Here is a 72,089-nt window from a genome sequence, read left to right on the forward strand (position 1 = left end):
CTGTTTGATTTTCATAAATTTCTAATATGACATTGAGAAGTAACTTTATTCTTAGTACATGTGACAAGCTTATCAAGCACTCATGGCCCAGCTGGTTATTGAAAGTAGAATGCCTATGGATGACTTTTAATTTCTTGCATCCATTTTATTTGAATTTTAAGGAATAGTTGTTATGTATGTAAACAAATCCCACATTGATGTATAACATGTTCAGTAATCAGACATCAACCCAAGCCAACTGGATGTAATTGAAAGACATCTAGAGGTCAATACACAGTTTTAAACAAAAGACAAAATAATGAAAAATATCTCAAAATTTTCAGAAGAATTATTATGAAATGTATTAGCAATATTTAGAATATATCGTTTAAAATTTAGGTTCCAACTATCATTTTAAAACTGGTATTTCGTTGCGGCTAGTCTATCAGAGGGATATTTCATCGATATGGAATCTTATTTAAATTTATCATGAAGTCAGATTTGAACATGGACTTGGAAAATGAAGGTGGAGTAAAGCCCGAATGTCAGTTTTAGTCTTATATATGTTTGTCAATTTTACTCTTATATACATGTATGTTTACATATATTATTGATTCAGTGGTGATGGTAAATAGAACCTCGCAAGTCTAAGATAAAAATTTCATAGTTTTGAATGTTTCTTCATCAGTAAACTTAAATTAAGTGGAGATATGTGATCATATGTTCTTATTTCCAACAGAGGGGCACTCAACCTATATCAATTTGTGCATGAAGTGATTGATAGTTGATAGATACTGAATGCTTTTACCACAAATTTGTGAAAGTTTTAACCGGTATTTATACTTTAAACATGTTAAATACAATAATAAAATTTATGTCTTTCACTTCAGGACTTCTGATCCAACCATGTATACGTAGTATGGCATGTTATTGAGATCTGGTTTTGGTCGATGGATGGATATGAAGGACCTGTATATACGTAGTACAAAGTATATCACTGGATTGAGCTCTTTGTCCAAGTGTATTATGAAAGTGCTTTGCTTTGAGCTCAGTTCATTGTTATGCAAATCATGCATTGGGAAATAAAGATTTGACAGACAACTCTCATGTACAAGGAATTATCAAAGTTGTATCCATTTTATGTACAATGTAAGTAATAGGGAGATGATAGCATTTTATTTAGATTTGAATCAAACATTTTTGTCCATTAGCCAAATTTATTTAAAAAACACAAATTTACCAAACAACGCTATTCTAGCTACTAGCAATATGATGCCTGATTGTTATGTTACACTTTATTGTATACATCTATACTGCCTACATGACACCTTAGTCCTGAGTGTAAATGGTCATCCAGTATGTTAAAAAAATAAAAAATTTATAAGGCCTATTTGGCCTAGAATTGAATTCTAAAACTATATTTCATTGTACATGTTCATGATGTTCAACATTTATCATTCATTTGTTTATTTCTCAATTTTTGTGAATTTACAGCAATTATCAATTACTAAAATACACTTTCATACCACAACAAAACTGCCTTAATGTATTGGTATTACCTATATTTGTATCCATATCACAAAATGAATTGAAAAGAGAATATTTTTGCAATACTTTTTTCATATTGAATACTATAACTTTTTAGATCTTTAGACATATAAAAGTAGATGTTCATATCCACTTGAAATTTTATGAGATGACTTCTGTAGCAGTTATATATTTTATGAGTCTTTGAATATAAAAAAGTAGATGTGGTATGATTGCCAATGAGACAACTATCCACAACAGACCAAAATGACACAGACATTAACAACTGCATGCTCACAAAGGTTCTTTTGATGATATCATTGTCATACTGGCCAATTTTTTTAATTTTTTTTTTTTTACCTGCTTTGGAGGAAATACTTTCATATAATTAATATAAAATTAAACAGAAGTTTACTCTCTAGCTCATCTAGCCCCAAGCATCATGTCAGGCATTATCATTACTAATGTCTTCTAAACTGAGTATATTAATTCCTAAAACAAGAAAATGTCTTCTAATCTGAGAAACAATTTCGACATTAAAACGAAATGATCTTTTACTTATGATCATGATGATCCTCCTCAAAGTAATATAAATAGAACCATACAAATAGTAAGCAAATACATGTTCTCGGATACCATCTCCCAAATAAAAAAAATCACATCATGAAAAAATGAACCTGTTATGGTTCCTCTCCTAGCTTCAAAATGTATCCAAAATCAAAGATGTGGAACATATTCTATCATAATCATTTGGCAAATAATGCAATTAGGGTCTCTTCCATGCCGGTTTTGAACATAAAAAAACTAAATATTAAATAAACAACTCTACTAATGCTCAGGTTGGTTGTCATATTGTGCAACACAGTTAATAATATGGGAAAAACATAGAACTTCTTATGTCATACAAAACACTGTCAAACATCCAAACATACTATCCACACTGATCTGTGTCCACACTTGTATAATAAAAAAAAAGGCAGGACCGAATAGGGTGAAAAATAAAATTGCTGGATAGAAAATAACTACTCATGCGAATTCAGGACAAATTTTGTCACCTCTAACACCGCTATAACCATCAAATTAAAAGCAACAAAAATAACGATCGACTTTTTGAAAAGAGGGGGTGGGGGCGTAGGCAAAGAAAAGTGTTCTGACATTGGCATTACTTGAGAAAATATTTTCGGTGGAGTTATTTTAAAAAAAAAAATTTCAGCGCGAAAAAAATCTTTGTCTGGATGATCGAGAATAAACCTAGAGCAGCTAACTAAAATTTACTTTCATTTTCAATCGGAACTAGTCGGTATAGTCCGGCAATTTCCGGAGTTTTGACCACAATGCATTGGTAACGGAATACCCTTCAAAATGAGTGGCCGGTCATTCATAAGAAACACATCATATAAAGAAGAGACGGACAGCGATAGACCAACGCAACTTCACACTGGAACTCCTGTTTCGTACAGACAAGAAGCACACGACAGATGGTCGAATAATAGACCATCAGACGATCAGCCAGGTGAATGATGACCAAGGGAGATAAATCCCTACTTTCATTTTCACTTTCATCATAAATAATTTTGAGAAAAACGTACACAATAGACTAGTCCAAATAATTATGACGTCTGGCAAGGCTATTTTATTTTTTTCTGGGACGCCTTCCTACTTTTTTAGGAAGGCGTCCCAGAAAAAAATTAAAATAGCCTTGCCAGACGTCATAATTATTTTGGACTAACCATAGACCAAAAAGTCTACCCGTCAGTCATTGTATATACATAATAACCTATGATCATATCGTCATTTCTATTTTACTGATTGTTCCCCACTATCCAACACTATTAACAAGTCGAGCAGACATTTTGTCATTGAAAGTCAGAAAGATACAATGTTTGACGGGGTCCCCTTGACAGTCTTGACAGTTCTACAGTCCGACAGTTCAATAGTCTGACAGTCCTATAGTCAGACGATCCGATAGTCCCACATATTACCCTTCTGAAGCACCTGAGATCACCCCTAGTTTTTGGTAGGGTTCGTGTTGCTTATTCTTTGGTTTTCTATGTTGTGTCATGGGTGCTGTTGTTTGTCTGTTTGTCTTTTTCATTTTTAGCCATGGCGTTGTCAGTTTATTTTCGATTTATGAGTTTGACTATCCCTCTGGTATCTTTCGTCCCTCTTTTCTTAACAAATTTTTTTATATGCATTTTAAACTGTTGTTAATTTTTTGGTGGCAAGTATCAAATTGATAATTTTGGTCGTTTTCAACTGATTTTTATCGTTCTGTTTCACCATTGTTTATGGAAAATTTGGTATAGAAAAAACGTTTAACCCTGCGGTGGTTTTTGTTTGTTGCTACAAACACTTGTTTTCCGTTTATTGGTTTTCTTGTCTGAATTGTTCTACACAGGGCTCTTTTTTTATAGCTCACCTAACCTTAAAGATCATGTGACCTTTGCCATCACTGGTCGTCCGTTGTCCGTCTGTTGACATTTTACTTAAATATCTTCTCTTCTGAAACCACTGGGCCAATTTGAACCAAACTTGCATGTGTATGTCCCAAGTCAGGAGCCTGTAATTCAGTGGTTGTCGTTTGTTTATGTGTTACATTTTGATTTTTTTTTGGTTAATTTCTTGTACACAAATAAGGCCGTTAGTTTTCTCGTTTTAATTGTTTTACACTGTCATTTCAGGGCCTTTTATAGCTGACTATGTGTTATGGTCTTTGTTCATTGTCGAAAGGCGGTACGGTGACCTATAGTTGTTAATTTCTATGTCATTTTGGTCTCGTGTGGATAGTTGTCTCATTGGCTATCATGCCACATCTTCTTTTTTATATTGCCAGCAATGGTCCTTATGTGGTCCTCTTTCAGAATTGTGTCTGATGCCCTGATCCATAGTACAAGATGGCAGCCATAGCTGAACATAGTTAAACATTGGACCCTAAAGATCATTTTGTCTGAAACCACTGAGTTAATTTGGACCAAACTCAAGTAGAATGGTCCTTGGTGGTCCGCTTCTGAAAAATATGTCCGACATGACCAATCTCCGACCAAGATATCTGCCACAGCTAAACTTAGCTAAATATAGGATCCTATGGAAAATTCACATACAGATCCTCTTGTCTGGAACCAATGGGCCAATTTGGACAAAACTTTGGTTGAATGGTCCTTAGGTGGACCTTTCCAAAAATATTTCCACTGACATCCTCAACCTCAATAGCCACCACAATCAAACTTAGTTCACTTACATATATTATTGTCTAAAACAACTTAGCAAAATGGAACCATACTTGGCAGTAATTGCACTTGGGTGGTCCAGTTTCAGATACGAGTCCAATGATCCTGACTGCCTACCAAGATGGCTGCCACAGTAAACTAATTAGTAATATTGGACCCTTCAGTAAATAACATAAAGATTTTGTCGTCTGAAACTAAAGAGCCAATTTTAACTCTGGCTGCTTACAAATGATGTCTTAAACATCTAAGAAACAACCATCTTAAAAATGAAATAGTACAGCATTTGAAAAGGGGGTGGTCTCAACCCAGGACAAAAGGGGGGGGGGGGGTCTGACTATACATATATGTCCCCATTCAAATGCATTAATCGTCCAACCCCCTGAACCCTCCCTCTGGATCCGCTAAGACCATAACTGACTTATGGGGGCCCCCCAAAAAAACCCATACAAGTGACCGGAAGTCTTGAAGTCATGTTCAGCTTTTGCTCCAGTTGGAAGGTAGGACCTTTTCACTTTTAAATCAGTTCATGATACATTCATCATATATATACACAGTACTCAAATCCAGTACATGACTTCCGACTCACATACATATAAAGTAGAAATACCACTAAACTGTCGGACACCACTAAACTGTCGGACCATCGAACTGTCGGACTAGCGAAGCGTCGGACTATCACTGCGGCCCCATGTTTTACCTGTAGTCTGAGGTTTGACAGGATAGGAATCAACTGGTTTAACGAAGGATTTTCATGGTAGTATAATCGAGAATAAATTTCATTACAAAATAGCTTTTTCTCCCCTAGATTGGAACCCAGGAACATCCTCAATCTTAAGGCCTGTTGGTACGAATTTTCCCAATGTGCAGTTTTTCTCAGCATATTTTCTTCTCTTTGTTTCAAATTAGTATGCGCTGTTAATCTGCGTTGCAAGGTGTTGTAAATGTGTGTTTTGGTTATTTCCAAGTAAAGGAATATTGTTATTATTATATTAAGTTTATATAAGTTGTCAGAAGTTATTTCTAGTATTTAGTATATTGAATGAGTAATTAACGTACGTTTTACTTTATGTTATTAGCTGTATCGATAATGTCATATATAAATGGCGCAACTTTGTCATGCATTGTTCAGAACGTTACCGTTGGGTCAATATTTTAAGCGTGAACCCAAAAGTGTTCATTTATGAGTTCTTAACTGGAAGAATTGATATGTCTAGATTTGTTTATTTATGAGGTTGTATTATTATAAGCATTTTGAGTCGAGGACTCCTATATTTTATGTAAGCGTTTTACGTTGTTTTTCTTCCTGCTTAGAATATTTACTTCCGGTAATTTGAAATAAATACCAGTGCAACGTCACATTCGTCAGTCTTTGCTGTGTTTACTTTTGGCTTACAGCAAGGCTCATCCCGGGGGTTCCTAGAGGTAAGAAGCAGCGCATTAGCTGTATGCCTCGCATTTTATATTACAAGTAAGGGTTATAATTTAGAGGTAAGAAGCAGCGCAGATAGCTGTATGCCTTGCATATTTATTTATATTGTCAAGTTAATCCCGGTTGGTCCGTACGAAAATACAAGTAAAAGACTATTATTTAAGTAGCTCCGCCCGTATGTAAATTATATATATTATTGTTGGAATATTGTACTTGTATGGAAATATATCGGCTGTTTAATAAAAGTATCATTTTTACTATTGACTAGTTATTCACGCTTCCAATGATGAGAGAGAACAGACAACAGATTTGACGTCCGTATTTATTTATTACCCGTGCATTTACTAGTTTTATGAGATATTCGTATTTGCTGGCTTTATAACTAAATCAAAACATAACAAGAAGCAGAAATTACGACACAAGGCATAGTGTCTACCCACTGAGCTAAAGTAAAGAAGTACTTCATTAGCTCAACCGCTTACAATTGACTTAGTACATGTGTCTATCACATTTGCTAAGGGAATCAATCCCATCACCCTTCCCCCACCTCAATAACAATAATACTCAATAATGATGATATCTTATTTATGCCTAGGATAATCAATGATAGTAGAGCGCCATTATGTTTTTTGGTCTGTGCTTCCTTTCATTCGCCATTCCATCTGTCCCACTTCAGGTGTATTTAAATGAAGTGAGATCTAACTACTGACATCATTTGAATTGAGCTCCTCACCAAGTGTTCTAGCCAGGATTTGGAAAGGGCAGGGTGCTAGTCAGAAAAAGGGCAATTTTAAGCGTAAATGTCACTGAAAAAAGGCAATTATTTAAGCCTCATAATTAATTCGCACATAACTTTTATTATGCATTCTTGTAAATTCAAGTTTCAGTTAAAATGGAGTAATATATTTCAATACTTTTGGCACAATTTTATATGGTTGACTTCATAAATCAATGGTCATATGATGCTGAGACCCTTTTAAGAAGCTGTTTCCTACAAATTATATAGTCGCTGTTACAATACCAGTCTCACCAAGAGTGAAAACTGATATTGTGAATTATTTTATACTTAGTCGCACTTGATACATGTAGATCAGTTTTGGAAGTAAAGATGCAAAATATAATTTTCAAAATATTTATTTTTGAAGTGTATTCACGTGTAAATAATTGAAATTAATATTCTAATATGCATTTGCATTAAATTAATTTTATATTTAATCCTTTTACAAAAGAAACATAAATTTAAGGAATATATTGTAAACAGGTGATAAATAAGGGGAAATAACTCATTTTGTTGATATACACAAATTATGTATGACCTAAAGCTAAGGTAATAGGTGTTAATTAACAATGTGTTTGACACCAAAGCTGTCAGGAGAAGCCATGCACTTAATGGGTTACTTAATTTGACAGTTTGCACAGGTAGCTGAACTTCCTGTTCATGGAAGAATTGCGCATTTACCGGTATTTCAAAGGCAGAAATTTTTTCATCGATTAAAACGGAAGGGCGCCCGAGGGACAGCAGATAATAGGCATCCATGGGTGTCAATAAAAAAGGGCGGGCCCTGCACCCTGTTCAAACTTTGTAGCTAGAACACTGTCACCATAATGTTTTAGTAAATAAATCAATGAATGGGGAGACCCTATCTGTATACATTATAGAGACCCTATCTGTATACATTATAGAGACCCTATCTGTATACATTATTTAATTCAGAATCTGTCACATTTGGTGAACAGCACTCACTTTTGCATTGTTCATTGATATTTTCTTTCTAACATCAAAATTTTATAAGAATAACAGCTGGTAATTTATATGCGAAATATCAAATAATGTGTGGAATAATGAGCATGTGATACAACTATATAAAAACATAATGTAAGAGGTACAATACATTGGGAACATAAAAGTTACTGATACAAAACAATGACAGTACATGTGTAACCTACCAATATAAACACTTGAAAATAGAGAAACTATAATTTACAGTGACTATCCAATATCTTGTGTATTACCATAGATTAAACTTTTCCTTTGTTCTTATTCACTTATATTAAAAAGGAGTCTGAGGTTCTGCATTTTTTAACAATGTTTCACAGTAACAAAACAATTACATCAGAATCAAGCCAGCTGATAGTTTGGGAGTAGCCTTTCTTGTCAATTAAAACATGTTTTTTTGTATTGCAGATCAAGTTCAGACCTTTGCAGGATGGACCATAGGTATTTCAAGGTCAGTTAGTATATCTTTTTTAATAAACAAATTATTTGCTGTGCCATTCCAAATGTGCATATTCATGATATTGGAACACACAAATTAGACAAAACATAGATATTCAAGTGTTTTCTGAACTCAAATCAAACCATACATGTAAACTGAATCCTAAGAAAACTGTACACAAAGGTATTCAGGTGCAGTGTCGCATCCATCAGTAATCAAATGTCTGCTTACTGAATTCTGACCAGTATATACCACTCGTCTAAAAATCAACCCAACAATGTTTGGTTGATGTTTAGACGAGTTGTATATACATAATCTACACAGCCATGTATCACCATCATTGCTGGTGATCCGATGGATAAATCTGTTGTAGAGTTGTCACTGACTCAGACCAGTATATATATACATTGAACTTACACATACATGTATTAGCCATGTATGGAATTTTATGTCACATTTTTCCCTAGAATTAGAAATTCCAGCTGTCAAAGATTAGTTTTTATACGCCTGTCAACATTTTGTTATATGCCCCGTGGTATCTCAGAAATGATTTATGATTATTGCATAAAACCTCGCAGGCAAGACGACGGGCATATCATGCGCTCTTAGCGCAGCTGTTTATTTTTATATCTATCTCTCATTTCATTTTTACCTAAATTGTATCTGGGGTACAATGTGCATGTTTAATCAATAATGGGCAAATCCTCACAGTCTTTTTGGGTAAAGATTGCATGAATAAAAGCCCTATGGTACTGACTTGATATCTACATCTTCCATTGTTTATCACTATCTTTGGTATACACAAAATATAACTTGCATTGATCATAATATTCATATATTTTACATTCTATCATTAAACATTTGCAGAAATTAATCAATGAAATATATGTTCATATTCATTTCACACTTGTCAAGAAACGTACAAGGTGCAGGAATCTAGTATCTCTTCTAAAAATATCAATGATGTTATTGTCAAAGTTGTCTTTAAAAATTGGAGTTATCTTTCTTTGGCCAGAATTCTAGTTAGATTAAACAATTTCTTTATTTGAATCAACTACAACAATTGTTACCAATGTTTATGCAATAATTAACTCAACTCCCCTCTGATAAATTAAAGCAATCTTTACCCTTCAGTGCATACAAGCACTTGGATTGTTTAAATGTAAATTAATGTAAATATAGAAATTGAAAAGGTTGTAATAAGTGAAAATAATACATGTAATACCACTTGGTTAAAAGTTGGTGAGTTTTGCCATGATAAAATCTTGCAATCTGATATCAGATACATTCAGATCTATTTGCAGATTTTACTGTATTCACAATAACTAACTTCACATTTTTGTCTTTTCTTCCAAAATAGAAGTACATGTAATAAATACAATGCAATAAATTCTGATTTTACTGTAATTTTAATACAAAAAAAATATTCTGTATTTACTTAGTGCAAGGAATGATATTATTATTATAAAGATGATACATGAAGAATGTGGAAGCTCATTAATACTACATGTACTCCTAAAATATTATTTATTTGTAATTTGTGTAAATTTTGAATAAGCCATACACCCCATTTGTACACTGTTTATCAGGCCAGGTATTCCAGACTCTCATGTTTGCAATTTATTTTTTTCAGTGGAATATTAGCAGAACATATTTTGGCACATCCATGTATAGTTCTAAGGAGGCAATGTCAGGTAGGTGACTTATTTTTCAGAAAAAATACACTTTTTTAAGAAATCTCTAAGGATATTAGTTGCTTAGTTATTAGGTTTTTAATGATGTATTTGCAGGATAAAATGTCAAGAATGTACATGATGTATGTCTATGAGACCTTGAAAGCTGTTTTTTTTCTAGTCTTTTGTATAAAATAAAATTGAGAATGGAAATGGAAATGGGGAATGTGTCAAAGAGACAACAACCCAACTAAAGAGCAGAAAACACCCAAAGGCCACCACTGGGTCTTCAACACAGTAAGAAACTCCCTCACCTGGAGGCAGGCTCCAGCTGGTCCTTAAACAAAAACATGTACTATTTCACTAAAATCTAAAACTTATAAATGAATAACAGGTCCATAGATATAAGAGTATGGTATGAGGCCAAGGAGAAAACTCTCCATCTTAGTCACAATTAATAAAAGTAAACCATTATAAGTCAAAGTACGGTCTTCAACTGGGAGCCTTTGCTCACACCAAACAGCAAGCTATACAGGGCCCCAAAAATGACAAGGGTAAAACCTTTCAAATGGGGAAAACCAACAGTCTAATCTATGTAAAAACAAGAAAGGAGAAACATTTATGAACCACATTAACGAAAGACAACTACTGAACATCAGGTTTCTGACTTAGGACAGGTGCAAACAAATGCAGTCAGTTAAATGTTTCAATAGGTACCAACCATCACCCAACCTGAAACTATAGGATATTAACATCACAACATAGAAAGACACACTATAAAATATCAATTGAAATGGATTTAATCAATGTATATATTGCAAAATATACTCTAACATGTATCAAATTACTTCAACAAATAAGATACAATTGTATAAACTTGACAGCTTCTGAATATTTCAGGTACACCACACTGCAACATGGTATCACCTGACTCCATTTACTCTGTTACCTGTTATGTACAAGTTACAACAACAACAGGTAATGTAATGATAACTGCAATGGACGCCTGCAGTTTTTAGTGCCTGAAAGTAATTGATTCAATGTTTTTGAGAGAGAAAAAAAAATCAATTTCTATACAATTTAATTTTGGATGAAATGCGTCTTCTGATTGGCTGACGTTGTTTTGTTTATCAGCTCATAGACATAATTTCGTCATCAACGTTTTTTCATGGTTTACTCCGATTTAAAATGGAATTTAGAATTAAATTATAAGAAATAGCTGTAATATTTTTTCTGTCTATACGAAATAACATAAAAAATGTGGTGCACACTTTAAAATAACCCGCTCAGCGGGTTATTCAGTGTGCACCACATTTTTGATGTTATTTCTTTATAGACAGAAAAAATATTACGGTCATTCTTTAATTAATATTATAATTTGGCAACATCCTTTACATGAACAGGAATATTTATGTATCAACAACATTTAGCTTGTTTTTTTTGGGATACGATTGCTTTTAAGCAATCTGTAGACTTATACCATTGACTCAGAGCCATGCCCTCACGTCAACCATCTTATTCTAAACATCAAGGAACATCTCAGATTCTTGAGATACAGCCTTCAACACGAATTCTAAATCATCACCAGTAAATTACAAGTTCTAAATCATCACCAGATTCTTGAGATTGTCTTGCTTTAAATGGTATAAAAAACAAAAGGATTGCATTTAAACAACTGTCCTGTAATGTTCTTCTCATAATCTTCATGTTTCGATATTTCCCTTGACTTGTATGCATGCTTTTAACAATACGGAAAATCAGAATTAAGCAGTATTTATAATTAGTGTTTTTATAAATTTAGAAACACGTCAAAGGGAATTCCCAAGTTTTGATAACATGCGAGAGTTCTCTGAATTCAGATCGATAAATCTATTTTTGTCATATAAGAACTGAAGTGGAGTTTTCTTATATATGTCACCGTTATGAAACTGATATTTGATATTGTACTTCCATAAAGAAATGGAGGTCGTTTAATTTATATTTATATACGTCCTTGCTACAAATCACAAGTCTAGGGTTTGTTTAGATAAGTATGCGCATGCATATAGTTTTCTTGACTTGAAGGGGTATCAGATTGAATGGTTGCTCTGGATTCCCCACTCCATTGATTAATTTGAAACTTACGAGATCCTTTCTATGTCTGTTTGCTATTGAGGGTTATTGTTGTTGCATAATTTTAAATCATATGCATCATTTAAATTAAAATAAATGTAGTCCACAACGTAAAGGTGTAACTAGAACACCCCTTCAGCCAAAATACTATATTATCGCTTCGAGTTGTCTCCCTTCCGTAAGTAACTTTCGCCAAACGACGATACTTCGAAAAAAACAACTTGTTCTGTCGATAGACGTCGTATTATATTAAAACAGATCGCAATTTAAACAGAGGAATATGTATGGAAAGGAGTCATGCCCACTGACCCAAAGGAAATTAAATATTAAAAAAGTTAGGAATGGGGTTCCACCTAAAATTCACGTAGGAAAATAGGTGATAAGGTACAAAGTGAAATACCTTCTCTCACTCTCAGTGACTGCTGGGGAAAGTAAACTTGGAATTGATAGTACAAAAATAAAAAACAATAAGTACATTGTTCATACAGTTGTATCGAGGATTGGCTATTTTTAAAGTTGAATAACTATTCAGATTAGGTAAATTACATTTTACGAGCATTTTACACGCGCAGTTGAATTATTTTTGGAAATAATACTGAAACATGTATCAATGTAAACAATGGCAATCATATCCCTCAGAGCAATCTACTCTTTGATAAAATCTATATAGTTGAAATTTTATGATTTAAGGTAAATTTATGTGATAGTTTGATAAACCACTTCAGAACTGTTTAATGCATTAAATACTTTATAATTTCTATTTGTAGGGTATGTCAGCATTATGGAAAGGTATATCTAGTGCATTTGTTTGCCAAGGAGTTCAAATGGTCAGTGAAACACTCATTAGTGAGATTACACCCCTTCCTAAGTAAGTACATGTAATATATATATAGTACATGGATATAGGAAGATGTATGAGTGCCAATGAGACAACTCTCCATCCAAGTAACAATTTATAAAAGAAAACCATCATAGGTCAAGATACAGCCTTCAACACGAAGCTTTGGCTCACACCGAACAGCAAGCTATAAACATGATAAAGGGCCCCAAAAGTTATATAAACAGTATATTTGTACGTCAAGGAGTTCACTATTTAATTGTTTAACATTTGTCATGCCCTGGCCTTTTACAGCTTACTATAAGTTATCAGTATTTTGCATATTGTCAAAAAAAAATAACCAAAAGATATCTATAGGGTAAAATATACTGGTAGTCTTCACCATAAGACAGGTGTCTTTACTTAACGTCAAGTTCTAAATCATCACCATTAAATTACATGTTCTAAATCATCACCAGTAAATTACATGTTCTAAATCATCACCAGTAAATTACATGTTCTAAATCATCACCAGTAAATTACATGTTCTAAATCATCACCAGTAAATTACAAGTTCTAAATCATCACCAGTAAATTACATGTTCTAAATCATCACCAGTAAATTACAAGTTCTAAATCATCACCAGTAAATTACATGTTCTAAATCATCACCAGTAAATTACATGTTCTAAATCATCACCAGTAAATTACATGTTCTAAATCATCACCAGTAAATTACATGTTCTAAATCATCACCAGTAAATTACAAGTGTTTTTTACCATTATATTTGACAGCTAGAAAATATGGTTTATTGACAGGTTAATATGTATGATTTATTGACAAGATTTATCTTTTTTCAACTTTTAACTTCAAACATTAAAACTCATTTTCAAACATGTTAATTTCAGTAATTTCATTCACACTTTAATACAAAAAAAGCTGAAAACCTATAATAGATCTATATAAGAAAGCTGACAAACTATCATAGATCTCTATAAGAAAGCTGACAAACTATAATAGATCTCTATAAGAAAGCTGAAAAACTATAATAGATCTCTATAAGAAAGCTGACAAACTATAATAGATCTATATAAAAAAGCGACAAACTATAATAGATCTCTATAAGAAAGCTGACAAACTATAATAGATCTCTATAAGAAAGCTGACAAACTATAATAGATCTCTATAAAAAAGCTGACAAACTATAATAGATCTCTATAAGAAAGCTGACAAACTATAATAGATCTCTATAAGAAAGCTGACAAACTATAATAGATCTATATAAGAAAGCTGACAAACTATAATAGATCTCTATAAAAAAAGCTGACAAACTATAATAGATCTCTATAAGAATGCTGACAAATTATAATAGATCTATATAAGAAAGCTGACAAACTATAATAGATCTCTATAAGAAAGCTGACAAACTATAATAGATCTCTATAAGAAAGCTGACAAACTATAATAGATCTTTATAAGAAAGCTGACAAACTATAATAGATCTCTATAAGAAAGCTGAAAAACTATAATAGATCTCTATAAGAAAGCTGACAAACTATAATAGATCTATATAAAAAAGCGACAAACTATAATAGATCTCTATAAGAAAGCTGACAAACTATAATAGATCTATATAAGAAAGCTGACAAACTATAATAGATCTCTATAAAAAAGCTGACAAACTATAATAGATCTCTATAAAAAAGCTGACAAACTATAATAGATCTCTATAAGAAAGCTGACAAACTATAATAGATCTCTATAAGAAAGCTGACAAACTATAATAGATCTCTATAAGAAAGCTGACAAACTATAATAGATCTATATAAGAATGCTGACAAACTATAATAGATCTATATAAAAAAGCGACAAACTATAATAGATCTATATAAAAAAGCGACAAACTATAATAGATCTATATAAAAATGCTGACAAACTATAATAGATCTATATAAGAATGCATTATGTTTGACAGTAATGACTTGTTATCATATACTGTAAAGTCACTTATAATTGCTTGCATTAATTATTGCGATTTTGTCATTTTGGACCAAAATGCAATTTTAATTTTTGTGATATTGTGTTCAATTCATATAATAAAATTTCAAAATGAGAGTTTAATTTTATTTCGATTATAACCCTGTCAGATTTTTCGCAATAATAAAAACATGTCAATAATTTCTGAATTTACAGTACTGTTGATTCATTAAAATTCATTGGATGCCATTTTTTCTGGATTTTGTGAGTATTGGTAACCATGGTAACCAATGAAATTTGAATGTTCATCGAATTTCTAGTTTTCTTAAGGCTTGTCTATCATGTAAATGCAGACTTGTGCTAAACAATAAAATTAAATATCCTCAAAAATGTAAGTTTACCTATGTCCACAAAAACTAGTAGCTAAGAAAATAAATGAATTGAAAATAATGTAAAAGTCTAGATATTTTATTTTTACAGAGAAATAAGCAGACACCATACAGTAAAGAAACATGTGCAACATTTACTTCTAAAAGGGTAGATATACTAATTAGTTACTGATTTCATACTTTTGTTATATTATATTCAAGCTGATGTCATACTTGTATATTATATTCAAGCTGATGTCATACTTGTATATTATATTCAAGCTGATGTCATACTTGTATATTCTGATATTATATTCAAGCTGATGTCATACTTGTATATTATATTCAAGCTATCAGTGTATTATTTGATGTTATCATATACTTAGCATTGATATGATAGCTTTTGTATATGTGTAATGAGCGGAAGTACACAAGTCATAATTTCCCACCCGGGCTGATAACCCATTACAGGTGCATCTCATGCACAAAACCCATAATAGTGCCTCTCATGCAAGTTACTTCCGGTGTTTCTGGTATTGGTTGTTTACTTTTCCATTGTGACGTCAGATATTTTTTATGACGACGTCAAAATTTACGGGAACTTTTGTGGGAATAGTTTAGTACTTGCTAACAAATCATGCAAATGCCATTGACAATTATGAATCATTTTATAGTACAACAAACATAGAGTAATAATGATCATAAAACTCTTTCAAAATTTTCAATGTTTCAAAATGCCTCTATAGGAAATGTTACCATAAATATATATGAAGGTAGTGATGCTGTTGTTGGACAATTATAGTATATTTGATTCATAATTTAACTTCTTTATAAATTTTTTGACTGTTTTAGTTATTGCATTTGTTTATTTGCCTTACAAAACTATTGTCGGAAGTATATGATAAAGCGATTAATACATGGCCTTTTTCATATCAGCCTGGGTATCATCCATCGACTCATATCAGCACTTCGACTCCGTCTCGGGCTGATATGGGGGTCTCGGGATGATACCCAGGCTGATATGGAAAAGGCCATGTATTAATCTCTATTTATTTGTTAGTGTTGTGTATGTAGCAATAACATTTAGAATAGAAATGGGGAATGTGACAAAGAGACAACAATCCAACCAAAGACCAGAAAACAGCCAAAGGCTACCAATGGTTCTGAAATACAGCGACAAAATTCCACATCTGTAAGGGGCGATTCAGATGGTCCCTAAACAAAATGTATTCTAGTGTGATTTTTATGCCCCACCTACGATAGTAGAGGGGCATTATGTTTTCTGGTCAGTGCCTCCGTTTGTCTGTGCGTCCGTCCGTCCATTCGTCCCACTTCAGGTTAAAGTTTTTGGTCGAGGTAGTTTTTGATGAAGCTGAAGTCCAATCAACTTGAAACTTAGTACACATGTTCCTTATGATATGATCTTTCTTATTTTAAAACAAAATTAAACTTTTGACCCCATTTTCATGGTCCACTGAACATAGAAATTAAAAGTGCGAGTTTCAGGTTAAAGTTTTTGGTCAAGGTAGTTTTTGATGAAGCTGAAGTCAAATCAACTTGAAACTTAGTATACATGTTCCTTATGATATGATCTTTCTTATTTTAAAACAAAATTAAACTTTTGAACCCATTTTCATGGTCCACTGAACATAGAAATTAAAAGTGCGAGTTTCAGGTTAAAGTTTTTGGTCAAGGTAGTTTTTGATGAAGCTGAAGTCCAATCAACTTGAAACTTAGTACACATGTTCCCTTTTGGTTGATCTTTTTACTTTTAAGGCCAAATTAGATTTTTTACCCAATTTCACGGTCCATTGAACATGGAAAATGATAATGCGAGTGGGGCATCCGTGTACTTTGGACACATTCTTGTTCAAAATGAACATATCCTTTACATATCTCTTGCTATGGGAGTTAAGATAGTTTACTGAATCATATTACCTCGTCTGTTTAAGTGATATATTTTCTGACATTTACAATAGTATACTTCTTAGATGTGTAAGGATTCATGTTAACTTTGATAGGTTACATATGATAGGGATAAGGGCTGTTACTATAAAGTGCAATCAGGATGGCCTTGAGAAAGGAAAAATGTGGAAGAGGAATGCCTAAATTTACATATAATCACAAAGACCAAGTAGAAAGTAGCTAGAGTGGGAAAAAATGGAATTCAATATATTTTTTCATTCTCATCCATTATAAAAACATTTCTAGATTTTCAACTTTTTTTTAATATTAGACAATGTTAGATGTCAGAGCTCTGTCTCTCTCACACTTCTGATTTGATTTTTTTTTTTTTTTTTTAACTATTTACAGTAGCAAATGGCGGTAATAGCCAAACTCTCTTTTCTTGGCCTTAAATGGCGGTAATAGCCAAACTCTCTTTTCTTGGCTCTAGAAAGCAGGTCAGGGTTAGACTCTAGGAATGATTTTATAATAATAAAGCCTATAATGCTGTTTGATATTTGTTGCATTCTTTTACATGCTCAGTTTGATGATATGACAAAGACTGCAAGAACATTGAGTTGTTCCCCTTTACTTAGAATAATACACATTACTATTTCAGTTTAGCCTTTGTAGTAACTACACCGTTTTTAGTATCTAGTCTTGTGGAAACAGTTCAGGTAAGTTTACAGTATACCTGTGGTCTGTCAGTATACCTGTGGTCTGTCACAAATTGAAACGTAAGGTCACTATGTCATATTAAACATGTTAAAAGTTTCAAAATGGAAAATTATAAATAAGATTCAGACATAATTCATTTCAAATAATCTCAAACAGACATTACTTGGAATCTAGGAAGATAATTAATGGTAACTGTTTCATTAACTGCATAATGTTTTGTAATTATGTTTTTGCAAAGATAGAAATAAGACCAAGACCGATCAGTCATAGTCCTGTTCTTCTTGCTCTAGACTTATACATGTGGGTGTACATCAAGTGCTTTAATTTTACATAAATAAAAAAAATAACACTAGGAATATTATTTAAATAAATTGGTTGCCACCTTCAGATTTTTCCATTGTTGTGTAAAACTCTATATATTAAATGTAGATTTAATTACACCCTACTACATTTGTACTATACAGAATCTAAGTTACACTTTGTCTTTATGAACTACTTTTGTACTACAGTACTATTTTCGCGAAAGCCATCCCAAACTCCATACACCGAGTTTTTTCTGGTGTGACACCAGGAAACTCCCACATCACTCCCTAAATTCTCGGAGAAATTTGGGAGTATTCCCTCCGACTTCAGTGTAAATCCGTTACCTTTTGTTTATTGTATTAGCGACATTTCTCCCAGTCTGGAGTGACGCGGTGTCACACCAGGTAATTAATTGCCCTAATCCTTCTGATCTATGCCGGCACGCGACAGTCAAGGTATGCGAGATTTCTAATGTAATTAAACAATTGTATTTCCTGTCTATTGATTATCAGTTTATATCTGATTGCTTGAAACAAATGAAAGATTAAAATAAAAATCAAAACGTTGTTGTTAATTCTTTTAATTACTCTGTACATTTAAATCAATTTTTAAAAACAACTATATTTGATTTTGACTTCCGTTTTTTATCAGTAAATAAATATTTAATTTACTAAAAAAGATATAATTGTGTAACAATAAACGGAGACTAACGCTGAATAAATTAGGGTAGTTTAAAGAAAAGTGACACGTCTCAAAGTTTTTTATACAAGTAAAAAAGAAGATATTATTCACTATCTGTTATGCTGATAAGTCTACGCCATTTCCATTTTACGATTACAAAATAAAAGTTTTAAAAAGCAAAAGGTTGTTGTTAATGCTTTCAATTGCATTAAAGTTTTATAAAAAAAAATCTATACTTGATTATGACCTCAGGGTTTTTTTTATCGGTAATTTATATAACTTACGAAAAGAGACATACTTGCGTGAAAATAAACGGAAATTAACGCTGAAGGTATAAAATGTGAGAAAGAAAGAAAATTACGTTTCTTAAAACTTGTACATGCAAGAAAAAAAGAAAATACTTTTCACCATTCCTTATGCTTAATAAGTCTACGGCATTTTCTCTTCACGATTTGTTAGCATTACTTTAGGATAAATAATACAGTTCAGCTACAACAGGAATACTTCTATAGCTGCATCAACTCGTCGTTGCATAATATTCATTTACGCACATTGAATGTAAACTTTTGTGTTGTATTTAGAACAGTGATCTTTAAATATTTTCAAAGCAATTAATTGCAGTGGGAAGACGATACGAATCTCAGTGATCAACAGTGCGGAGTTGAACTTGAAGTTGACTTTGCTCACAATATTGAATGCTAAAAATAGTGACATCAATTTTGTCCACGAGATTTTTATTTGGCGGGAAATAGTATCATGTAACAGTAAACTCAGGTGACCTTTCTGGATAACCGTGGGAAAATTCATTCAAGGTTTAAACTTGCTTTGTAATGATTGACATAAATTTGTGGGCTCTAGAAGGTACTTTTACAATTGATTAAACGGATTCTAAATTGTATTCCTTTTCTGAATTAACCAACATCAGCCTTATATTTTTATGTTTCTCAGTCAACAGAGGACATAAAACCGGACATTATTTATACGTCCATAGTCAACACTATATATTAATGGTAGATGAAAACAGGATGCATGTCGTTCAGTTCCTGATGGGCGTTGGTAGAGATCCTCTGTGAAAATTTGCCGATCGTAAAAATCTGATCCACATTTTTTTTTACATATTTCTTTCTTGTAGAACCCGATATAATTTCATTTATAAAATATTCTATTTTATAATTGTTGAAACACTTCTTTTTATATTTCGCCGAGGACTTTTAACGAGCAGTAAAATACAGATTGCGCCAATCCAATTTTATTTTAAATAATTAAAGATCAATAACAGATCATAACGGATAAAAATACATGATTTTTTTTCTCCATATAATTAAATATTTAAAGGTTGTGATTATTGTGTTGTATCTGGGTGGCGAATGTATCTCAGTATTTATGAATATAGGGCTGCCACATTGCATACAAAACTATTTGTCACTTTACAGTTTCTTTTTTAAATTCAAATATTTCTAGTCGGTAATCTACCTAGGTAGTGAAACATAATATTTTACATTTCAAAATAAATTGAAAGTAACAGAGTTCACTTGTTGATCCGATAAATTAACTCTTGGGTTTAATTTAGATTGGACATATTACCGTAAAAAACATCATTTTGTTTTAAGCCAGTTGATATTAATTATATAATATTGAACTATTAATGAACCGAGTATTGCTCACTGACTAGGTCATAAAAGGTTCTAATTGTGGTAAAATTGTCTTTGTTGAAAAAACTAAAATTATGACCTGATCGGACTATAATGAAAATACAAAATAAGTGTTTTATTCGTATTTTTATAGTTTGTACGTTGTATGTCATATGACAATGACATGGGCATATACAGCTGATTTACATACAAGAATAATTATCTTATTTTAAATTAAAATGTCACACTTTTATCTGACAATGAAAGGACATTTAAATAACGTATTTTAAAGCACACAGGTGCAATCAAGATCGATTAAATGTACAAAGGTAATAAATCTGGCTAATCCGATGATGTTGTCACGCGTCATTTATTTTCAGTACATCCGATGGGCAATAAACCAATAAACAGCCACGCGGTGTTGGGAGAGAATCTTTGAAGGAAATTGGGAGTATAATCCGTGATTCGCGGAGTCACACCGCTACACTCGGAAATCGGTGATTAGAGTTATCGATTACATACTCTCTGGGCGTACTGTATACAGAATCTAAGTTACACTTTGTCTTTATGAACTACATTTGTACTATACAGAATCTAAGTTACTACTACATTTGTACTATACAGAATCTAAGTTACCACTACATTTGTACTATACAGAATCTAAGTTACTACTACATTTGTACTATACAGAATCTAAGTTACTACTACATTTGTACTATACAGAATCTAAGTTACACTTTGTCTTTATGAACTATCCTCTAAATCAAAATTGCTTTTGTTGCAATAGTAAGATTAAAAAAGAGCGTAAAGAGTTTTCTTGCCAAAGGTTGTCCTTTCAGTGTGTTAAACACCCAACAATCAACTAATCAAAACAATGTGACATAAATAGGCCTTTTAGTTTAAAAACTTACAATTATATGCATTATTATATATTTATACTTTCCAATGTTTTACTTGAAAACTTCCATGTAGTTTTCATAAAAAACATCACATTATCTTGAACATCAAACTCTAAAGCTTTATTGAAGTTTATTATGCAGTGTAGATCAAGTTCAAAAACAATGGTACAATCTGTTTCACTGATGATTTATGGTTGATATTTTGTCAAACACTCAAATTGTTTTCTAATGAGAGACTGAACATGTCTTGTTATTGTGACATGGTAACAGGTTGTAAACCTCACCCAGGCATACACGGCACATAGTCATCAATATTATGATGGATGATGGAGTGCGGAAACTGAAAGATGAGGAGAACAGAAATAAAATAAGAAAGAAAAAAATTTGCCATAAAATGTGTTAGACAAAAGGGCTATAAACCTCTTCATAAGACAAGTGAACAAAAACTAAGGATAGGTTTATTTTTTGCATAGATTTAGAAACATGAATATAGACACTTGTATATGATTTGAAAATTCAGTACTATAAGTTCATTATTTTTCATAATTATAAATTAAAATGTTCAACGAAATACATATTTTTTTATACAGACTTGTGCATGAAATCAAATATCCACAATAACATAAGTTTCATTCCATCCACGAAAATAATTGAACACATTATGTTCAAATTACTATCTATATTTCAGTCTGATGTATCAAGTGAAAGACCAGGAGTATTTAATTGTGTGACGGAAGGTGTCACTAGACTGATGGGGATGGGGTCAACACAGTTTACAAAGTTAATACCAATCTGGAGGTTACTCTTACCAACGGGATTAGTGGGATTATCTCGTTACATCATCATGCAAATGGCCAGATATACAGTTATAACAACTATACAGCAAGAGGAACAAGAAAAAAGGGTCAGTATGCTCTTATCATATGTAATAGTACTACATTTTATTGTAATATTTGTAATTGACTGATTGGTTTTTGGTTGATAAACGTCCAGGGGTACACATATTCATACATTCCCCATTTCCATTTTCAATTTTATTGTCAGGACGATTTTGTAATTAAAGATTCAAGCTATTTTCACACTCACTGATGAAAAAGAAATATGGTTGACAGAATTTTTTTTGCTATGTTACAGAAAGGAAGAAGAAATGATAAGCTGATTATTTTGAAAATATGACAAAATTATTAAAGGAATGAATGTAATATTTTTTCTGTCTATGAAGAAATAACATAAAACATTTGGTGCACATTGAATAACGCGCGTAGCGGGTTATTTAACAGTGTGCACCATATTTTTTATGTTATTTCGAATAGACAGAAAAAAGATTAGTCATTTCTTATAATTTAATTCTAAGTTCCATTTTAAACCGTAGAAAAGCATGAAAAAATGTTGACTTAATTATGTGTATGGGCTGATAACAAAATAACGTCAGCCAATCAGAAGACGTGTTACATCAAAAATTAAATTATTTGATCATGGACAACAATTTTCTGTTAGATGTCTTATGTCATAGAGGATTTTTAAACAAAACCGCATTATGTCCTGAAAACAAAACTGTAACTTCAAATCAAAAGCATTGGAAGCATTTTTGGGATGAAAATAACAGATTTACTGCTGAAATCTTTATTAGAATAGTGGAGTGTATATCACCCGTGTTGGCAGTGGCAAAGTGTTTATTGAGAAAATCAGGAAAATGCCTATAAAACTGACTGATATTATATGCATAATTATATAACAATAATTAACAATTTGAAATTAAAATGCAAATTGATTAAATTGAAACAGTGCCAATTCAATTTGGCCTTATTTTTACACAAACATGGAAAAAATGAGCTGAGAAAGCAATACATAAAAATGTAATAATTAAAGTAAATAATTAAAAAACATGAATTATCTTTTGATGGATGATTATTTTATGAAAAAAATATGATTTCAAATTATTGATACCAAGACAATCATGTATAAAGTTTCTCTGAGAAAAACTGGTAAACTCAAAAGTTTTTTTCAAAATTATTTAATTTCAGTCCAATTTTTTAATGCTTAGAACAGTAAATAAAGTTCTGCATGTTAAAACCTGGGATTGTCTGTTTATAAACTTTAATCTTACCCTGATGAAGTCGAAAGCAGCTAGACTTTGATGTGCTGTTTCAAACATGGTCAGCAGTGGTGTCAAAACTGTATTTGTGATTAGGCCTGGTAAAGAGAAACTTCTGCTTGTACTTCAATGACATTTGGTATGCAGTTGTATTAGCTTTGGCACATCTCATTTCCATTGAGATCACTTGCATCCCCCATCAGTCATGGTCTATTGACTTTGAAAGTTTTGCTTAGTTTGCATTTTAAAGTTCGTGATTATGTTAGTTTAGGGAAAACATTAGTGGTAGGTCAATATTGAGTTGATTGTACTGGTTAACAGTTGTTAGATCTGCTAGGCTGTCAGTTCCTGCTTTACAAAACTTGAGATTTGTATTATCCCCACCTGAGCATGACGTTTTTATTACATATATCTTATCTTCTGTAGTAAGGAACAATTTGATATTTGTTCTAGAACCTTATAATGTTGATTTACAGATCAGCCTGACAGTAACTTCATTTTCTATTATACTTAACATTTTATCATATCTACTGAGCATATATATTTCTTATTATGAGTAAAGGGTATATTTTAAATGACATCACATGACACATGCAGTCTATTGTTTATTTATTTTTTGAATGTCAAGGTCTTTTTAAGTGATTGTCACTTCAATCTCAACTTTGAGATTCATTAGAAGTGTTAGTTTTTTACACCTTTGTTCAAGTCTATCACATAAACTGTTTCCTAATTACTTTAGTGAATGTCAAGATTCTGTTGCACTCATCTTTGACTGTTATATTGATCAGTTTGTATATATCCTCTAGCCTTGGTAGGGTTTACTACAGCTTGGTTTGACTGTTATATTGATCAGTTTGTATATATCCTCTAGCCTTGGTAGGGTTTACTTCAGCTTGGTTTTACTGTTATATTGATCAGTTTGTATATATCCTCTAGCCTTGGTAGGGTTTACTTCAGCTTGGTTTGACTGTTATATTGATCAGTTTGTATATATCCTCTAGCCTTGGTAGGGTTTACTACAGCTTGGTTTGACTGTTATATTGATCAGATTGTATATATCCTCTAGCCTTGGTAGGGTTTACTTCAGCTTGGTTTGACTGTTATATTGATCAGTTTGTATATATCCTCTAGCCTTGGTAGGGTTAACTTCAGCTTGGTTTGACTGTTATATTGATCAGTTTGTATATATCCTCTAGCCTTGGTAGGGTTTACTACAGCTTGGTTTGACTGTTATATTGATCAGATTGTATATATCCTCTAGCCTTGGTAGGGTTTACTTCAGCTTGGTTTGACTGTTATATTGATCAGTTTGTATATATCCTCTAGCCTTGGTAGGGTTTACTACAGCTTGGTTTGACTGTTATATTGATCAGATTGTATATATCCTCTAGTCTTGGTAGGGTTTACTACAGCTTGGTTTGACTGTTATATTGATCAGTTTGTATATATCCTCTAGCCTTGGTAGGGTTTACTACAGCTTGGTTTCAATGTTATATTGATCAGTTTGTATATATCCCCTAGCCTTGGTAGGGTTTACTTCAGCTTGGTTTGACTGTTATATTGATCAGTTTGTATATATCCTCTAGCCTTGGTAGGGTTTACTTCAGCTTGGTTTGACTGTTATATTGATCAGTTTGTATATATCCTCTAGCCTTGGTAGGGTTTACTTCAGCTTGGTTTGACTGTTATATTGATCAGTTTGTATATATCCTCTAACCTTGGTAGGGTTTACTACAGCTTGGTTTGACTGTTATATTGATCAGTTTGTATATATCCTCTAGCCTTGGTAGGGTCTACTACAGCTTGGTTTGACTGTTATATTGATCAGTTTGTATATATCCTCTAGCCTTGGTAGGGTTTACTACAGCTTGGTTTGACTGTTACATTGATCAGTTTGTATATATCCTCTAGCCTTGGTAGGGTTTACTTCAGCTTGGTTTGACTGTTATATTGATCAGTTTGTATATATCCTCTAGCCTTGGTAGGGGTTACTACAGCTTGGTTTGACTGTTATATTCATCTGTTTGTATATATCCTCTAGCCTTGGTAGGGTCTACTACAGCTTGGTTTGACTGTTACATTGATCAGTTTGTATATCTCCTCTAGCCTTGGTAGGGTTTACTTCAGCTTGGTTTGACTGTTATATTGATCAGTTTGTATATATCCTCTAGCCTTGGTAGGGTTTACTACTGCTTGGTTTGACTGTTATATTCATCAGTTTGTATATATCCTCTAGCCTTGGTAGGATTTACTTCAGCTTAGTTTGACTGTTATATTGATCAGTGTGTTTATATCCTCTAGCCTTGGTAGGGTTTACTACAGCTTGGTTTGACTGTTACATTGATCAGTTTGTATATATCCTCTAGCCTTGGTAGGGTTTACTTCAGCTTGGTTTTACTGTTACATTGATCAGTTTGTATATATCCTCTAGCCTTGGTAGGGTTTACTACAGCTTGGTTTGACTGTTATATTGATCAGTTTGTATATATCCTCTAGCCTTGGTAGGGTTTACTACAGCTTGGTTTGACTGTTATATTGATCAGTTTGTATATATCCTCTAGCCTTGGTAGGGTTTACTTCAGCTTGGTTTGACTGTTATATTGATCAGTTTGTATATATCCTCTAGCCTTGGTAGGGTTTACTACAGCTTGGTGTGACTGTTATATTGATCAGTTTGTATATATCCTCTAGCCTTGGTAGGGTTTACTTCAGCTTGGTTTGACTGTTATATTGATCAGTTTGTATATATCCTCTAGCCTTGGTAGGGTTTACTTCAGCTTGGTTTGACTGTTATATTGATCAGTTTGTATATATCCTCTAGCCTTGGTAGGGTTTATTACAGCTTGGTTTGACTGTTATATTGATCAGTTTGTATATATCCTCTAGCCTTGGTAGGGTTAACTTCAGCTTGGTTTGACTGTTATATTGATCAGTTTGTATATATCCTCTAGCCTTGGTAGGGTTTACTACAGCTTGGTTTGACTGTTATATTGATCAGTTTGTATATATCCTCTAGCCTTGGTAGGGTTTACTTCAGCTTGGTTTGACTGTTATATTGATCAGTTTGTATATATCATCTAGCCTTGGTAGGGTTTACTTCATCTTGGTTTGACTGTTATATTGATCAGTTTGTATATATCCTCTAGCCTTGGTAGGGTTTACTTCAGCTTGGTTTGACTGTTATATTGATCAGTTTGTATATATCCTCTAGCCTTGGTAGGGTTTACTTCAGCTTGATTTGACTGTTATATTGATCAGTGTGTTTATATCCTCTAGCCTTGGTAGGGTTTACTTCAGCTTGGTTTGACTGTTATATTGATCAGTTTGTATATATCCTCTAGCCTTGGTAGGGTTTACTACAGCTTGGTTTGACTGTTATTTTGATCAGTTTGTATATATCCTCTAGCCTTGGTAGGGTTTACTTCAGCTTGGTTTGACTGTTATATTGATCAGTTTGTATATATCCTCTAGCCTTGGTAGGGTTTACTACAGCTTGGTTTGACTGTTATATTGATCAGTTTGTATATATCCTCTAGCCTTGGTAGGGTTTACTACAGCTTGGTTTGACTGTTATATTGATCAGTTTATATATATCCTCTAGCCTTGGTAGGGTTTACTTCAGCTTGGTTTGACTGTTATATTGATCAGTGTGTTTATATCCTCTAGCCTTGGTAGGGTTTACTTCAGCTTGGTTTGACTGTTATATAGATCAGTTTGTATATATCCTCTAGCCTTGGTAGGGTTTACTACAGCTTGGTTTGACTGTTATATTGATCAGTTTGTATATATCCTCTAGCCTTGGTAGGGTTTACTTCAGCTTGGTTTGACTGTTATATTGATCAGTTTGTATATATCCTCTAGCCTTGGTAGGGTTTACTTCAGCTTGGTTTGACTGTTATATTGATCAGTTTGTATATATCCTCTAGCCTTGGTAGGGTTTACTTCAGCTTGATTTGACTGTTATATTGATCAGTGTGTTTATATCCTCTAGCCTTGGTAGGGTTTACTTCAGCTTGGTTTGACTGTTATATTGATCAGTTTGTATATATCCTCTAGCCTTGGTAGGGTTTACTACAGCTTGGTTTGACTGTTATTTTGATCAGTTTGTATATATCCTCTATCCTTGGTAGGGTTTACTTCAGCTTGGTTTGACTGTTATATTGATCAGTTTGTATATATCCTCTAGCCTTGGTAGGGTTTTCTTCAGCTTGGTTTGACGGTTATATTGATCAGTGTGTTTATATCCTCTAGCCTTGGTAGGGTTTACTTCAGCTTGGTTTGACTGTTATATAGATCAGTTTGTATATATCCTCTAGCCTTGGTAGGGTTTACTACAGCTTGGTTTGACTGTTATATTGATCAGTTTGTATATATCCTCTAGCCTTGGTAGGGTTTACTTCAGCTTAGTTTGACTGTTATATTGATCAGTTTGTATATATCCTCTAGCCTTGGTAGGGTTTACTTCAGCTTGGTTTGACTGTTATATTGATCAGTTTGTATATATCCTCTAGCCATGGTAGGGTTTACTTCAGCTTAGTTTGACTGTTATATTGATCAGTTTGTATATATCCTCTAGCCTTGGTAGGGTTTACTACAGCTTGGTTTGACTGTTATATTGATCAGTTTGTATATATCCTCTAGCCTTGGTAGGGTTTACTTCAGCTTGGTTTGACTGTTATATTGATCAGTTTGTATATATCCTCTAGCCTTGGTAGGGTTTACTACAGCTTGGTTTGACTGTTATATTGATCAGTTTGTATATATCCTCTAGCCTTGGTAGGGTTTACTTCAGCTTGGTTTGACTGTTATATTGATCAGTTTGTATATATCCTCTAGCCTTGGTAGGGTTTACTTCATCTTGGTTTGACTGTTATATTGATCAGTTTGTATATATCCTCTAGCCTTTGTAGGGTTTACTACAGCTTGGTTTGACTGTTATATTGATCAGTTTGTATATATCCTCTAGCCTTGGTAGGATTTACTTCAGCTTGGTTTGACTGTTATATTGATAAGTTTGTATATATCCTCTAGCCTTGGTAGGGTTTACTTCAGCTTGGTTTGCCTGTTATATTGATCAGTTTGTATATCCTCTAGCCTTGGTAGGGTTTACTTCATCTTGGTTTGACTGTTATATTGATCAGTTTGTATATATCCTCTAGCTTTGGTAGGGTTTACTTCAGCTTGGTTTGACTGTTATATTGATCAGTTTGTTTATATCCTCTAGCCTTGGTAGGGTTTACTTCAGCTTGGTTTGACTGTTATATTGATCAGTTTGTATATATCCTCTAGCCTTGGTAGGGTTTACTTCAGCTTGGTTTGACTGTTTTATTGATCAGTTTGTATATATCCTCTAGCCTTGGTAGGGTTTACTTTAGCTTAGTTTGACTGTTATATTGATCAGTTTGTATATATCCTCTAGCCTTGGTAGGGTTTACTTCAGCTTGGTTTGACTGTTATATTGATCAGTTTGTATATATCCTCTAGCCTTGGTAGGGTTTACTACAGCTTGGTTTGACTGTTATATTGATCAGTTTGTATATATCCTCTAGCCTTGGTAGGGTTTACTTCAGCTTGGTTTGACTGTTATATAGATCAGTTTGTATATATCCTCTAGCCTTGGTAGGGTTTACTACAGCTTGGTTTGACTGTTATATTCATCAGTTTGTATATATCCTCTAGCCTTGGTAGGGTTTACTACAGATTGGTTTGACTGTTATATTCATCAGTTTGTATATATCCTCTAGCCTTGGTAGGGTTTACTTCAGCTTGGTTTGACTGTTATATTGACCAGTTTGTATATATCCTCTAGCCTTGTTAGGGTTTACTACAGCTTGGTTTGACTGTTATATTGATCAGTTTGTATATATCCTCTAGCCTTGGTAGGGTTTACTTCAGCTTGGTTTGACTGTTATATAGATCAGTTTGTATATATCCTCTAGCCTTGGTAGGGTTTACTACAGCTTGGTTTGACTGTTATATTGATCAGTTTGTATATATCCTCTAGCCTTGGTAGGGTTTACTTCAGCTTAGTTTGACTGTTATATTGATCAGTTTGTATATATCCTCTAGCCTTGGTAGGGTTTACTTCAGCTTGGTTTGACTGTTATATTGATCAGTTTGTATATATCCTCTAGCCATGGTAGGGTTTACTTCAGCTTAGTTTGACTGTTATATTGATCAGTTTGTATATATCCTCTAGCCTTGGTAGGGTTTACTACAGCTTAGTTTGACTGTTATATTGATCAGTTTGTATATATCCTCTAGCCTTGGTAGGGTTTACTTCAGCTTGGTTTGACTGTTATATTGATCAGTTTGTATATATCCTCTAGCCTTGGTAGGGTTTACTACAGCTTGGTTTGACTGTTATATTGATCAGTTTGTATATATCCTCTAGCCTTGGTAGGGTTTACTTCAGCTTGGTTTGACTGTTATATTGATCAGTGTGTTTATATCCTCTAGCCTTGGTAGGGTTTACTTCAGCTTGGTTTGACTGTTATATTGATCAGTTTGTATATATCCTCTAGCCTTGGTAGGGTTAACTTCAGCTTAGTTTGACTGTTATCTTGATCAGTGTGTATATATCCTCTAGCCTTGGTAGGGTTTACTTCAGCTTGGTTTGACTGTTATATTGATCAGTGTGTTTATATCCTTTAGCCTTGGTAGGGTTTACTACAGCTTGGTTTGACTGTTATATTGATCAGTTTGTATATATCCTCTAGCCTTGGTAGGGTTTACTTCAGCTTGGTTTGACTGTTACATTGATCAGTTTGTATATATCCTCTAGCCTTGGTAGGGTTTACTTCAGCTTGGTTTGACTGTTATATTGATCAGTTTGTATATATCCTCTAGCCTTGGTAGGGGTTACTACAGCTTGGTTTGACTGTTATATTGATCAGTTTGTATATATCCTCTAGCCTTGGTAGGGTCTACTACAGCTTGGTTTGACTGTTACATTGATCAGTTTGTATATATCCTCTAGCCTTGGTAGGGTTTACTTCAGCTTGGTTTGACTGTTATATTGATCCGTTTGTATATATCCTCTAGCCTTGGTAGGGTTTACTACAGCTTGGTTTGACTGTTATATTCATCAGTTTGTATATATCCTCTAGCCTTGGTAGGATTTATTTCAGCTTAGTTTGACTGTTATATTGATCAGTGTGTTTATATCCTCTAGCCTTGGTAGGGTTTACTACAGCTTGGTTTGACTTTTACATTGATCAGTTTGTATATATCCTCTAGCCTTGGTAGGGTTTACTTCAGCTTGGTTTGACTGTTACATTGATCAGTTTGTATATATCCTCTAGCCTTGGTAAGGTTTACTACAGCTTGGTTTGACTGTTATATTGATCAGTTTGTATATATCCTCTAGCATTGGTAGGGTTTACTACAGCTTGGTTTGACTGTTATATTGATCAGTTTGTATATATCCTCTAGCCTTGGTAGGGTTTATTACAGCTTGCTTTGACTGTTATATTGATCAGTTTGTATATATCCTCTAGCCTTGGTAGGGTTTACTTCAGCTTGGTTTGACTGTTATATTGATCAGTTTGTATATATCCTCTAGCCTTGGTAGGGTTTACTACAGCTTGGTTTGACTGTTATATTGATCAGTTTGTATATATCCTCTAGCCTTGGTAGGGTTTACTTCAGCTTGGTTTGACTGTTATATTGATCAGTTTGTATATATCCTCTAGCCTTGGTAGGGTTTATTACAGCTTGGTTTGACTGTTATATTGATCAGTTTGTATATATCCTCTAGCCTTGGTAGGGTTTACTTCAGCTTGGTTTGACTGTTATATTGATCAGTTTGTATATATCCTCTAGCCTTGGTAGGGTTTACTACAGCTTGGTTTGACTGTTATATTGATCAGTTTGTATATATCCTCTAGCCTTGGTAGAGTTTACTTCAGCTTGGTTTGACTGTTATATTGATCAGTTTGTATATATCCTCTAGCCTTGGTAGGGTTTACTTCAGCTTGGTTTGACTGTTATATTGATCAGTTTGTATATATCCTCTAGCCTTGGTAGGGTTTACTACAGCTTGGTTTGACTGTTATATTGATCAGTTTGTATATATCCTCTAGCCTTGGTAGGGTTTACTTCATCTTGGTTTGACTGTTACATTGATCAGTTTGTATATATCCTCTAGCCTTGGTAGGGTTTACTTCAGCTTGGTTTGACTGTTATATTGATCAGTTTGTATATATCCTCTAGCCTTGGTAGGGTTTACTACAGCTTGGTTTGACTGTTATATTGATCAGTTTGTATATATCCTCTAGCCTTGGTAGGGTTTACTACAGCTTGGTTTGACTGTTATATTGATCAGTTTGTATATATCCTCTAGCCTTGGTAGGGTTTACTACAGCTTGGTTTGACTGTTATATTGATCAGTTTGTATACATCCTCTAGCCTTGGTAGGGTTTACTTCATCTTGGTTTGACTGTTACATTGATCAGTTTGTATATATCCTCTAGCCTTGGTAGGGTTTACTTCAGCTTGGTTTGACTGTTATATTGATCAGTTTGTTTATATCCTCTAGCCTTGGTAGGGTTTACTTCAGCTTGGTTTGACTGTTATATTGATCAGTTTGTATATATCCTCTAGCCTTGGTAGGGTTTACTTCAGCTTGGTTTGACTGTTATATTGATCAGTTTGTATATATCCTCTAGCCTTGGTAGGGTTTACTTCAGCTTGGTTTGACTGTTATATTGATCAGTTTGTATATATCCTCTAGCCTTGGTAGGGTTTACTTCAGCTTGGTTTGACTGTTTTATTGATCAGTTTGTATATATCCTCTAGCCTTGGTAGGGTTTACTTCAGCTTAGTTTGACTGTTATATTGATCAGTTTGTATATATCCTCTAGTCTTGGTAGGGTTTACTTCAGCTTGGTTTGACTGTTATATTGATCAGTTAGTATATATCCTCTAGCCTTGGTAGGGTTTACTACAGCTTGGTTTGACTGTTATATTGATCAGTTTGTATATATCCTCTAGCTTTGGTAGGGTTTACTTCAGCTTGCTTTGACTGTTATATTGATCAGTTTGTATATATCCTCTAGCCTTGGTAGGGTTTACTACAGCTTGGTTTGACTGTTATATTCATCAGTTTGTATATATCCTCTAGCCTTGGTAGGGTTTACTACAGATTGGTTTGACTGTTATATTCATCAGTTTGTATATATCCTCTAGCCTTGGTAGGGTTTACTTCAGCTAGGTTTGACTGTTATATTGACCAGTTTGTATATATCCTCTAGCCTTGGTAGGGTTTACTACAGCTTGGTTTGACTGTTATATTGATCAGTTTGTATATATCCTCTAGCCTTGGTAGGGTTTACTTCAGCTTGGTTTGACTGTTATATTGATCAGTTCGTATATATCATCTAGCCTTGGTAGGGTTTACTTCAGCTTGGTTTGACTGTTATATTGATCAGTTTGTATATATCCTCTAGCCTTGGTAGGGTTTACTACAGCTTGGTTTGACTGTTATATTGATCAGTTTGTATATATCCTCTAGCCTTGGTAGGGTTTACTTCAGCTTGGTTTGACTGTTACATTGATCAGTTTGTATATATCCTCTAGCCTTGGTAGGGTTTACTTCAGCTTGGTTTGACTGTTATATTGATCAGTTTGTATATATCCTCTAGCCTTGGTAGGGGTTACTACAGCTTGGTTTGACTGTTATATTGATCAGTTTGTATATATCCTCTAGCCTTGGTAGGGTTTACTTCAGCTTGGTTTGACTGTTACATTGATCAGTTTGTATATGTCCTCTAGCCTTGGTAGGGTTTACTTCAGCTTGGTTTGACTGTTATATTGATCAGTTTGTATATATCCTCTAGCCTTGGTAGGGTTTACTTCAGCTTGGTTTGACTGTTATATTGATCAGTTTGTATATATCCTCTAGCCTTGGTAGGGTTTATTACAGCTTGGTTTGACTGTTATATTGATCAGTTTGTATATATCCTCTAGCCTTGGTAGGGTTTACTTCAGCTTGGTTTGACTGTTATATTGATCAGTGTGTTTATATCCTCTAGCCTTGGTAGGGTTTACTTCAGCTTGGTTTGACTGTTATATTGATCAGTTTGTATATATCCTCTAGCTTTGGTAGGGTTTACTTCAGCTTGGTTTCAAGAGTGTAAGTTATCATAGCTTTTCGTTCACAGCTTTCTACAAAGTAAGACTTCACAGTGAGACAAAAGGTTAAGAAGAGATGTACAATAGAAATGAGTCATAATGTCAAAGTTGTATCATTTTCTATATGGCATTAAATCCTGCAGCTGTGTATATAATGGTTAACTTTTCAAATTGATCAGGTTGACTCAATATGGAGTAAATAAGATGCCCTCTTACTCTATTTTGAGTCATATATAAAAAAAAAAAAAAAAAAAAAAAAGAATGTTTGCTTCTTTAAAACTAGAATTTTGATATATATGGACAGACTTTATTATACTAAATCAATAAGTCATTTAATATATTCATTGTACTTATATAAACTCGTCCTGCTTATGTATGAAACTCCTGACTGGATATTAAGCAAAAATCAATCAATCAGTCTTTCAAATTATAATCATACATTCAAAAAACTGAATGTGAAGAAAAGTCTGTACTTTATATATATAAAATAGAAGATGCAGTATGATTGTCAATGAGACAACTGTCCACAAGAGACCAAATGACACAGTAACTAATAACTATAGGTCACCGTACGGCCTTCAACAATAAGCAAAGCCTATTCCAAATAGTCAATATTAATGTATGATTGTCAATTTTGTGGCGGATATATAAAAAGATAAGTGGCAGTCAGCACTAAAATGTTTTTAAGTCTGTATAAAAGCTTGTATATGTCAGCAAAGGGGTAAGCAAGTCATTAGTTATTAAAAAAAAAAATAGTTTGTCTTAGGTTAAAGGTAAACATGCTGGCAGTTGGTGCTAGTATTAGTTAGCATTTATAATTTTGTAAAAGCAGGTCAGCAGGTAAACAGCTAGTAATTTATTTGTAAATTGTATATTTTCTTCAATTATTTTTTACCTTTCTCTTCATCCCCTGAGCCAAGTATTGATTAATCTGTATCAAATAGATTTGTTTGGTTTCTTCTTATCTAAAATTTATTGATACCTTTTCTTTTTTTTTTTACAGCAAGCTGCAATTTCATCAGAAGGATATTTTCAGACCAAGTCTATGTATGACATACACTTTCCTGAAATGTTAGCCAATTTTACTGGAGGATTTCTAGCAGACATTATGTTTTTCCCCCTTGAGACAGTATTACATCGACTTTATCTACAGGGAACCAGGACAATAATTGACAATACTGATACCGGAGTGTCTGTTATACCTATCAATACCAGTTACCAGGGTATAATTGATTGCTTCAGAGATATCATATTAGAGGAAGGACTTTCTGGACTTTACAAAGGTTTCGGAGCTCTTCTGTTACAGTATGCCATACATGCTGCTATTCTAAGACTTGCTAAATTTCTTTTCAATAAACTATCTAGTGAATTTGCCGCCAGGAATAAAAACACAGGCAGTTTATGATGTCTATTGTATATGTTTATTATTTTTTGTTATATTTATTTATATACTTCATTGCCTCAATGGCTTTACTTTAAATCCACTTTTTAGCTCACCTGGCCCGAAGGGCCAAGTGAGCTTTTCTCACCACTTGGCGTCCGTCGTCCGTCGTCGTCGTCCGTCGTCCGTCCTCGTCCGTCGTCGTCGTCGTTAACAATTTACATTTTGAACTTCTTCTAGAGAACCACTGAATGGAATAAAACCAAACATAGCATGAATGTTCCTTATGGGGTGCTGACCAAGTGTTGTTACTTTGTAGCCGATCCATCATCCAAGATGGCCGCCAGCAGGGGACTTAGTTTAACATAGGACCCTATGGGAAATGCATACAAATGACTTCTTTTAGAGAACCACTAAATGGAATGAAACCAAACATGGCATGAATGTTCCTTATGAGGTGCTGACCAAGTGTTGTTACTTTGTTGCCGATCCATCATCCAAGATGGCCGCCAGCGGGGGACTTAGTTTAACATAGGACCCTATGGGAAATGCATACAAATGACTTCCTCTAGAGAACCACTGAATGGAATGAAACCAAACATGGCATGAATGTTCCTTATGAGGTGCTGACCAAGTGTTGTTACTTTGATGCCGATCCATCATCCAAGATGGCCGCCAGCCGGGAACTTAGTTTAACATAGGACCCTATGGGAAATGCATACAAATGACTTCTTTTAGAGAACCACTGAATGGAATAAAACCAAACATAGCATGAATGTTCCTTATGGGTCGCTGACCAAGTGTTGTTACTTTGTAGCCAATCCATCATCCAAGATGGCCGCCAGCGGGGGACTTAGTTTAACATAGGACCCTATGGGAAATGCATACAAATGACTTCTTCTAGAGAACCACTAAATGGAATGAAACCAAACATAGCATGAATGTTCCTTATGGAGTGCTGACCAAGTGTTGTTACTTTGTAGCCGATCCATCATCCAAGATGGCCGCCAGCTGGGGACTTAGTTTAACATAGGACCCTATGGGAAATGCATACAAATGACTTCTTCTAGAGAACCACTAAATGGAATGAAACCAAACATAGCATGAATGTTCCTTATGGAGTGCTGACCAAGTGTTGTTACTTTGTAGCCAATCCATCATCCAAGATGGCCGCCAGCGGGGGACTTAGTTTAACATAGGACCCTATGGGAAATGCATACAAATGACTTCTTTTAGAGAACCACTGAATGGAATGAAATCAAACATGGCATGAATGTTCCTAATGTGGTGCTGACCAAGTGTTGTTACTTTGTAGCTGATCCATTATCCAAGATGGACGCCAGCGGGGGACTTAGTTTAACATAGGACCCTATGGGAAATGCATACAAATGACTTCTTTTAGAGAACAACTGAATGGAATGAAACCAAACATTGCATGAATGTTCCTTATGCCGTGCTGACCATGTGTTGTTTCTTTGTAGCCCATCCATCATCCAAGATGGCCGCCAGCATGGGACTTAGTTTAACATAGGACCCTATGGGAAATGCATACAAATGACTTCTTTTAGAGAACCACTGAATGGAATGAAATCAAACATGGCATGAATGTTCCTAATGTGGTGCTGACCAAGTGTTGTTACTTTGTAGCCGATCCATTATCCAAGATGGCCGCCAGCAGGGACTTAGTTTAACATAGGACCCTATTGGAAATACATACAAATGACTTCTTTTAGAGAACCACTGAATGGAATAAAACTAAACATTGCATGAATGTTCCTTATGAGGTGCTGACCAAGTGTTGTTACTTTGTAGCAGATCCATCATCCAAGATGGCCGCCAGCAGGGGACTTAGTTTAACATAGGACCCTATGGGAAATGCATACAAATGACTTCTTTTAGAGAACCACTGAATGGAATAAAACCAAACATGGCATGAATGTTCCTTATGAGGTGCTGACCAAGTGTTGTTACTTTGTAGCCGATCCGCCATCCAAGATGGCCGCCAGTGGGGGACTTTTGAATGAAATTAAACATGTTCCTTTCCTTATCAATGAGGTTGTGTTGTCACTTTTAGCCAAATTTTATATTTTTTCATATGATTTCAAAAACCCAAGTAGAATCAGGTGAGCGATACAGGCTCTTGAGAGCCTCTAGTTGTTATGCCTATAAGATTTTTCTTTTGGAAAGGATGGATGCATGATGATTTTTTTTTAAATATTTAAAAAGTATTGCTGCTTACCATCTAAAACAACTATAACTCTCTCATCCAAACTTTAACCTAAAGGAATAATGCTTTGTATTCGACTAAAATTAAACTGCAACTTTTAAGTGATTTTTGTAGTCTTATATTTTAATGCAAATCCAAATACTAGATATCAGTTGAAGATTTTTGGAAGATGAATTACTATTCCAAATATTTATTGTTTCACTTAAAACAGAAGATTATTTGTATATAGTAACAATATAACAGATTTAGCAATAATTTCACATTTTCATTGAAAACAGAAATCTTGTGTTTTTTGCCTATAAACATTTACTTATATTTTTGTTACAGTATCAACAATATTTAAGTCTACGCATTACTTGTGAAGATTCTATATGTATGTGGTAAAAACTTAGGTGTAAGATTCTATATGTATGTGGTAAAAACTTAGGTGTAAGATTCTATATGTATGTGGTAAAAACTTAGGTGTAAGATTCTATATGTATGTGGTAAAAACTTAGGTGTAAGATTCTATATGTATGTGGTAAAAACTTAGGTGTAAGATTCTATATGTATGTGGTAAAAACTTAGGTGTTAATACTCTTTTAATAACTATTAACTACAAACATTGTAACAACAACAAAATTATGTAGAAAAAAATATTACCTGCTTTTTTATCTGTTTGAAAATCTACGCTGATACTGTATTATAAATATATTAATCAATTACAATTGTCAGTTTCTGAATCTAAAGAACTATGGGTAATTTCATTGTTTGTACCCAAAATTACAATAACTTCATGTCATTGGTTGAATTTCCTTTTTTTAATAAGTTTATATGCCACACCTAGGGGCATTATGTTTTTCAGCTTGTGAGTCATTCCTGCATATGTCCTGCTTCAGGTTGATATTTTTGGTTTAAGGTAGTTTTTGATGAAGTAGAAGTCCAATAAATTTGAAACTTCTTTTACAATGTTTACCAGTGAGTGAGACATGAATAAATTATTTTATGCCATTAAAATATGTACATATTGTATAAAATGTTCAACAAGTAGAATGAGCAGTTTTGATGGAATCATTAGATAATTAATATTCATATTTACAGCATAAATAGATTAAATAATAGTTATTTTCATATACATTTACCCTAATCATTTTTTATACGACCGCAAATTTTGAAAAAATTTTCGTCGTATATTGCTATCACGTTGGCGTCTGCGTCGTCGTCGTCGTCGTCGTCGTCGTCGTCGTCGTCGTCCGCCGTCCGAATACTTTTAGTTTTCGCACTCTAACTTTAGTAAAAGTGAATAGAAATCTATGAAATTTTAACACAAGGTTTATGACCATAAAAGGAAGGTTGGTATTGATTTTGGGAGTTTTGGTCCCAACATTTTAGGAATAAGGGGCCAAAAAGGGCCCAAATAAGCATTTTCTTGGTTTTCGCACCATAACTTTAGTTTAAGTTAATAGAAATCTATGAAATTTTGACACAAGGTTTATGACCACAAAAGAAAGATTGGGATTGATTTTGGGAGTTTTGGTTTCAATAGTTTAGGAATAAGGGGCCAATAAAGGGCCCAAATAAGCATTTTTCTTGGTTTTTGCACAATAACCTTAGGTTAAGTAAATGGAAATCTATGAAATTTAAACACAATGTTTATGACCACAAAAGGAAGGTTGGTATTTATTTTGGGAGTTTAGGATCCAACAGATTAGGAATTAGGGGCCAAAAAGGGACCCAAATAAGCATTTTTCTTGGTTTTCGCACTATAATGTTAGTATAAGTAAATAGAAATCTATGAAATTTAAACACAAGGCTTATGACCATAAAAGGAAGGTTGGTATTGATTTTGGGAGTTTTGGTCCCAACAGTTTAGGAAAAAGGGGCCCAAAGGGTCCAAAATTAAACTTTGTTTGATTTCATCAAAATTGAATAATTGGGGTTCTTTGATATGCCGAATCTAACTGTATATGTAGATTCTCAACTTTTGGTCCCGTTTTCAAATTGGTCTACATTAAGGTCCAAAGGGTCCAAAATTAAACTTAGTTTGATTTTGACAAAAAATGAATCGGTTGGGTTCTTTGATATGTTGAATCTAAAAATGTACTTAGATTCTTGATTATTGAAGTTTTTTTGGTCCAGTTTTCAAATTGGTCTACATTAAGGTCCAAAGGGTCCAAAATTAAACTAAGTTTGATTTTAACAAAAATTGAATTCTTGGGCCTCTTTGATATGCTGAATCTAAACATGTACTTAGATTTTTGATTATGGGCCCAGTTTTCAAGTTGGTCCAAATCAGGATCTAAAATTATTATATTAAGTATTGTGCAATAGCAAGTCTTTTCAATTGCACAGTATTGTGCAATGGCAAGAAATATCTAATTGCACAATATTGTGAAATAGCAAATTTTTTTTTAATTAGAGTTATCTTTCTTTGTCCAGAATAGTAAGCAAGAAATATCCTATTTGTGCAATAGCAAGAATTTTTTTTAATTGGAGTTATCTTTCTTTGTCCAGAATCAACTTAAATCTTTGTTATATACAATATACAATGTATATACACTTTTTACTACCAACTGATAAATTTAAATAATCTTTACCATTCAGTGATAACAAGCAGTTTTTTTACATCTTAATATTTTATGATGTATTTAAATGAGTAGTTATTGTTGCAAACTCAAGTAGAAATTTGAATTGATATCAGTTTTGAAAAAGGGAAACGGGGATGTGAAAAAAAAGGGGGGGGGGGTTAAATTTTTCTCATTTCAGATTTCATAAATAAAAAGAAAATTTCTTCAAACATTTTTTTGAGAGGATTAATATTCAACAGCATAGTGATTTGCTCAAAAAGTTTGAAGAAGAAATCTTTAATTGATTTGTAAAATCTTGGCATTTGTTTTGTGTAAAAAAAAAACCATGTAATGTCAAAAATTTGATCACAATCCAAATTCAGAGCTGTATCATGCTTGAATGTTTTGTCCATACTTGCCCCAACTGTTCAGGGTTCGACCTCTGCGGTCGTATAAAGCTGCGCCCTGCGGAGCACCTGGTTTCAGATTGTAATTTTTTTTCAATCTTAGCCACAACAAAAAATAACACATATTTTTCAGGATTTGTTTTTAATGTTTAATTTTTAAATAGTAAAAACGTATATGTGAAGAGTACTTTTAACTCCTAGTTTTTCTAATTAATTTTTTTTGAATAGCATGCCTAGCAAAAATTATGATTTGTGATAAGTCATTAAAACTTATACTGATCTTTGATGACAAACATAACTGCAATATGTAGTACACCTGGCATACCTAAAGAAATTGTCTGAATTTTTCTTGAACACATTTATAGAAATAAGATATTTGTTAACACAAATTCCACTCAATAATTTTCTTTGAACACATTTACAGAAATGAGAAGATATTTGTTAACACAAATTCCACTCAATAATTTTCTTTGAACACATTTACAGAAATGAGAAGATATTTGTTAACACAAATTCCACTCAATAATTTTCTTTGAACACATTTACAGAAATGAGAAGATATTTGTTAACACAAATTCATTTCAATAATTTTCTTTGAACACATTTACAGAAATGAGATAAGATATTTGTTAAAAAAAGTTCCACACAGTTGCTACTCCTGTTTAGATATTATTATACCAGTTTATTTCAAATTAATTTATATTGTTGTTATTGAAAATGTTATATAGAATATGAAATTTGAATAAAATGTCCTACATGTTTGTTTGTCTATGAAACATCTTATCCTCATAATGGTTAATGCATCAAGTGTCTACTTGGCAAGCATGAAAACATGTAACATTATATCCCTCATAATGGTTAATACATCTAGCATGAAAGCAGCTTATTAATAGTGTACATGCATTGTTTTAAAAAGTTATCAATATGAACCAAAAAACATTACTATATTCTGGTCAAAATTCAATATGAATTATTAATTGAAAATGGCATGATTACATAATTTATTTTGTAAATAATAGTGAAACTTTCAGGATAACATGGAAAAGAGAATAACACCTGAACACCTGTGAAACTTGAATATTGCACATTTTCATTGCTCTACATACACTTTCTTTTGTACCATATTTATCATATAATTTATTTTAGATATTGCTAAATGCTACAGAAAACTTATCTTTAAAAGAGGGATGAAAGATACCAGAGGGAGAGTCAAACTCATAGATCGAACATAAACTGACAATGCCATGGCTAAAAAATAAGAAGATGTGGTATGATAGCATATGAAACAAATATCAACGAAAGTTCAAGAAGTGAATTACAGCAATTAAAGGCAATTGTATGGCCTTCAGAAAAAGAATACTCATACCCATATAGTGGGCTATTAAATATCCTGATGTGAAAAATATGAAACAATTCAATAAAGAAAACTGATTTATAACAAAATGATTTAAGAAAAACAAATATTTCAGGCATATATAATTGACAACCACCAAAATACAGGCTGCTGACTTGGAACAGACACATAAAGAATGTAGCAGGCATTAAAACTTTTCAAATAGATACAAGTAGAAAAATATCTAACAAAAACACAAACCAGACGTGGCAAAGGATCCCTCACTACAAAAAATACACACAATACAGATCTGAGAGTACTCACAGTTACTGACAGCTATTTCAAAACCTAAAACAACTAATACAAAATCATTTATCTAAGACTAAAATAGAAATCGGTACACATCCAACATCCAAAGGATTGAGTTGAAGGCCGGATGCCATGAACAGTCAGAGAAAAACATGACATGGTGCAATGCAAAAATAAAGGAATCGACAAATGGTAGAACCATCAATGTGCATATGTTTATTACAAAACTATTTAGTGTAGTTTCATATGTTTAGATTTACTGATAACAAAATCTATATTTATACCAATAAAACAATTTTGAAAGTGTTAATTTCATTGTTGAATTGGTAACATTTAAGAATATGTTATAAAAGGTTAAAAAGTTGACACGGATCGTGTCTAAATTTCCGGCCTTGGGAAAATCTAACACAAATGTTGAGTGGATAAAACCAAAAAGGATATAAAAAATATCCAAATGCGGACAATGAATGTAAAGAAGGGAGATATATACATTTTTTTTTATATTTTAAAAGTTTTTGTGTTACTGTGGAAAAGAAATACCTGACTTTCCTTATTTTCCAGTAACACATAGTTGCCTTCATTAAAATCTAAAATGTCATTACAGACATGGGCATGGTGAACGAATGGGTTATTAAAATCTCCTGTACCAAGTCAGGAAAATGGCAATTGTTATTTCATAGTTCGTTTCTGTGTGTGTTGCATTGTCGTTTGGTTTTTTGTTGCCCTTTAGTGTATGTTGTTTCGTTGTTTTCCTCTTATATTTGATGTGTATCCCTCAGTTTTAGTTTGTAACCTGGATTTGTTTTCTCTCAATCAATTTGTGACTTTCGAACAGCCGAATACTACTGTTGCCTTTATTTAACTCCATAAGACAGTACCAAAAGGAACGTCAGTATATTTAGATAATGTTTTGAAATTGTTTTTTTTTAAATTATCAAGATAACGGTAAGTGTTATTAAATGAATTTATCAATTGAATGAAATGTAAACGGGGTTTTACTGAAGTTGGCTTTAAACTGTGTTTCATTACAGTAAAGTATCAAGTCTATTATAAAAGGGACACAATTGGTGCCTATAAGAATATATAAAACCTTCGATTAGTTATATATGACCAAACCGCACGTAAATTTTATCAAGGCGAACTTTTACAGCTTTAATTATATCATCACTCATCCAGTAGGTATCTCTAGCATACGTACCTTTCCCATAGAGGAAGGGGCTTTATATGAGTCGCTACATAAGATTAAATTTGGGGACATATCAAATAAGGTTTGGTAGAGTGTATTATAAAGAGAAGAATAGTCAAAACTGACTACCGAATCAAAAGTACCACTGAAAGCACGTAATTAATCATCATTCTGCATCACTAACCCTTCACGGTGTCCCTGAGATACATTCAGTTTAATTACTGGAGCTGTTCAGTATTTATCCTTTTTGAAAAGAAATTATATGCATGAACTGCTTTCGAAAATTTATTATTTCTACAATTTGTTTTTGAAAATACCCGTTACAAATCCATATTCAAATCAAAACAAAACTAAATTATGGCACTATGTTAGCCAAGTAAATGTAAAAAACGAATTCCTTTTACTAAAACGACTACAAAGAACATTTCCGATGGTAAATTTACAATCCAGAGTAAGGATTTCTTTGCCAATTTATCCATTTTAATGAAAAAATCACAAAAAGTCACAAAAAACCCATAAATTGGAGATTCATGTGTAAATTTGAGATTCATGTGTTGAAAGAATTTGTAGTCACACTAGACTAATAACAGACTTCAGAAATGAAAGCATGCAAAAATATTTCACAGAGAAACGTGCAATCTCCTGTCTAAACTTCCATGTTAGAACCAAGGTTTGATGGTATTCAATTAGGCAATATTCTCTACATAGAGCATTCGAATCGTAAATACCCATGCTCAACCTTTAAAGACAATCCGACCAATGCTTTTCAACTCTATAATTGATTTGGCTTAAAATTTGTATTTTATTGGAATGTCACCGTTGAGTCTTTATAGACGGAAACCTGTGTCTGGCGTCCAAAATTATAACCTTTTATCTTTGATGGAGATTTGTTTTTATCATGTCATGCTAAATTAACACATTTTGTATTTATTTCTTTATCTTTAAATGCCACTAGGACGACACTGCTCCTGGTGGAATATCATCAGCTCCTCGGTCAGGGCTACGGCATTGACATGATTTAGGAAAGTATGTCAAAGAGACATCTCGACCACCCCATGCAATACACACTTTTATTGGAATTTTTTATATTCGTGAGTACCAATTTTCGTTGAATGATGAAATCTCGTTTTTCCTGGTCATTTGATTTCGTGGTTTAAATTTGAATTTGTAGTTCCCAGGTATCCACGAAATCCATGAAAATGTATAACCAGCGAATAATAGTGAATCCACAGTATTCGATTCATAATAAACTTAAGCTAAATCACAATTAAGTAAATTTGAGTCCAAAAGAAACAAGTGTGTGTCCTCGTCAATATACACCACCATTTTGGTGTGTATTCCATGCTAAAAACTATCTCATTAACTATTGATATAACCTTTGAGGATCCGATATAAACATGAAGATAAACTCAGAAGCTTTTGGAGTTGTTTAATTACGAATTGTTTGTTTTTGTCCATTGGATTTCATGTCATAGATTAAAAATGTAAATCATCGTTTTACATTATATGAATGATTTTGTATGATCCGAATGGGTCATAGAAATGTGTTTTTGTTATGGTGGTTCCCTTTTTTTCACTGTTGATATTATATTCTTTTAAATAAAAGAACTACATGCGACCGAATTTGGTCGTATTGTGATCATATTGGATCAAACTGACAGTTTAAGATATAAGGCATAAATGTTCAAAACAAAAAAACAAAAAAAGTATTAATGATTATAGATACCAATTTTTCAGGAACCATAAAAGATAAAACGAAATGCAAAAAATTCAAATAGTTAAAAACAATAAGACAATATGGACAGAATAGTCAATATATTCAAATGTATCTTGTTTGAGATGCGGAAAAATCTTTTTTAAGTACCATTGCTCATTTAGAAAAAAAGATACACGAACTAAGCAAACGTTATAAAGATGCTAAATCTTTTAACAACAATTTTGATTAGTATATGTTTTATTATTGTATATACAAAAAATCGATATGTCAATGGATAAATTATCAATTGCACTTCCTTGATTACTTACTTGTTTTTGAACGCATACCACGAACAGTTTACACAACACTCTCAAAAAGATTGAGAAAATATCTGGGCCATTTCCAAAAATTGATATTGACTACACTTTTTCTGGGGGCTCTGTAGTAAACATTATGATTTGATCCAAACTGGTGAAAGGTCAGTATTTAGTCGTTTGTTCTTAAAATAGAACTCCTTTACCTACAAACCTTTTGAAATTACAAGTTTAAGACTGGAAATCCAAAATTAATCTGACATGGTAATTGCTCGCCGGAGTATTGAGTAAGCACATTTCTGATATCTCAAAAGGTGATTATGTAGTCTTTATGTCTATTTGACATTCATTCTAATATGATGATTCATCAATCTTAGCAAAATATTGGACCCTCATAACCTTATATGGTTAGGAATAAGATCAGAATAACTGTTTTTCTCACATCAATTATGTGATATAAATCCAACTTACAACTGAATAACACTTAAAGTTAAAATGGACCAACGAGAAATTGCAATACCCCATGCAAATTACAATTTTAAATTATGAAAAGAAAATTTGAAATTATCATACTACAAAATATTATATGAAAAGAAATTTAATCAGCTTAATTATTTCATACACTCACAATAGATATATATAATTAGTTATCAAAAGTACCAGGATTATAATTTTATACGCCAGACGCGCGTTTCGTCTACATAAGACTCATCAGTGACGCTCAGATCAAAATAGTTCAAAAAGCCAAATAAATACAAAGTTGAAGAGCATTGAAGACCAAAAATTCCAAAAGTTGTGCCAAATACGGCTAAGGTAATCTACTCCTGGGGTAAGAGAATCCTTAGTTTTTCGAAAAATTCAAAGTTTTGTAAACAGAAAATTTATAAAAATGACCATATATTAATTGATATTCATGTCAACACCGAAGTGCAGACTACTGGGCTAGTGATACCCTCGGGGACGAAACGTCCACCAGCAGTGGCATCGACCCAGTGGTGTAAATAGTTATCAAAAGTACCAGGATTATAATTTTATACGCCAGACGCGCGTTTCGTCTACATAAGACTCATCAGTGACGCTCAGATCAAAATAGTTCAAAAAGCCAAATAAATACAAAGTTGAAGAGCATTGAAGACCCAAAATTCCAAAAAGTTGTGCCAAATACGGCTAAGGTAATCTACTCCTGGGGTAAGAGAATCATAATATAGGTCTTACATTTAATAAATCTGGCCTTCTAAAAGACCATTATCAACAGTAGAAACAGGAGAAATTTAATATCTCTTAAGAAACAAATGTGAACCTTAAAACTCGTCTATGATTTTACTGTTAAGTATTTTTCATTGCCTGTTTGGAAACAGGTTGATACTGGGTCATAGTTCATTCGCAGTAGCTTATAAAAGGAGTGCGTTGTTAACAATTTCGTTTATTAAAAAAACTGTATCAATTTTTTATATTTTTTTTCCAATTGTATATGTAAATAAAGGCAATAGTAGTATACCGCTGTTCAAAATTCATAAATCGATAGAGAAAAAACAAAGGTTTAAAAATATTTTAAACGCCAGACGCGCGCTACGTCCACACAAAACTATGCTTAGATGTAAAAAGTTTGAAAGCCATAACAACTACACAATTGAAGATCGCCGAGGACCAAAAGTTCCAAAAAGTTGTCAGGCCAGTGTTATCCGCCTGGGAGAAAACATCATTATTATCAAGAATAATACATAGTTTTGCAAACAGTAAATTTTATAAAATGACTATATAATAGATATACAAACCCTGTTTTTGATACCTCATGCCTTTTAATATTATTGTTTTCAACCCAAAAAAATCATGGGACTTATAAATAACATGTTATTTAACAACACATTTATAAGGTCAATTAATAGTTATGGATCATGTCAAAGATTAATTAATGGACTTCGGCATGTTTAACTTGGAATTAATTATGATTACTGTAAAGTCATTCGATTTTTTTTTAATATAATATATAAATTAATTTGAGATATAGAATGCAAGTACAATCGATTAAAACGTACCAAATAAAGGCAAAAACAAATATTATACCGCGGTTAAATTTTTCTTTAAATCATCAATCCATCAAAGATCAGTGGACTTATTTAAAAAAAAAACTACCAGAAGCCCAGCTATAAAGGACCTGCAATGACAAAACGTAAAACAATTCAAACGAGAAAACAAAAGGCCTGATTCATGTAGAAATCAGTAAACAAAAATAAAAAATATTATAAACATTGAACAATCATTTAACTACAGGTACTCGACTTTGTACATGTATAAACAACATTCATAACTGTATAGGATTAACATTTGGTTATCTTTTAATTTATTGAGAACAACATCGATGTAAGCCCTATCAAAAACAAAACTTAAAGATTTTATCACAGTGTTGTATTGGTAACATTTTAGAGCCATAATCAAAGGATTGATAATATTCAGAGGGGGTCTCAAAATGAGATATGTCAATGGTTTGGTTGTTTACAATTTTGTATTCTGTGTAGCTAAATATGATTTCATTCCGTGAGAACTTGGTTGTGTTAAACACGACAACTTCGTTGACGGTTTGATCGGCAGGTTTAAATATAAACCATTTCACGAGTACCTAAATATTGTTTATAGTTCTAGAAATCTACGTTTAAGTAACTTCTTATTAATTTCTTAACTATTCTCGAAATCGTATATTCCAATATCCACCATAGTCATGCATGTCTTCAAATAAGAATTTTATCTGATTTTTCTCCTCTACACATTTTTTTTTACAATAGGATAAAAGAGCGAAAAACAATTCACTCAAGAAAACCAACGCCTGATTTATGTACAAACCAGTAAACGAAAAATAAATATGGTAGACAGCTACTAAGGTCAACCACTAAATAGTTTGCAAAGGTACCAGGATTATAATTTAATACGCCAGACGCGTGTTTCGTCTACCTAAGATTCATCAGTGATGCTCAGATTAAAATAGTTATAAAGCCAAAAAAGTACAAAGTTGGAGAGCATTGAGGACCCAAAATTCTAAAAAGTTGTACCAAATTCGGATAATGTTATCTTTTCCTGGGATAAGAAAATCCTTATTTTTTTGAAAAATTCAAAGTTTTGTAACAGGAAATTTATAAAAATGGCCATGTAATTGATATTCATGTCAACACCGATGTGGTGACTAAACTACGAAACTTTGGACAGGCAACAACATGATGTGGCGGGATAAAGTTCAACCCTCCACCTAACCATGGACAGTGGTGTAACAACACAGCATGAAAACAAATCATAAAATCATGACTCAACATATCTATACAAAGCGCACACTAAACAATTCCAAAAAAAAAATTGAGATCTAAGTGTGCTCGCTGTTATTGGAAACTAGCACAAAACCAATTACATTTAATTTAAAACAAATAAATAAATCATGATTTTCAAACTTACATCAATCAGTATTTTTTTTACATATTTGTTTGCTTTTATAGTGATTAAGATTATAACACAATTTTGACAGCTGAATCCCTATTTGTGACATCTTTACCTATTTTATCTTTTTGTTTTTGTTCACATATCGTTGTCAAAATAATAGAATTTGATGCGACTGTCATACAAGTGAGAGTTCAGTGGAGCTTTAAGCTAAGGTTTAATACACCATTTTCTATATGAGAAAATGCATGTACCAAGTCATTAATTTGACAGTTGTTGTCCATTAGTTTGATGTGTTTGAGCTTAAGATTTTGCCATCAGGGACTTTCAGATTTGGATTTTCCTCGGAGTATTTTTGTGATTTTACTTTTCAGTACGTTTCGAATGGCTAGAGAGTAAAAACGTCAAAACAGTCTAAGAAAAAACATGACCGTGTGTAATGCCATAATAGGATCAACACCAGGAAGTTAAGTATTTATAACTGTTTACGAAAAATATTTAGTGACATTTTAATAAATAAAAAGGAATACCTTAAAATCGTATTACAGTAAAAAGCGTGGAATTTGGTAGAAGAGACTAACGATGAAGTTTATATTGTAATCCAAAGTAGTTATACTTGATTAATTAGGATAATCATAAAAACATTTTACATATGGTACGTTTTAATTTAAAAGAAAAAGTCACCCTTTCTAAAAGTGTAATTTAGAATAAATGTAATTTTAGCCACGTGTATTAATATCCCAGGGTTAGCTAGCTTGAGACGACCTCTCACTCATGCGCAGCCTCGCAGAGATAGTGACCACATGGCATTGTGATCAGCTTTCGTAAGCATGCAGCACATTTTTTCTTAAAGCTCCTAAATTATGGCTAGTACAAGAGAAAAAAGAGATAATGCTGGTGATAAACTCAAAGACATAATTGACAGTTTGAAGCCGAAAGCAACAAAACAAAAAGAAACACACGACAACAACGAAGATAGCGACAGTGAAAGTGATGGGGAATTTGCGGAGTCTTGGAAAAGTTAACTGAGGATAATGACAATGAGGAAATTAATGCCTTAGAAAACGAACTTAAGCGTTTGAAAACCGAGAAAAGAAAAGTGGAGTTGAAACGGAAAATTGAGGAGGAAAAGGACAATCTTAAAAACCTTCAACTACTACCAACAGTTCAGCCGTCCGTTGCCGCGTTGGTTCAAAATTCAAAAGGTGAGCAAAATCATGAATTTTCTGACATTATTGCATGTAGCACAGAGAAATCAGGCAAAGCAATGCAGATTGTTGATTTTCTTTGGCCAGAGCCTATCCCTCAGTACCAAACCATAACACTTGCCGGGGATATGGAATTTCGGGTAGGCAAAAAGAAAACCTTAGACAAAATTTCTATCGAAGAGTGGGGTTACGCTAACATTAGAATTTTACAGGAAATGCTAAAAAGGAATACCGCGTTCAATGTAAATACATATCTTAACTATACAGCTGACATATTCCGTCTCGCCTCAAAATATGTTTGGTACTCTGTCCTGCTCTATGACAAAGAGTACAGAGACATGCAGGCGGAGGAAAAATTCACATGGGGGACGTATCGTCAGGATTTAAGAGATTTCCAACTTGTGTCCAAACGTGAAAATCCAACAACGAGAGCCATGAACGATGCCACAAAACCGCATGGAAAACAATCTGCTAATAACGATCGTCGGCAAGGCCCCTTTTTACCCGACGGGCGAGAAATCTGCAGGAACTTTAATAATAACTCTTGTTACCGCCAAGATTGTCGAATGATGCACCATTGTGCAATTTGTATGTCCAGCAGTCATTCTGCTATATCAGGTCACGGACACAGCAATCATTCTGATAAAGTCGCAAAAAACCCGTATGCGCCTCAGAACTAAGATTAACCCATGCAGCAAAAAACTTAAATTGTTTACGTTTTGAGGCGTGGAACCGATTGCTGCCTGCTTCTGCTGACGACAGGGATTTTATTTTAAACGGTGTTAAAGATGGTTTTAAGCTTAGTGTTGTTTATGGTCCGCATCTGCTTGTAGATAGAACAAATTACTCGTCCGCTTTCCGTTTTCATCGTGCTGTTGAAAAACAAATAAAACTAGAAATTGAACTTGGGAATTATGTAGTTACTAAAACTAAACCGATTATAATCAGCTCAATAGGTGCAATAGAAAAATCAAATGGCGATGTGCGTATCATTCATGATGCTAGCCTACCGACAGGCATTTCTCTTAACTCATACACTACGGATACTAGTTGTTCTTACATGGATTTACAACATGCATTGAAGATAATTAAACGTAATGATTATCTCGGGAAAATAGATTTAAAGAGTGCTTATAGATCTGTAAAGTGTCATGATTCTGATTATCCTTTAACAGGCCTCCAGTGGACGTTTACTGGGGACGATTCTCCAACTTATATGTATGATGCTAAACTTCCGTTTGGTCACGCGAGAAGCCCTAAAATTTTTCAGCAATTAAGTGCTTCTGTCTGTGAAATCATGAAATGTACATATAATATTACTTGCATTGCGTATTTATATGATTTTTTAGTGATTGAAGATACGTTTCATAAGTGTCAAACAGGAATTCGTTTTCTAATCGCTACTTTACGTAGATTAGGTTTCAGGTGGCACGGTAGTATTTGCATTCCAGAATTTAGGTTGCTCTTTTGTGTACCCTACTTAGGTAAATGTATCTAAACAGTGTGATTGGACAAAAAATACAGTATCAACTGAACATACTTTCCCAAACTGAGGGATGAATCAGGTGTAGAAAAATATGAAATAATTTTACATACAGATGAAAATGAATTTTTGAGAATTTTTTTAAATTTTGTATTCACTGCACCATAAAAGACCTAAAATTACTAGTGGCCTTAGGTTTCTAAAAATAGCAAAAAAAGTAAACGGTCATGATACATATTCAAATTCATTTCTGAATAGTAAAATGAAAGTACTTCAGTTAAGTGTGAATGTAGATTTTTTTGCAGTGTTAGAAAGTGGTGAAAATTCTAAAAAGGCTATCATTATCCCTATGGGCAAGGAAATACTACCGTGCCACCTTCAACATCAGCTGGAATAAAATTGAGGGTCCGTCTCAAAGTTTAACATTTTTAGGGATTGTCATAAACACATGTTCTCTGTCTCTCGCTATGCCTGATAAGAAACGACTAGAATTCCATGATGTCATTTTATCTTTTCAAAACCGCAAACGAGCCAGTGTGAAACAACTACAATCTTTGTGTGGCAAACTTAATTGGGCTTGTCAAATGGTAAAGGGGGGTAGAACTTTTGTGCGGCGATTAATTGATAACCTATCAAATGTAAATACAACGAATAGGAATGCAAAAATACTTTTATCTACAGATTTCTTTTCTGATATTGCATGGTGGGTTAATTTTATGAATGTGTTCAATGGAACAGTAACTTTTTTAGATACTAAACCAGTTACTTGCTTGCAAACTGATGCTTGTTTACATGGTGGTGCTGGATATTATGAAGGTGATTTTTTTTATGTGAATTGGGACATAGATTTACCGAATTTTAAGAACTATCACATAAATATTAAAGAGACTATGTCTATTGTGTTGTCCGCGATGAGATGGGGACATTTGTGGACTAATAAACGTGTTGTCGTATCTACAGACAACATGACTACAAAATGCATCATTAACAAAGGTAGTTCTAGAAACAAAACTTTAATGACTCAGTTAAGAGAACTTTTCTGGTTGTCGGCTATACACAATTTCGACATCAGAGCAAAATTTATCAGTGGTCGTAACAATGTTATTGCTGACGTAGCGTCAAGACTTCATGAACCAGGACAATTATCTAGGCTTTATGATAAACTTGTGAGCCACTTATTTTATATACCGTTTACAACTATCGAGCTACTAAATCACATATCTTTTGACTTTTTTAATTCCAGATGGAGAAACCATGGAAACGCAAATGTTGGAGAACAGTGTGGTTCGCTTGAAAAGCAAGGGGTGGGCTAGTTCAACTTCAGGAACTTACCGTACCCATCTCAAGACTTATCTCGAATTCTGTGAAAACTATGACCTAAAACCAGTGCCATGCACAACCAAAACTGTAGAACTTTACATTGCGTTTCTTGTAGATGTGAAAAACTTTGCGTTTAGCTCGATACGATCGTATTTGAACATTATTTCTGTGCTGCATAAATCGCACGAAAAACCGGACCCTATTGCAAGCTGTTGGAACGTCAGGCATTTACTAACTGGTGTCAAACGGGAACTTGGTACCAGTCAAAATTGTAAGGCACCTGTTACGCCAGAACTGTTGTTAAGATTTAAGTCAATTTTAAATCTTGAATGTCATAATAATATTGTTTTTTGGGCTGCTTGCCTTACAGGTTTTTATGGGTTTTTGCGACCAAACAATTTTTTAGTCAAAGGTCTTTTTGATCCAGAAATCAATTTGCGAAGGATAGATGTGCTGCCTTGTAGCTGGGGTATGCTTGTAACGCTCAAAGTAATTAAGACGCTGCAGTTTCGTTCTAAGCCTATTGAGGTAATTCTCCCCTTTTTACACGGTCACCAGCTTTGTCCGTATGCAGCCTTATCCCGCGTGCTTGCCTTACCTGGAGATCCCTTAGATCCGTTATTTAGGTTGTCTGACAAAAGTTGTTTGTCTTATACTGTTTTTCTCCAATGCCTTCGTTTTTTGTTGCAACACCTTGGCTGTAATCCTCAAAATTATGGGGGACACTCTTTTCGTAGGGGTGCTGCCACTTGGGCAGGATATGTAGGTCTTTCGGACAGTGACATTAAATTGCTAGGTTATTGGTCAAGTGATTGTTTTTTACGCTATATTGATTCTGATAGAGACCAGCGTCTCAAAGCCATGACGTCTTTCTGTTCTTTATTACCTTCTTTTTAACTACCCCCTTCTTGTTTGGGTTTGGGGTTATATTTTTTATTATGTCATATATCATGTACACGGGGGTGTTAGACTTGGGGTTACCAAGCTAATAAAATTGCCATTATATTATTTGTTGTTATCTTACACAGCCTTGTCTCACATCTGCTTGTCATTAACTAGTGAGGTAAAGTGTAATATTAGAATAAATGTAATTTTAGCCACGTGTATTAATATCCCAGGGTTAGCTAGCTTGAGACGACCTCTCACTCATGCGCAGCCTCGCAGAGATAGTGACCGCATGGCATTGTGATCAGCTTTCGTAAGCATGCAGCACATTTTTTCTTAAGCCACTCCCACCCTCCCAGTAGCATTACTAAGGGTGTTATGGTATTTTGCTTTGTTACTTTTGAACATGTATGAATATTGTTTTTTTTGTAATTGAGTATTTGTAATACTTATTGTTTTATTGTATGGGGTTATATTTTTTATTATGTCATATATCATGTACAAGGGGGGTGTTAGACTTGGGGTTACCAAGCTAATAAAATTGCCATTATATTATTTGTTGTTATCTTACACAGCCTTGTCTCACATCTGCTTGTCATTAACTAGTGAGGTAAAACAAAAAAACAAGCATTCATATTCGGACATTCTGAGGAGAAGATGTGTCTGGATTATAACCCGTCGACCCGACACGCTCAATATACAAATATACAGATTGAATATAATGGAACTCTCTTTTTGGGGCCATTTTTTTTCTTTTTTTTTGGGGGGGGGGCTGTCGGTCCGGGAGAATGAATGCCTTTTTTCAAAGCTTTAGAATTGAGACATGTGACTGGGGTCAAATTGTTTATCTTTAAACAAAGGAGAGTTTAAAGATTTTATTTTCTTTAAAAAAAAGATACTTCCTAAAATGTCGGGTTTTTTTAATATCTTGAAACAACTTGTAGTAAACACTATTGGTATTTTTTTATGCTCGTGCTATTTTAAGGTTAAACTTGTTGTTCTTCTACATTGACGTTATTTTGATATAACACCTGGTCAACGACATTTGTCTCTGTTTCAAACGACAAACGTGTCTTCAAACGTGTCATTTCCCACTCCTTCAATGACGTTTGTCTTAAAGATGATTAACGCACAATATATGATCCCTATTTTTTAAAAGGAATCCATAAATAAAATTTGAACCTTCGATTATTTCCAATTTCCTATTGTTTCATTAGGTGTTTTTTTTAAGTATACAAAACGAGTATATGGTGTACAGAGTTTGTATAACTTGTATAACTACCAATGAGATCAATGTAGGACTTAATGTTAATGTCACTTACATGAAATAATGCAAATTGTCGGTGTAAAAATTCAAAAATGTAGGTCAAATCTGAATACAAATAAGTATATTCCTTAGTTAAGATGTAGTTTATTTAACCATTGGAGGGAAGTGATGTCGCTTAGAACTGCAGTGTGATATGTTCTCCCCAGAGGAATATCAATTGGTAAAGTGTACATATTGTCCATCAACTTGATATTTGTATATTTTGTATATTTAGCGCTGTACAGATGGTATTGCTTAAGGGTTAAAAGATCAGCAGACAATACGAATTGGTAGATAAATCATAAACAGTCGGTGAGATGGGAGGACAAAGCTACCAATGGAAAACAATTGGGTTGTCGAAAAGCTTTAAACAGATATTGGGTATAGATAATTACAGATGGAATATTCTGATAGTGTATCATACACTATAATCCTAGCTCTTGAAATTAATTCTGTTTATAAATTCATACTTTTAAACTAAGGTACACAAATTGACAAGACAAATGAATCATAGGAACAAACATCCCAAATACTAGTATTATAGTTTAAATGGCGCATATATATGAAGGACTCTAAGTGCGATGGTACTCTAAAGTGCGATGGTCGCGCTAAAGTGCGATGATATACGCTAAAATACGATGGTGTCTCACGCTTAAGTGCGATGGTTGTTTGTTTACTAAAGTACGATGGTATATCACGCTAAAGTGCGATGGAACAAAAGGGTAAGGTTCGAGGGCTTTATAAAAAAAAACGTTAAAGAACACTCAATGTAAAAATAATCCTTTTGTATAATCTAGTATTATAAGGTGTATACGATGTAAAAGGCAGTATAATTTAACAGTAGTCTTAAGTGAATGATTCTCAAAGACCGACCACGTAATAATTGCTAAAGAGGTAATTTAGGTGTCACAGAATACTATATATTTCTTACAAATAATTTTTGACAACTCGTGCGAATTAAATATTGTTATAACTGGTGTAGCTTGCCGTACACACTGTGACAGTCTAACGCTTATGGGAACACATCCCCTTACAATCGTTACAATTTTAAAATTTTAAAATTAAAAGATACAAAATTCGATTATTGTCGGAATATGTAACATTTATTTGTCTAATTTCAAGGAGAGAGAAAGGCGATGTTTGCCGCGCTTTATTTTCGCCTTTTTTGTAGCGACTACACTTACATGTTATATTTTCCTGCAATGTGCAATCTAATAATGTTTTAGCCGACAATTTATAATTTACGCATAAAAACCTTTATTTTGACGACGTTATTTTTCACTAAAGCGACATTATTTTAACGCAAAATAAACTGCAACATAAACAATGATTCAAATGCATCCGTTGCTTCCAATAAAAGCAGGGTACAGGATATTTATGTGAATACTAATTGTATCTATAGGGCCTAAAGTAAAACGGTCGACTGCAGGATACAAGTTCTTCTTCTTCCAGCTACAAAATAAAACACCTTTGCTCCGCGACAAAGCACGGTAAGGTTTAAATTAATTAAGTCATTAACATTTGGTTGATAAGTTCTTCATCAAATATTTGTAATTTGTCTTCCGGGGTGTTCATTTTTAGTTTGTATAAACGACTGATAACGTCATAATCCAAATACATTTTTAACGTCTATACTTTCGCAGACTATCAGACGTTAGCGTATGTAGGAATCGCTCTTTAGCGTAGACCATCGCACTTTAGCGTGACCATCGTACTTTAGCGTCCCCATCGCACTTTAGAGTCCTACCTATATGTCTTAATTCGCATTTTGGAAATAACTTTGCTCAAAAGAACTAAATGCGTAAATGAGTTTTAGTGCAAATGATTATTTTTTTTGTGTAAAGGTAGATTGACAAAATAACTCGACATTTTGACAGCTATCCCTGTTTTCATAACAAAGTATATATCACTATAAGGATCTTTTCAATAAGTTGTATTATTAGTTGTTCGATATATATAATATAAAAGTATAAAATTGTGATGATATAAAAATAAATGTGATAATATAAAAAAAATATATCACCTGAATCGAGAACCTAGTTTTATTTTTATTTTTTCCCTAACATTTGTTTGTGACATATTTTCTGTCCTTTATATGTTATAAGGTATATACAAATGTGTATTGTGTTACTTCAATTATTGTTTTAAAAAAAGAAATAAACGAGTGTTGCATTTTGGTATTTGCATCTACATTGATAAACGGTTAAATAGATATTGTATGCATAGCATGAAGTTGTTTTCAAAAATGTATAAAATAAATATTTGTATACGGGTTTATATCACTGCTTCAAATGCGACACGATGTTTCTCCATTAAAGACGGTTAGAATGTTAACTGGGAAGAGACGGAATATATTATATTCCAGATCATACAAAAAATTAAGGAATCTATTTCTCTACTGGGCTGATAATATCTGTTTCTCTACTGGCTTGATGGAATCTATTTCTCTACTGGCTTCTAGAAGACATTAGGCACACTGCATCTTTCTTTTCCAAAGATCGAGACAATATGTAGGAAAAATTTCATCTTATTTTATCCAATACCTGAAAACGATCTTTTTTGTCTAAGAGACGTCATATTGTCAAGCATAGTTGGGTTTTTTAAACGTGAAAATAGCAGAAGAAGAAAAGAAACAAATCACATAGACATAACAACATAAGCTGCCATACGTTTATTATATCTATTCAGAAAGGTTAAACGTGTTGTTCGTATGTATTGACACTATATATTAACGACTGGCGAAATTGAAAATATTTATCCACTGCTTCAAATGATAAACGTGTCCTAAAACGTGTGATGTGTACATGCTTTAATGAGGTCTTACATTTCATATATAAACAAATAATGTGATGTTGTATGAATGCCAAAGAGACAACATCTATCCACCAGAGTTCAAATGACATGGATAAAAAAGTAAAATTAACAGTAGTATACCGCTGTTCAAAGTCGTAAATTGATGGAGAGAAAACAATGCGAATAATGCGCCTGGATGGTCATCGCAATTATAAGAACTCGCATTCTGATAACTGAAACATAGATCTTAACGCAGTTTTTTTTTTCAAAATCGCGATAATGAAACTCACATTGTTATCTATTCTTGAAAAATTGCAATAATAAATGCATGCAATAATTTTTGAATATACAGTATTAGAGAAAAGCAAAAAAATAACAGAACACAGAAGTGCATAAAAACACAAACAACAATGCAACATTCATAGAAACGAACTATTAGATAAAAACTGCCATTTTCCTGATTTATTACAGGACATTGAAAACATGTTGAGTTGAACCTGATTTTGTGGCTAGCTTAACCGTCGCTTTTTATGGCAATGTTAAATGTACCACTAAAATGACAACATAACATGACGGGAACAGTACAAATAAATGCAAAAAAAAGACAATGAAACACAAACAAATAAAAACAATAGTACATTTTGACATGTCAACCACAGAATAACAACGAATAGCTCAAATAATTTAGGACAAAAAAAGCATAGGAAACGACCATTTAACTTCAAACCCTCCGTTTGTCCTCTTTCTAAAAAAAATATTCTGATCCCCAATTTGATGGGGGAAAAACAAAATAAAAGCTTTTATATGTCATAGTATGACACAGACTCATAATTTCCAGATTCTGCCTTAGTACATTCAGACAAATTCGATTGAGTATATAGTAGTTTTATAAGATCATTAACATGTAAAATGAATACTATTGAAGTATTATTTAAATGTTATATAGACTTTGAATTTCAGTTGGTCTTATTAATTTCCGAGTTTGTCCCAGTTATATAGGGAACACATTCAGGAAGCATTTTCCTTTATTTTTAGGGGAAAAAAATTAAGTTGTGTATATATTTTTTGCATTTATTTCTTTAAATAAAGGATTTTTGTTTTGAGTTTCAAATAAAGGCAACAGCAGTATAGCGCTGTTCCAAATTCACATATCGATTGAGAGAAAAACAAATCCGGGTTACAAACTAAAACTGAGGGAAACACATCATACATAACAGGAGAACTACGACACAACAGAAACACAACATTGAAATGTAACAAACACATAAACAAACTATGATATAACAACAATGGCCATTTTTCTGACTTGGTTCAGGAAATTTTTTAAAAGAAAAATATGGTGGGTTGAAGCTGGTTTTGTGGCTAGCCAAACTTCCCGCTTTTATGGCAATGTTAAATATAACATTAAGATGACAACATTACATGACAGTACTACAATACAAATAAATGGGATAACATATAGGACAGAGAAACACACAAATGATAGCTATCAAAAGGTACCAGGTTTATAGTTTAATACGCCAGGCGCGCGTCTCGTCTACACATGACTAGCCAGAGACGCTCAGATCAAAAAGGTTCGAAAGTCAAAACAGGTACAAAGTTGAAGAGCATTGAGGACCACACACTTTCAAAACATTGTGCCTAATACGGCTTCGGTTTTCTGCCTGGGATAAGAACATCCTTATTATTTAAAATAATTCATACTTTTGCAAACAGTAAAGGAGTAGGGGCAATAAGGTCCTTATTTGGCCCAAAAATTTCAGCAAATTTAAAATTTATCATACATATTTTCAAATTACTGAAAAGTATCTAAGGTAACAGGTATTCAGAAAAAAAACAATTTTGGACCTTGAACAAGTTACCATGGCAACAAATCATGACTTAATTTGCATATTTTGTAAATTTCGTAATTTTCCTTGTTTTTCATAAAAAAAAATTAAGTATATTTTAGATTGAAAAAGTATTTGGGCACCCAAGAAACAACTTTATATTTGGTGAGATTTTGTTAAAAGTTATGATAAAGCTTCTGTTAAATTATTTTGTTTGTTTCTTGGCTGCACGCTATGTTTCCAAAACAAAAATAAAGATAGAAAACAGCATAAATTCTGTATTTTTCATCGTTTTTGTGAAAACAGTACATATTATGACGTAATTCATAACCACATTTGGATTATGAAAAATAATTACACGGTCGGGAAACGGTGATATCAGTTAGAATTAAAAAAAGAATGTCAATTCTCGCTTTCAATATTATATAGCTGTGGACAAATATTTTGTTGTATGTATTGATTTGATATATATCTTTTGAACGATTTTAGAGAAATAATGCTATGAATTAACTTCAAATAATCAATCTCTTCAACCGTGTCTTTTATATACCAATTCTTCAAGGAGGTTTAGTTATTAACCCGTTTTTAATGAAATCCTTTTTCTCAATGAAATTTCTCAGTGACATTCATATACCAAAGCTCCAAGGAGGTTTTCAGGACTGATAATTAGCACGATATTTGTCATCCTTTTCTCAATGAATAGATATTTAACACTTTACGTCTTCAATATTGTTTTTTCTCTATTGAAAATTACATCCTTCGTTATTTGATAAAAGTAAAAGGTCGACGTCATTCCAAATTGTGAACCATTCCATTATTAATGAAGAATTTCATGCGATAAAAAATATATGTATATCACTTCACACAATCTTCTCCAAATAAGATATAAGTTTGTATCTCAAATCAAAAATGGAGATATAAAAGAAGTACAGATTATATGGTAACTTTTTATTACTGGTTTTTGCTCATTGTGCAAACTATTCACCGTGCAAATATTACCATTATACTTGCCATATTATTCAAATTTGAAAAGCAAATGTGCTTAAGCTTATGATTTTCGTTTAAAATTTCTCTCGGAGTTTGGTATATTTGTTATTTTGATGAATTAAAAGAAGTTCTCTACTCTCCAACCATATATCCTATCAACCAAGGTAGGATTTTCAGCTAATGTGTTTTCAAAATGGATTTCCGGGTTTCATTAATTTAAGATATGAATATCAGTTGTATGGTCATTTTTATAAATTGACTGTTTGCAAAAGTATAAATATTTCGAAAAAATAAGGAATTTCTTATCCAAGACATAAATTACCGAAGCCGTATTTGGCACAACAATTGTGAATTTTGGTTCCTCAATGCTCTTCAACTCGATACTTGTTCGGCTTTTTAACTATTTTGATCTGAAATTTTCTAATAAGTCTTAGGTAGACGAAACGCGCGATTGGCGTATCAAATTACTTTTAATTACCTTTCAATAAAATTTTGAAAACTATTCATTTTTATTTACAATATATATTAAATTATTACATTATTTTTGGGGCTTATTTTTCTAGATGAATATTTCATTATCCTAAATCACGTTGAACAAAATCCGATTACTTTTGTATGATGTATTATTTGTGCATTAGACAGATTGCATAGCCTCATACGTTTAAACGATTTTGTGTACCAACAAATAACGAAAAAAATGCTAAAAGTTTCTTTTGTAACGATAGTAGAAACCATTAATAAATCATGACGTTGATAAATTGTTTCAACTAATAAGATATATTTGTAGATGTTTCAAAGTTGCTGAAATCAGCTTCTGTCTGTTTATATTACAGTTGTTAAGGCAAAAAATACTGAACTCTGAATGAAAAAGACTTAAAACAGAAAGTCCCTAAACAAATGGAAAATCAAAAGCTCAAACACATCAAACGGTATATATGTATTAGGGGGGGGGGGGGGGGGGTAAAACAAGTCCAACTGAATAAAATATATTTACTATTTATACTTCCACAGATACAATTAACTAAATTTTTTATAAACATTTAGATGTTTGTGACGCAAAATCGCCAAAATCTTGTTTTTATTTGCATGGTATTGCTTCGAACATTTATTTTACAATATAAAATCATCAAGGAATGTCTGGTTGTTATTCAATAGATATCACTTGTCTCGATAGTTAAATGAAAAATCTTTAAAAACGACTAAAAAGTATGATGTCGCGACGGCGTCTGGCTGCACATTTTAAGTGTAACTTTTCTTTGCATATTTCACACAAACTAACATGGTTGAGTTAACAAAAATAAGACCGATAACCATAAGAAATTCATTTTTTTATTAATTGGAATTATCATAGCAGTGGCTTATAATTTTTAGACAAAATTCGTACGACGTAATTTTAAGAAATAGCAAATTAAAAAAACAACAATTTAATTTGACTTCCATAAATTCATATATATTTCACACATATTTGATTGGATACAACTGTCCCTCTGGTATCTTTCGTTCCTCTCCCAAAATGTAAATGATGCCTATATCAATTTATCAATATTCACATGTATTTCTGCGAGATCTAAATGATGAACGACAACTTTCTTTCCATAAGTTTGAAAACCTGACGATAGTTGATATATAGATACTTTGCCTCAGTGAATTACTCCTTTAACAAGTAAAGTTAACGATTCGTTTTGTAGATTTGATATTGCTGTTAGTTTTTCTGTTTACTGCTTCTATATATATATATGTCGTGTATAGGTTGCGATTTTGTACATGTTATAACTTGTATGATGCAAAAATACAAGTTATGACATGTACAAAAGTACCCTGTACATGTTATACCATGTATAAAATACATATTAAAAATGGTTTTACCTTGTACAAAATCTGAAAATAAAGATATGTTCATAATGGTATAACACATGTCATTAAGCTCAATATAAATGTTTTTGGTACCTTTGATAGCTTTTCAACTTTGTACTTGTTTGGCTTTATGACAATTTTGATCTGAACGTCACTAATGAGTGTTATGTAGACGAAACGCGCGTCGGGCGTACTAAATTATAATCCTGGTACCTTTGATTACTATTTACACCACTGGGTCGATGCAACTGCTGGTGGACGTTTCGTCCCCGATGGTATCACCAGCCAAATAGTCAGCACTTCGGTGGTGACATGAATATCAATTATATAGTCATTTTATAAATTTCCTGTTTACAAAACTTTGATTTTTTGGAAAAAAATAAGGATTTTCTTATTCCCAGGAGTAGATTACCTAAGCCGTATTTACAACAAATTTAAAGAATTTTCAGTCCTCAATGCTCTTCAACTTTGTACTTGTTTGGCTTATTAACTGTTTTGATCTGAGCGTCACTGATGAGTCTTATGTAGACGAAACGTGCGTCTGACGTATTTAATTAAATCCTGATAGCTATTTGAAATAAAATGCAGCAATTTTCAAAATTATTATTCGTCCTTTACTCATATAAGAACCAAACGGATATCAAAATAAATATCTTACTAAATCGCATATTTTATATTGCTTTTTATTTATTTTTCCATGTATAAAAATAACTTTGAGAATGGAAATAATGAATGTTTCAAAAAGTAAAACGAAAAAAAATGATAGCTAACAAAGGTCTTCAACACAGAAATAAAAATTCCGCACCAGGAGGCGGGCTTCAGCTGGTCCCTAAACAGTATTTGACACATTCCCCATTTCCTTTCTCAATTCTACTGTTCAGTGAAACTAGACGTCATATTAAAATCAACAACCCATAAATTAACTTAAATAAAAATCATACAATACTTTCAAGGTCCAGCGGCTCCTAGGAACAGGCGCAAAAATATTTTCAGATTTGATGGATAAAAATGAACACTAGTTTAATATTGTCAACAAGGAATCTGACTTGCATTAAAAAAACACAATAGCGTTTTTTTTATCAGACACATGGCAAACATTGTTTTTTTTCGCCATACACTCCTAACACATTAACTAAATCGGTGAATGTTTTGGACATTTAAAATCGAAGTCCTATCAAAGTTGTTAAATATCAGACACGGATGTCTGACTTTTAAAATACACTCAAACTAGGGTAGAGGGTGAAATGGTAGACAGCTAAACAGAAGTGCTAATATAGATTAGCAGTTATCCGCGTGAGGATCATCGTAACCGACTTACTTTCAGCACTAGAAAAATACATGAAGTGACTAGAAATTTTACTTTCGTTTTTTTTTTTTTAATCTTAAAAGATGTTTCTCCTTCTAGAAATAAATTTACATTTTCTAATTCATGTACCTGTGGAGTACAATAACTCACTATCGAACCGATGTTCCTTCATGAAGAGAACAAATGCATTTTTTTAAAACAAAATGAAAAACAAAATGAATTAAAAAGAAATAATTTGTGTTAATGAAACCCATCAAAAAATCGGTTGTCAAACGCACACGAGACGTTGATGAAAATGGTGTAGACCACATTGTTATACACAGGACCAATTTCTCCATAATCAACAATTCGAAATGTTTGATCAAGATATAAGATTTACAGAGAACGAATGGGTAATGAATAAGATACTTTGAGGGCGTGGACATCAAATACGGAAAAAAGTGATTTTTTTAATTTATTCTCCAAACAATGACGACATTTAAATCTGACAACGCTTGTAAGAAAAACATGGCATTAAAATTGTTCCGTTGGTCTATATCATACGTAATTCACACCCATAGGACGTCAATCCTTTACTTTGCAATGGAAGTTTCAAGGAAATAGGACATAGCCTGGTAAAAAAGAATCATGTCATTTTGCATTTCACTCCGGTGGTTATTCATCCGAGTAGATTACATTCGTTTACGTAAATGCAGAAACAGTGAACAAAGTACAATGCCTTTATCACTAAATTTCAAAATGGAAAAGTACTTGAAATATGTTATCCGTATATCAAACTATGTGTATCTATTTAAAATGAATATGAGAAGCAACAATTTTACAAAATCAGAATTGGTGAAGCCTGTTTGAATCTTTAAAGGATGTAGATATTTTTTGAAAATTATAGTAATAAAAAAATCAATGGAAACTACACTTTATAAATTGCATGTGTCCGTTGCGCTTTCTTATACTAATAAAGGAACGCTGAAAGCAAAATATTTGAATATTTCAACTTCAGGCATCTACGACAAACTTGCTGATAACACATTTTCAATTGACAACTTTCCATTTCTCAGCAGTAAATTAAGCAGAGGTTTCGGATTAATAGTTTTAATACCATTAAGGGGTATATATTTTAATACAACAAATTTAAAATACTACATTTTCCTAAATGACAAGACAACATGAAGATAGAACAATAGACAGCTTGATGATAGCATAAAAGACAACCACCAAGGTTACTTATTTGCATATATACTTGAAAACGAAGGGGTAATCAGATAGCTTTTAAGTTTTATCATTATATGTTAATATGTCATTCCCAGAGATGGGTACCGCTGCTCGTTGAATATTCCCCGAGGAAACAAATATTTTTTTTTAAAGTTATAAATTTTATACTATAAAATGAAACCAGATTGAATATATTTTGGCCCATAGTGTCTGTTTGTTTTGTTCACTTATCGTTGTCAGTATTATTTAATACTTTGTAATTTTAATCCACCATTTTCTAAATAGGAAATTAGCTGTACCAAGTCAGGAATATGACAGCTGTTATCCATTCGTTTGATGTGTTTGAAGTTTGATTTTCCCATTTAATTTTTCCGTTTAGAATTTTCCTCGGAGTTCAGTATTTTGGGCATTTGACTATTTACAAAGCATTTGGTCCCATTCAAAATATCGTACTGTGAATTCATTAGCATTCGTTTGATACTTATTTAGGTGGAAGTTGTGGGTACAGGGGAACCACGAATTTAAATGTTCAAAGATTTAAACATTTTCTACAGGAATGTATGCAGACTTTGACATATACATACAGAAGGTGGCTGGGTTAAATATGTTAGTGGGATCCCAACCATCCCCCTAACCTGTTGTTGTGTAACAGTATAACACAAGAAAGAGCTATAAACATCAGTTGAAAATGGCTAACTCATCAGATGGATACAAGGAGAAATACTACACAGAGTGGACGTAGCCGGGTACTTGTATATCCCAACAAAACTAGACACTCAGTACAGATCCGAGAGTACTCGCGATTACTGACAGCCATTTCAAAGCCACTAACATCTAAGACTAAATTATCAATCAGTTCACATCCAACATCCCATGGATTTGGTGTAAAGACGTCATAAACAGTCAGAGAAAAACATGACATTGTGCAATGCCAATGTGGTAACAAAATCCCTGGCATTAGCCGTATTTAGTACAACTGTTGGGTCCTCAAGTTCGGGTTTGGCTTTATAACTATTTTTATCTGAGCGTCACTGATGAGTCTAAATGTAAACGAAACGCGCGTTTGGCGTATTAAAATATAATCCTGCTACTTTTGATAACAATTAATAATTTATCAGTAATACATAGATTACGTTTGTTAAAATTAAAAACGTCACAACAGACACAGGCATTGCGAACTAGTTGTTAAATATAAACACCGTTACGGCGTAAGATGGCACCAAAGGAACATCGCCTTCTAAAAAGAAAAATTAACAATAGGGAACGAAAAATCGTTCCTTTTATCGTAAATTGTAGTGTGGAGTTTCCCGTGTAAAACAAAAAATATATAGGAAAGGATAGTAATTACCGTTTAATTTTGATTTATTTAAAATAAGTTCCTATGGGTTAATTTCGGCAGTATATTTAGATAATTCTTGATTATTCAACGAAAACATATATTAAGAAAACGGTTACTGTTGTTGAATTTCTCAATTAAATGCAATTAGGACGGGTCTGAACTGAGTTTGGTAATAATATATAGCAAGCAACTGGCTTTGTTTGACAAACCAACTAACCTTTTTAACACATTTGTCGCTATACCGAGTACTAACACCTGCTACAAAAAAATTGGGCTACGTAAAATGTGTACTACATCAAATTATCGATGAATGTTGACTTATTCGAGTCACTGACATTGAAATGTGTATTGGAAAGTTGTAAATCAAATCACGTGTATTGTAATAAACTTCCAAATATTCTTTTTCCTAAATCCTCTTCTTTTGTTGTGACTCCATGATTCTGTATTTTAGTGTGTTAATTGTAACTAATATCTGGAGTGAAACTGTGAACAATACTGACGTGTTGGTAAGCAGGCACCCACTTGTGAAATCATCAAACCCTGGAGGTCGTTTTTCTATCGGCAAACAAATATCTGACAAGATTTGGTTTTATACTTTTGGTTAATATTTTTATAACTATATTCTTCTTATCATAATAGGTCTGTCATCTCCCTTCCTGTGTGCACTGATCGATATCATATATGCACTATGTGCGTCATTCAGGTGCAAACAGAAACATAATTTTGTATATAAGAACAGAGAAATAAACAACTACAAGGATGATAAAATTGAGAATGGGAATGAGGAATGTGCCAAAGAGACAGCAACCGAACCATAGAGCAGAAAACAGCAGAAGGTCACCAACAGGTCTTCAATGCAACGAGAATTTTTTGCACCCGGAGGCGTCCTTCAGCTGGCCCCTAAACAAATATATACGGGTTCAGTGATAATGAACACCATACTAATAGTTATCAAAGGTACCAGGATTATAATTTAGTACGCCAGACGCGCGTTTCGTCTACATAAAACTCATCAGTGACGCACATATCAAAACATTTATAAAGCCAAACAATTACAAAGTTGAAGAGCATTGAGGATTCAAAATTCCAAAAAGTTGTGCCAAATACGGCTAAGGAAATCTATGCCTGGAATAAGAAAATCCTTAGTTTCCGAAAAATTTAAACTTTTGTTTAACAGGAAATTTATTAAAAAAAATTGACCACATTATTGATATTCATGTCAACACCGAAGTGTTGACTACTGGGCTGGTGATACCCTCGGGGACGAAACGTCCTCCAGCAGTGGCATCGACCCGGTGTTGTAAATAGTTATCAAAGGTACCAGGATTATAATTTAGTACGCCAGACGCGCGTTTTGTCTACTTAAGACTCATCAGTGACGCTCATATCAAAACATTTATAAAGCCAAACAATTACAAAGTTGAAGAGTATTGAGGATTCAAACTAAACTCCAAATTGTACACAAGAAACTAAAAGTTAAAATGATACAAGACTAACAAAGGCCAGAGGCTTCTGACTTGGGACAGGCGCAAAAATGGGGCGGGGTTAAACATGTTTGTGATATCTCAACCCTCCCCTATACCTCTAGCCAATGCAGAAAAGTAAACGCATAACAATACGCACATTAAAATTCAGTTCAAGAGAAGTCCGAATCTGATGTCAGAAGATGTAACCAAAGAAAATAAACAAAATGACAATAATAGTTGGTATTTGTTTAATGTTACAGGAAAACAAAAAAAATTAAAACATGGACGTTGTTGAAGAAAACATAGTAAGCATGGCACAACTGTTTTGAATTTTAGGTCCTCAATAGTCTTCAACTTTGTACTTGTTTGGCTTTATAACTTTTTTTTATCTGAGCGTCACTGGCGAGTCTTATGTAGGCAAAACGCGCGTGTAAACAGTACCAAAAGTTTAAGAAAATCGTCTGTGAATTTTGTATGAACTTTTCATATATCTAGTATTGAAAATTTAGGTACATTATACGTAAGGGACTAAAGACAGACATCTAATAAATAAACACCAACACACTTTTAAATATGTATTGACTTTCCTAGAGATTCATGAAAAGAGTGTATAAAAATAAATATGCAAAAATCTACTTAACATAAATAAAAACATTTTATTAGCGTTATAAATCCGGTTATTGTAAAAGATTTTTAGTAGATTTCTACATGCAAATGAATTGAATAAGGCGTATTAGTTAAGAATTGAATGCTCTTTTTTGTAAATTTATTGGGGTGTAAAAGCGTTGACCGAAGTACATTTTGTATGAAGCGCGGAAGCGCTTTATACTAAAAATGTGCGCACGGTCAACGCTTTTACAACCCTATAAAGTTACAAAAAAAAGCATTCAATACTTATAATTACATTTTACCTATAGGATCATGAAAACACGCCTTTTATCAAGTTTTTATTTCATTTACCTGTGATCTTTATTGTGGGACCTCGTGTCATCATGAATGAAAAGTTGCATTGTGTAGTGCAAATGATTAATGAATATCACGAGATTGCTAGTTAGCCAATCGGAATAACGTATTATAATGAAACATACATCTAATGTAATAATTCCAAAATGAATTTACCCATTGAACCATTCACCGACGAACAACTATTATATTATTTCCTCAAAACTTTTATTATTGCCTAAACAAAAACAAAAACCAACAAAACCATATTCAAAACAGACTGATAAATTGGGATGGGTATTAACTAAACTATGACTATTTGTAAAAGATCTTTTCACTAGATCAAATGTAGGGGCAATTATTTTACTTTACGTGGACATGAATGTGATAAGGTATCATAGACTTTTTTCACGCCAATCTAGAGCCTAATCAGTCTCTTTAAATATATTTATTTAATGATTCTAGGTCAAAGTTATCTCATAATTTATTTTGTTCTTATTATGGGTCATCAATACGATTATCTACTTGATATAGCCATCGAAAGTCTGCCCTTTCTTTTTGTTAGCAAGGGGTTGTTCTTGAAAAAAATATATGCAGGACCACTTCTGACAGGATATTCAACGACTCCTCTGTGGAGAAGCTCAAAATCAGAGTCATTATTAGACACGCAATAGGACATCTTAATTCTATATCAATTAAAGTTCAAATCATCCACCTTTTAAAAGAATCATTCAAACCGTATGAAACATATATCAATTTACACAACAAAGTAATTTATTTATCAACAATGTGCTACATTTCCGTATCGTTCCGTGTCACATAACCTATCAAATTATCGTACTGTACAAATTACATACGTCCTTGACTAAAAAGGTCTCACACAAACGGCCCAGGTCCTTTAGCCCTTTTGTGTGCATAATGTGAATAATTTTGTCGTTTTCATTAAAGTTTGGCAGGCAAGAGGACTGTTTGATTTTTGTTTTGATTTGTCGAAGTTTTTTAGTTTTTGGTGACGTCCAATTTGCAAGGGCTCATTTCATGGCATGACTTATCGCCCGGTCAGCCCAATCTCTATGTGAATGATAGAAAGTTGTCTGCCTGACACTAGTACGCAGTCGTAGATACTTAGTGGATACAGATAATGGTATTGTGTGATTTTTAATTTCAGTTTCTTTGATATATTTCGGAGTATAGTATGACGTCCATTATCATTGAACTAGAAAATTTTGGTTGATGGACCAGCTAAGACAAGAAGACCCATTGATGGACTTCTGCTCTTCGGTCGGGTTGTTGTCTCTTTGGCACATACCCCTTCTACATTTTCAATTTTAAGATCCTTCTTTAAAAGTACGAGGGCGTCGGGTTTTTATCAAAACAATAAAATCATGTAAGGGAGCTACCATTTGATTTTTATGGGGGGGCTAGGATGAAATTTGAAAAAAATAGGCAGGACAGGAGTTTTGAGTAAAAAAAAAAGGCAGGATGAGCAACTTGGTAAAAAAAAAGGCAGGATGACAATTTGTGTAAAAAAAGTCAGGATAACTAGTAAAAAAAAAAGGCAGGACCGAATAGAGTAAAAAATAAAAAGGCAGGACAGAGATTACAACTTAAAAAAAAAGCAGGACAAAATTTTTCATCCTAGCCCCCCCATAAAAATCAAATGGTAGCTCCCTAAAGTATTAAAACAGCAAAAAGGTCTACAACACAAAGAAAAAGTAAACATCAAATAAAATACAAATGGCAATGAATATTTCGGATCATAGTAGTCCTTGATCAGCATGATGTACACATAAGTTTTAATCTATGTAGATTTTCCAAAATATCTTGAACTATGCACAACTAAAAAATCAAACAATGTTTGTTTACTTCTAAAATATGGAAGGCCATGCAAATCTAATATTTTAATTAGGTGCGACTGAACTATTCTCATCACTTGGTGTATGTCGTACGTCACCAGTCTTCCTCCTTTAACTTTTACAAATATATTCTCCTCTGAAACTACTATGTCATGTACCAATTCAGGAAAATGGCCATTGTTATATCATAGTTCGTTTCTGTGTGTGTTACATTTTAATGTTGTGTTTCTGTTGTGTCGTAGTTTTCGTTATAAATTTTTGAGAAACAAAGGTTTCAACTCCCTCACGCAAAGTTGGCTTTAGATAAATTTGGCTATTTATTTTAGGCATTTTTGACATATAGTTCTTCAACGGTTTCGATACTTATACATCTTCGAATTTCAAATGTTTGGCTTTGAGCGTTCCTGATGAACGTAAATCCAGAAAAGCGCTTCGGACGCAAGAAATTAATAACGTGTTGTTTTCAATATTTTTCCTGTTATATTTGATGCGTTTCCCTCAGTTTTGGTTTGTAACCCAGATTTGTTTTTTCCTCAATCGATTTATGAATTTCGAACAGCGGTATACTACTGTTGCCTTTATGTGCCAATTTTACCAAACTTTCGCCACAATCATCGGGTATATTGTTTTAAAATATGCCGGATGATCACGCATGCCAACCAATATGGATGACATGTCTAAAATAGAATATAAGGATAAATCTTGAATACGTCTATTGACACAGAACATCTGAAAGGGGTAAACTTGTGTTAAGTATTGATCTACTATCTACCTAGTAACTCCACGGAAAATGGACCATAGTTCCCAATAGTCCATTTTCCGCGAATCAAAACAGTTATCCATAAATAACGAATGTTTCCATTATTTGTTCATGTTTGTCTATTATCTTGAAAACTTCAATTGAAAGAGAGAAACTTGTTATGGCAAAATTATAATAAAGACGATATCTACGAATAATTGAACATAGCCGAAATTGTCAGTTTAATTCATTAGGTAATAGTACATATTTGCGTTAAATGAAAGAGTTGTGTCAATTATTGTAGTTGCACTTGTTGCAATTGTCTTAAAAGCAATTATAGATAGATATAATCTTTAAATACCAAAAAGGATTAAAATGATCAAGATCTAAAAATTGCCGAACATAGCCGAAATGGTCAGTTGACTTTTGATTGGGGTTAATGCTCTGAAAATATGAAAATAACACTTTATAATTTCATACGATTAAAAACGCTATATGACTAAAAAAAGAGTAGCCAAACCCATTGAATGTTAACATGAGGGAGTGGAAGCATTAGTTTTTTTCAATAATTTATTCACAATATTTTAAGAAAGATTTGCTATGTCAGTACCGAGGTACAGCTGATGATATACGTGGGAACTGCTAATCCAACAGCAGTGGTACCGACTCTGTAATATGAAAAATATCAGTTTTTAGTTTAGTGCGTCCGAAACGTTTCCTTTGGTTACTCTTCATCACGAAAGCTGAAAGTCACATGTTTAAAACTAACGGATATGCATAAGAACCGAAACAGTTGGAAGAGCAACAAACCAAAAAGAAACATAAAATAATAACCAAATACATATAGTGTCAATTTTGCCCGAGATAGTTGACACCTTGCTTTTTAACAATTTCCAAATTAAGAAATAGACAACTATAAGAATCCAAAGGTTTACGATTTATTTTATACGATTATTACAGGTGTTCTTTTTGCGTTTGGGGCAAAATTGTAGAAGATAGAGAGAAACTGTATTCAACAGTAAAAATGATCACCAAGACACAATCAACAAGATTGGCA

General features: G+C 33.1%; 1 protein-coding gene across 1 annotated transcript; it reads left to right on the forward strand.

Moving 5' to 3' along the window:
- The first annotated feature begins 2,820 nt into the window (after positions 1–2,820).
- Positions 2,821–35,174, forward strand: LOC139521649 (mitochondrial outer membrane protein SLC25A46-like). The gene is made up of 9 exons (XM_071315134.1): positions 2,821–3,019; positions 8,348–8,390; positions 10,012–10,072; positions 10,952–11,029; positions 12,931–13,031; positions 15,439–15,495; positions 17,890–17,947; positions 22,151–22,366; positions 34,695–35,174. The coding sequence occupies exons 1-9, from the start codon at positions 2,869–2,871 to the stop codon at positions 35,094–35,096; spliced, it is 1,167 nt and encodes a 388-aa protein (XP_071171235.1). The 5' UTR covers positions 2,821–2,868; the 3' UTR covers positions 35,097–35,174.
- The last annotated feature ends 36,915 nt before the right edge of the window (positions 35,175–72,089 follow it).

This window comes from Mytilus edulis, chromosome 4 (genome assembly GCF_963676685.1).
Source record: "Mytilus edulis chromosome 4, xbMytEdul2.2, whole genome shotgun sequence".
Classification (NCBI taxonomy): Eukaryota; Metazoa; Mollusca; class Bivalvia; order Mytilida; family Mytilidae; genus Mytilus; species Mytilus edulis.

Excerpts from the sequence above, each read along its gene's own strand:
- LOC139521649 (XM_071315134.1), top strand. The coding sequence starts at position 2,869 with ATGAGTGGCCGGTCATTCATAAGAAACACATCATATAAAGAAGAGACG. Across the intron at positions 3,020-8,347 it reads ACCATCAGACGATCAGCCAG|ATCAAGTTCAGACCTTTGCA; the intron begins GTGAATGATGAC and ends TTTGTATTGCAG. Across the intron at positions 13,032-15,438 it reads GAGATTACACCCCTTCCTAA|AGAAATAAGCAGACACCATA; the intron begins GTAAGTACATGT and ends TTATTTTTACAG.